The following is a 59,761-nucleotide window of genomic DNA, read 5'->3' as shown; positions in this document are numbered from 1 at the left end:
CTTCATCCATAAGCAAGAACTTAGGATACATTAACTCCTCTGATTGAGGCAGAGACTGGCCCCTCACCAGGAGGGAGCAGTTCACCTCTTTCCAAGTTCAGAACGGTTGCCTCGGACTCACTTCAAACTCTCTTCCCGGCTGCTCTAAACTACTGGGAACCATTCCAGGAACTAAACTTCTCTTAGCTTAGTCGCAATTGTGGAGATTAGCTAAACTTTTTTTCATTACAGTTATTTTTTTAAGTAAAAAGAGTGAAAACCCTTTTGGAATCTCAACAATCCTTCAATTTTTCAAGTATTAGAGATGTTTTAACCATGGGGTGGCTGGATGTTTTGGTCCAGACAGGTTCTATACAAGTTTAACTTCACAGATGGTCATTTCTTATTTGTCTTCTGTCAGTGCAGGAATCATATGCAGCTGTTTAATTTTAACAACAACATTGGACTTTGAGCTAGGATTGGAGGGGGGAAAATAGTGTGAGTGGAATGGAAATCTGAGACAGGATTAAAATTAAAGGTCTGTGTGAAATTTATAAGGAGGAGGTGGACATGTTGGCACAGGTCCACTTGTGTTTGGTACTCAGGTCAAAGTGACTCAGCATTTTAGGATCCGTAATAATCTGGTACCGGAAAACATCCCATATTTGAGTGCTGACCTGATTTTGAGCAGTTCAAAGAAAAGATAAATCCTCCTAATCGTTCCAGATTGTTCATTCCAGAGAAGGAAACATTTGAATTCCCAGAAACATTATTAAGACGCCACCGGCTACCCTTCAGGTTACCTGTTTTGTAAGCGCTCATCAGACAGTGTCTGGGGTCATAAACTGGGGACAGGTACAACCTTTGCAGGGGAAGAATTCCAGGAAATCCAAGCTCAGCTATTTTTACCATCAGTAAATGGCACAGAGGCAGGTGCTGAGTGTCTTTATGAAATCTCTAGATAGTTAAACCCTCAGACGTACGTTACCATGGCTGCTGTTGCTGGGATGTTTTAGAAAGGCTCCTTGCTTAATCCTGTATAACAGCCAATTCAAAGGGAAACAGCTGGTACAGGTGGTTTCTGTGATAATGTATGCTGATGATCACGATCATCTGATAACTTTGGGTAGGAAATCTGCCAATTGGTAATGACAGAATTAGTTTTGTTACTACAGTATTTATGTTATAAAATGGATGCAGGTTGGGTAAAACAGTATCAAAAGTTAAACAAGTTTTTCAGGCTTTAAGGTGAGTAAAAGAGACAGGAAGGCCAATCGTACCTATAACCACCCAAGACTGTAGACTTCCTAAATGGAAGAATTGTAGATGTCTTTGTTTTAAATTGTGAGAACTGTAACTCTGTCCATGAGGATTTATCTGCCCGACAGTTTGTAGGAACTGAAGTGATGCATAACTGTTTACTTAAAAGAGTAAATACTTCTGTAAGTCAAAGGTAAAAGAATGAAACGATATTTTCTGGCCACATATTCTCAACTGGATTTACATCTACACCTTTACTCTACTTAAGTGCATTAAGTTGGTGCCATGTAAGTGACTGATATGCTATTTGTGGGAACAAAATGTCCAGTGAGTGTACTTTGAATATTTATAACCATTTTGCAATTATTTGTGTAAGACAGCAATAGCAATCCTGACCACTCTTTTCCTCTATTTGGCATCTTGCTTGCCCTTTATTTATCTGTGCCACTTCCAGTTCAAACAACTGCACTGAGCTCAGAGCTCACATACTTGACTTATGAATTCTGTATGTGACAAATGTTCAACTTTCACCTCTTTGTTTGACCCATGGATTCTCTCTGTCTCTATTTTTTAGAAAAGCCAGTATTGTTTATCGCTCCCCAAACAAGGATTTGAAATAACTTGTGTTGCTTTTCGTGGTTAAATAAAGGATACATACATTTAGTGCTATATAGACAAACATAATGTTGGATGAGCTGGTGCATGACTGATTTTTACAGAGACCAGTAAAGACTATATTTCAGTCATCTAAACTAAACTAAAATGCATGCACTAGTCTTTCTGTGGCCCACGATGATGAAGTCCTTTATTCTGGCAATGTTTTAAGTAAGCTGATTTGGTAACAGAGATTTTGTGCTTGTGTACTTTCAGATCCAAGTCCAAAGCTACACACAGGTTTTTTGCATTCTCTGTATTTTTTAGCCCAATTGATTCTTGCCAAGTTCTGATCTTAAGCCTTGGATGTTGGGACTGTAAACAATAACTTCTGTCTTATTTGTGTTGACTTTATGGGAACGCTTGGTGAGTTCAGTGTATTAGGGTCATGCAGTGACACCATAAAATGAAGTTGTGTGTCGTCAGCAAAAAGGTAAATGGCCTGTACTTGTGTAGCTCTTTATTAAAGTCCAGAGGACTTCAAAGTGCTTCCCCTACATTCAGTCATCCACCCAAAGGGTCGGAGATGCTTTAGCACTCTGATAATGATATGTAATAAAAAGTGGAATAAAAAAATAAATAAATAAGTGGTATGAGAATGCACCCGTGAGGAACCCCACAATTCATTGCTTTTCTAGACCCGTAACTGTCAAGATGCATACTGTCCAGAACTTTGCAGATGCAGTCTGGGTACTGTGTTAAAGCCTGACAAGAAGGCACTGAGATTATTTTTACAATGAAGGGATTTAAAAAAATAAACAATTTTTTTACTGTTTTTTTCCAATGACCTTTTGCCAAAAGTAGGAGATTGGATGCTGGTTCGTATTTACATACTGATGCATCTTCATTTGTTTTCTATAAAACATGTTTATCACTCCAGTTCCAAAAACTGTTTTTCAAAACTTAACAGTCAGCGAGAAGGCAGAAAGGTGTCGATTTCAGGTTATCAGAAAGATATAACTCTCACTCATTTTAACTCTTGATAGTAAACATGATTTCCTCATGAATATGATAGTAGATGAAGGTTTCATCTGTGAGTGGTTGTTTTTATGGTTGGTGATTGAGGAACAGAGCAGATGTATTTAGCGGTGAGGACAGCGTGGGAAAGCTGTACTTATCCACTGGACGTTATTCTCACCAGCTCTTTGAATAATCTCCCTCTGTCTTTTCTCCTTTGGCCTTTTTCCTGGTCAGTGCTAGCTAAACATCGTCAGGAGGAAAACGTGAGTCTTCGAGCCGTAGCCATTCTGCTGTGTAACAGTGACAGTGTAATTGTTTACCTAAGCTACACGTGAGTGAGTTGCTTCAGAACGTTCCTTGACTACGATAGCAGCAATAGGAGGCTGACGGGAGTGCCATGCTGATAAGTAACCCAGCAGGAAACACCTGTGGAGAGTCAAGGGGCTTCTCTCATACGCAGGCTCCTTCTGTTTATGGACAGGATATCCTCTCTGTGTGGACAGCACGCCTTGTGTGTCTTTCTGTATCAAACCAAAGAGTGAGAAAATAAAAGGAAGTTCCTCCACCATGGAAAGTTGAGAGGAAAACTCCTTACTACCTTAATTCAGTCCTCTCACATGACAATTGGTGTACTAGTTACCTTCTAAAAAGCCCTATGAGCATTTAACTGTGTCATCATGATGAATAAATACAGTGAGATGGTTTTATATTATAACCATGTGACAGAAATAAAGGAACTTGAACTTATGCTGAGTCATGAAAATGGGTTTTTAACTTAATGAAACACTGGAGATTTACTTAGACATCTTTGACGTGTTGTAAGTCTAGATTACAGTACCTTGTATTGCTCATACAATATCGGCGTAGATGTAAATCATTATATTCATATAATAAGCATGTATAAATACTCATTAATTTGTTTGTTCCCCATTTAAACATGTTAATACCTCAGACCTCAGACCATATTGGACATACATTTATTTTCAGTCTCTTTTACAGTTTATCTCCTAAATAAAATTGCAACATTTTTATTTGCAAAATATTTTAAATTCACTACAATGTCACACAAATTACTAACAAAATTCATTGAAGTCTTGGATTGTGATGTCACAAAAATGTGGATGAACTGAATTTCATAATGCATTCTAAAACTGTTAATGGTTCAATGAGATATTTAACTTTTTAACCAATCTTATATAAGCGGAAATATTTTAGATATCTTCTGAGTTAAAATTATGTGTAGGTAACTGTCAACAATGCAGAATTAAAGTCGTAAAAGCGCAGTGGACACCTAGCCAATAGCATGGCAAGAATGTTTTTTTCTGGCCAATCGGGTGTATTGAGGGCGGGGCGAATGGGAGTTCTTTCTGTTTCTTTTATTTCGTTTCATCACCTTAGACCGGACGTGATGGGTTACGTAAACCCACGTTCGGGGGTAGCCTTACCCTCATGTAACATGCATGTCCTACAAAGTTACGACCCATAACCGGGAACTGCAGTTTTTAAAAAGACGGGAGACGCAGTGTACCTCCCGGTTAGTCATGGAAAAAGTCCGGAAAGATGGCAAGAAGAACCCGGCGGCGACGGCGAACATTCTGTCCAAGATATTTTTCTGGTGAGTGGGCACAGAGGTCCGTCTCCCAGTGGTGAACGGGGTTTTTTTTTTTATCAGTAGTAATTTCGCGGGGAGTTTAAAAATGTACTCGGTTAGGATAGGAAGTGTAACGTTCCGCATTCCGCGCGGTCACTATTCATTTCACACAAAGTTAGTTTGAGGAGACAACGTCATGAATGGGCAGGAATTCTGCCCAGGTAAAAGAAACAACCGGACATGTGCAATGAAGAAACGTCCTTTACGTCAAGTTTCAGCGCAGGTGTTTTAGATCAGGCAGCTGCAGTGGAGGAGTTTCCACTAAACTTCACTTCCCTATAGCTACCCTGTTTAGTGTTTGCATTACTGTCTGTGTTTTTTCTTATTTCATAAAACTTTTTGCGATGTTTTGTGTCTTTTTTTTTTTTTTTAAAATGAACATTTAGTATGTATTTTTTTCCTTTTCAATTCGTAACACGCCTTTAAACTAAATGGAGCAGTCTGAATCACCACAAGATTGTTTTACGACATTTAGAATCCATTTTTATTACACTATAATTGTCGTTTCATTGTTATCTATCGTTATTATTACACCAGAAGGCACTTTGGGTTAAAAACGTATCCCAGGAGGAAATAGATAAATAAAAAGTAGTTTGATTTATTTCTTTATTTTACCAGACTGCTGAAAGTTGATTTGTGAAGCTTTGAGATAATAAACGTGACTATTTGTCTGGTTTGAATTATTTTGGGCCTGATTGATACCAAAATGCATAAAAAACCTGTTCTGATATTTTATCAGAACAGATTCATAGAATCTGCAAATTCTAAGAGTTTTCAGATTGAAAACGTGAACAAATTGTTACAGCATAGTTATATTAAAAAAACATGTATCACTGACAGATCCTCTCTAATTTTAGAAAACTCTTTTCTTTCAATTTAAGAACAGAACGTTTCTCTCACCTCTGGCAATCTCTTCTGTCTGGGTCATAAATCTGCTGACCGTTAAGAAATGGCCTAGTGCAAGAGCGCATACAGTCGGGGTCAGGTTTTCCAAACCGGGAATCTGACACGGCTTGGAAAGTTTCAAGCTGTTGATTTGCTGTGTAAAATGATCTTAACTCCAAAGTACGAGCATTAAACACAGATTCATCCATCGACCAAACACTTTGAAAAACACTCAGATCTTTCCGTTTGTGTGTTTATCATATGATAGTCTGAGTCATTTTCCCTGTTTGTGCGCTGAGGTCTGCCTCCATCAGATTAGCAAAAACTGTTTCACCAACATTTTCCAGTAATATTTACAATCTTTAGTCATGGCTGCGAGTCTTTTTAATGGGTTTTGCATCTATTTACCAAGTTTCCTTTTTCTTTCCAAGACGGTGTGGATCTAATCTGCTGAATAAAATCATGAATTCCTTCCAACCCCTGTCGTCTCTTCATCAGGTGGCTGAACCCTCTGTTCAGCATTGGCTACAAGCGCAGGTTGGAGGAGGAAGACATGTATGAAGTGCTCCATGAGGACAGGTCAGAGGTGCTGGGACAGGAGCTGCAGAGGTACACAGACTTACACAGCTGCACGCATAAAGGCCTTAAAATAAGTTGGCCTTTAGTCTGTTTTTTTTCTCAAGTCTCAAATTTTGTCTCAACAAGACTATATAATCTGATTCTATGTTTTTATTTTTTGTGTGTTTTCAATGGACATTTCTGTCAGGCGGAAGCGTTAGGCGCACTCTAGACTATTGGAGCTACCACTAGCTAGCTGCTAATATACCCTTGCTAGTGCAAATGTATCGACAGAGTTCATACACTTCTGTAGATGAAAAAAAACATTAGAAAATTGCATTGTATGAAAGTGTGAAGCAGGAGAAGAATCAAGTGAATTATATATTCTATGGAACAATAAAGGTTGTTATACAGAATTGGGACAATGAAACACAATGTTGATGTTGAAACACGGCGGCGGCAGCATCAGGCTGCTGGATTACTTTTGTTAAGATGTAAAGGTAAAAAAAAAAAAAGTAATGATTTGTTTCTACTCGGAAAGTTTTGGCCCAAAGTCACCAGATTTCTGCTAGAAAGCAAAAATGGTCAAACACGTCCAAATCCTGCTTATTTCTTAACGTAACAAGATAAAAGATGATTTGAAATATTTGCTTTAATATATTCAGCTTTAACTGGTGTTTGTTCAAAATGTTACTTTGCTGCTCGGGTATTTGACTTCCTGTGGCAGATGGCTCAGTTTTATTCTCCAAAATTGACCAAATATTGAACTTCTCAAATCATATTTCATTTGATAAATGAGCTTTAAGATTTGTCCTTTAAAACGTGTGATTTCAGGGCGTGTCGTGGTGGCGTAGGGCGTAGCGCGACCCGTATTTGGAGGCCTTGAGTCCTCGACGTGGCCGTCGCGGGTTCGACTCCCGGACCCGACGACATTTGCCGCATGTCTTCCCCCGTCTCCTTCCCCGTTTCCTGTCAGCCCACTGTCATATAAGGGACACTAGAGCCCACAAAAGACCCCTTGGAGGGGTGAAAAAAAAAACAAAAAAAAAAAAAAAACGTGTGATTTCAGATCTCAGTCATCTCTTTGTGTAGCCTGTTAAAATGTTCTACATTGGGGGCGTGCCGTGGTGGCGTAGTGGTTAGCGCGACCCGTATTTGGAGGCCTTGAGTCCTCGACGCGGCCGTCGCGGGTTCAACTCCCGGACCCGATGACATTTGCCGCATGTCCTCCCTCCTCTCCTTCCCCGTTTCCTGTCAGCCTACTGTCATATAAGGGACACTAGAGCCCACAAAAATACCCCCTGGAGGGGTAAAAAAAAAAAAAAAAGTTCTACATTGAACTGTTGGAGTTCAGATGAAGGAAATATCAGCCGTGTAATGATGATGATGATGATGATGATGTGGGTATTTGTGAGAATGGAGTGTAACTTCCTGATAGGTCAGTTTTTCCCCCTGAAGCACAGTACAGTCATGGTAATATAACAGATTATCTGTTATATTAGGACCAAAACATTTAATTTTCATGTTTCCCTACAAGCTATGAACCACTATATATCGGATTATGAAAGTTCTTACAGCCACTAGGGAGAAGGTAATATACCATATGAACAAATGTGTGTTTCCATGTTATTCTTTAAAATAAAAATAGCTTATTTTTAATTTAATAAACACTTAAAAATGAACTTAAATAATCTTTTTTTTTCATTTTCAAAAATACAACTATATAAATGCAAACACTGGTACAGTGTTTTAGGTTGATGGTCACCCATAAATGCATCAATAAAAGCAACAGTAACACAAAAACTGGACGTTTCTTTAAAACTAATTAAGACTAAATGTTAACTAGTTCAACGTTTGATCCCAATCTTCTTTATTCTCTACATACGTAAATTTCTTTCTTGAATAAAAACTAAAGTACATCTACAGTGAAACGTGGGATTGGAAGCATCATGCATCATGAAAATCTGACATTTCATCTTTTTAAATCCACTCTACCTTCTCCTGTTTCAATAATGGAACAAATGATCATAATGAGTCTTATGACTGTGAAAAAGAAAATCTCTTCTCTAAGAAGGTGCAACCTTAAGTTATTAAAGTTTCCACCAATGTTACTGTAGGCTGCAAAGCGCTGATGACTGTCGACGTGTTCCAACCTGCCTGCGACCTGCTTTAACTCACTGCCAACTTTGTTCCTTAAGTAATGCTGCTGCCCTCTCAGAGGCAAGGCTCGGCTCATCTTGATTCAAAGATTTCTAGATCTCGACTTATCCACTGCTGGTTCTTCTCTGTCACAGATACTGGGACCAGGAGGTGCAGAAAGCTGCCAAGGAGATGAGGACACCTGGGCTGACCAAAGTCATCATACAGTGCTACTGGAAGTCCTATGGAGTTCTGGGAATCTTTACACTTCTAGAGGTCAGAGGTCTGTCTGTGTGAAATGTTCAAGGTTCTGACACAAACTGGGAAAATGGGAGTGTATACTTGATGCCTTTATTCCCCATCCTATTGTCTTAAACCTTTTCATCCATAGTTTTTATTTTCTATCCATTTATTTCTCAGTCATCAATCGCTTCCTTTCATTACAGTCACATTTTTGTTGTTGTTGTCCAATCCTATGTTTTTAAGCCTGCAGCGATCCACGTTTATCACTTCCAATACCGAGACCGATATCTGAGGCTTAGTATCGGCCGATTCTGCTACAGAAAAACAATCCTGAATTGACTTCAAATGTTTGGGTTTTTAAAAATGCAGACATAAATGTACTCAATTAAAAATGTATTTGATAACTCTGCATCGCTACAGAAAACTTAAATACACCAATAGCTTTTCAATATCGCAACATTCAAAAGGTGTAGGAGTACTGATTGTTTCACAGAATATCTGTTTTTTTTCATGTTTTTATGAAGCATTTTTTGTTTTTTAGTAAGGAAATAATGCATCATTTAGACACCAGGTTGTTGTTTTTTTTAAGTCTGCAGGGGATTTTTAAACTTTTTATCTTTAATCATCTTGTCTCTGCTGGAATGTAGGAGGCCATCAGAGTGATCCAGCCAGTTTTTTTGGGGGAAGTGATTCAGTACTTTGAGAATTATAATCCAGATGACAGAGAGGCTTTGAATAAGGTTCTGGGCTACGCAGCTGGCCTGTCCGCCTGCACCTTTGTCCTGGCAGTGACCCATCACCTCTACTTCTTCTACGTACTGAGAGTGGGCATGAAGATCAGAGTGGCCATGTGTCACATGATCTACAAGAAGGTCTGTATCAGGGAAAACGAGATTCTGATTAGCAGTTTAATCCTGGCACTGCCCATCAGATCAGATCAGTTTTCCTTTTAACAATTGTTTTTTTTCTCAGGCTCTGTGCCTGAGCAGTTCAGCCATGGGAAAAACCACCACAGGCCAGATAGTCAACCTTTTATCCAATGACGTCAACAAGTTTGACGAGGTATGAGAAAATGAGCTGGTGTCTCTTTTTCAGGGTTCAACGCTTTGCAAAAAAAATTAGATCACCTCAACTTCTCCACCTTTTACCACAAATTATAATGTGTTTTAATTGACACAAAGTAGATTTCCTTCTAAATGTCTTATAAATGAATATCTGAGAAGTGTGAAAATTAATATATTTTGTTTTACGTGTTGATGGTTGATATCTAAAAAGGTTTAATGTATTTTGTAATGAACTGTATTAAAGGTTTTTCAAATGTATGAAAAATGCATACAAATAAAAACTGAAGTATAGGAATAAGATTAAAGAATATGATTAATTAAAGAATTATTCTTATTAAAGATAAGAATATGAAGAAGACTGACAGTAGGCTGATTTGTTTCTCTTACATTATTCTTTGTTAATACACAAAATACCTGAGGAACAATGCAGCCTTTCTGAAAAATAAAACTCTCAAATGTTTTCTTCAACTTCAAAGCACAAATTTAATTTCTACTTTGTTTCTTTTTGAAAAAGGCTTCAGTTAAACTGGCATGTATGAAACCAAAAAATGTGGGCTACATTTCAAAGTATTCCCCACATATTTCACTTTGAACTGTGTTTCATCTGCTGACATCTAGGACCAAAAACTTTCCTCAGGCATTGTTTATCCAGATCGGTCAGAAATATGTCTTTCTAAATTAGTATTAGGATGGTAAATAATTATTAAAAGAATTACAGGGAAAATGCTAAAGATCTGAAAAACTTAGTATTTGTTGTAGTTTTAACAAACAGGATTTAGTGTGTTCCTTATATTTCTTTGCACTATTAAAGATACAAGTTTAAATTTGGCTCTATAACAGATAAATATCCTAACTGGCACACAGGGATATCACTGCCTCCCTCACTGTTAGAGAATGTTGCTAGTTACTAACCACCACTGTGCTTTATGTTGCTGTTTACTGTCTGTTACTGCAGGAGTAGAAGCTTCACCAAATATTTGTGTAATTTTTTCACATTCTGCGATTTTTCCTCTTTTTTTCTGCACCCTTTTTTCTCTTTCGACTCGCCATTCCATATTCATCAGGTGTGTTTATGCCTTAGCAGTGACAAACATCCTCTAAGCTATCTGACACTTGGTTTGTGCTCAAGTTAAATGATGCGGTAGGGTTGGCGCAGTGCTAGAAAATGATCAAATGATTCATTTGGAAACGTGTTCGCCACAAGCTGTGGTAGGTCTCTGTTTAAGGCCTCATTACCCTCTGAGCACTGATCTCTGTTTGTGTGTCAGGAATGTAGAGTTTCATGTTAATCTGTGAAAGCTTCTGGAGGGAGTTTGTTTTCTGGCAGTGGGTGGGATGGTAATTACAGTATGTCACGCTTTCATACCTGACTGGACCTGAGCCTGTTTGACAGAGGGAAGAAGAAACTCTCACCTTGATGGAAACTTTGATTATTATTTTTGTTCTACTGTTGTGTGTTGTAGTTGCAGTTCAACACTGACTCCCTGTCTCTAGGTGACTATTTTCCTGCACTTCCTGTGGGTGGGGCCACTTCAGGCAGCTGCAGTCGTGGGGCTCCTGTGGGATGAAATTGGCGCCTCCTGCTTGGGGGGAATTGGGGTCCTCCTGTTCCTGATGCCCACCCAAACCATGTTTGGAAGACTCTTCTCTAAGTTCAGGTAAAACACACACACACATCAGAGGAGATGCAGCTATCCACCAGCCTATAAAATATTCTTAAGTGATTCTTCTGTGCAGGATTCAGTGACCGTAGCTGTCTTTATCAAAGTCTTTATATTATGTTTTTACAATAATAAACTTTATTTAGAAAGGCTCAAACATAAATGCCATCATTTCATGTGCTGTACCAGATTGTAGCATAAGCTAATTCGCATCTGCAGTAACTTGATAGGTTATAAAAATGGATATGCAATACAATAATAAAATAAAACAGAAAATATAACGCTACAAATTGCTTTCTAATCACAGTACACAGACTAACACACATATGGATCAACTAAAGCAAGTTGATAGACCAAAGAAAAATAGTGCAAAGCAGAAGGAAAAGTCAAAACTTTCTGGATTTTTTTACAGATGAAAATATAAATACACGCATTATTTTCCTTCTACTTCACATTTATGTGCTTCTTTGTTTGACTGTCATATAAACTCCAAAGAAAAATGCAGAAGTTTGTCATTTATAAAGTTAATTTACCTGCACATAGAGAGGACATTTGGATGCTGAAGTGCATCTCCAGCACACTCAGTGTCTCATCCTTCCTTTCTAGGAGTAAAACCGCCGTGCTAACAGACAGCCGAATCCGAACAATGAATGAGGTTGTGTCTGGAATGAGGATCATCAAGATGTACGCCTGGGAAAAACCTTTCTCTGCTCTGGTCTCTGAGGTCAGAAGGTAAAAACAAAAACCAATGTCACAAACGGTTCCACAAACAACCAGAAGTTATAAAACCTCTAGTCAAATATGTGCAGCTAATTATGTGACATCTTTTAGGGATTTTTCTGCCTATTTATTAACATCAGACATAATCTGTTAGCCCCCACAGAAAAGTTACCCGTTTAGACATTTCACATAAACATTAATGAAGTGTTACTGCTGGTTACAGACTCTTATAAACAATTACTTTCTAGATTACGACTAATTTGAAAAGTGTTAGACGTGACAAATGAGACTTTTCTGAAAAAAAGTCTGTGACAAAAGAGGAAGTTATTTTTTAGCTGTGAAGATTTGTTCTCACCAGACAAATGTTCAGAGTTGAACTTGATGCTGTTTTGTTGGAGTTTTAGGGTTTAAGCTTCATGGAAATGTTTATTGTTTTATGGTTGGGAGATTCTTCTGTCACCATACCTACCTTTTTGTTGTTGCAACATGCATATACTTCATCACATAAGGATATTGTGAGTTTATAGTAAACGATTCTTAGAAAACAAGAGTTCACTGTATATTTATATGTTTTCTGCATTACAATTGCAAAGAAAAATGAAAGCTTTAAGAGCTAATTACAGACATGTGTCTTTGCTGTGCTCTGCTCTGCTGCGCACTTCACCGGTGGAACAAAATCATTTTTGAAAGACGGGACTAAAGTTGATGCATTGAACAGAGCGATGCCAGGTTCTTTATTTTGGGACGATGTCAGTGTTTTTAACAAAACTTTTCATAAGTGTAAGGGTTTGGAGATCAGTGTTAGTTGCTCTGTACATGATCTGATTGTGCCCAAGTAGTAAAACAAAAATTAGCTTAAGTTTTCACTCTGAGCATCCGGCTTGCTGATGGGAGTTGAATCTTGGTGACAGCATTCAATCTGCAAAGTTCCAAAGAGTAACGCTCTTGTCAGGGCATTTCTTGAGAGTTTTCAGTGTTCTTATCTAGGATGTGCTGAGCTTGCTGCTAGACTCTGGCCTGGAGCTGTGAATAAAGGTCCACATCTAGGAAGTTGTTAAAAGTGGAGTGTATTTTTTTTCTCTGAGCAGTGTGTGGCCGTCTGCCATAGAACATCCAGGCATAAATGTTCAACAATCATGAACATGAAAGGGAAGCTAAGACAGTTTTGGCTGCACTAAAGTTAAAATATTTTTAGCCTGGACCTAAGAGGCAGGGTGCTATGCTCAATGATGAGTCGCTTACTTTGTTTCAGTTGAAATTCTGTTCAAAAATGTTTTCTTCTTGTCAAATTATTCCCAGAGGAATTGAAATGTAACTCTTGCAAAATCTCTTGAAAGGAACACTTTTTTTCTACAACATATTTCTAATGGGGCTGTTGATACAAGTGGTACAATTGTTTCAAAGAAAACAAACTTATTGCAACTTTACCACACAGCCAGTATTGGTCAGTGTTGTGATAATGATAGAACTATAAATGTCTGAATGTTGAAGTGGGTTCTTGGTAAACATAGATGTCAGATAATGAGTAATCTGTCAAGCTAGTTAAAAATAAATAATTGTTTCCATCTCAACAACAAGCTTCTGTCAAGTTCCTGCTGTTTAGGTTCTGATCTGACTTTTACAGATATGCTTAAGTAACTTGGAAAATGTGAATGCCTTGAGTTTCATACCAAATAAATCCATAAATTTCAGTATCTGGTTATCATTATATATAAAATTATCATATCTGCACCGAGTTACAAAACTTACGAAGTTAGTGTTACCAGTTCAGTGCGTCAACCATAGACAATAAAATGTATTTTAATATGTTTGTTCTGTCAACTATAAACCTAGCTTATCTAATCTTTGCTGTCATCATCACTGGTACTAAAAATAATTTAAGATAAATAAGCAACACTTAGCCCAGCAAGGGCAAGTTAAGCCTGTCAGCCCACCAGGCTTACAGTACACTGAGGAAACCCCTGCTGTCTCCTGTGGTACCTGCTTGAAATTACACTGTCATCCTGAGAGAAGTCAAGATTTTTTCTGATTATTGCAATGGACAGTCCAAATTACTTTCAAACAAAACTTCAGTACTGGTCTCTGTCATTTTGTTGCTTGACCAAGCCAACTCTAATCTACCTAAACCATCCGACTATTTCTCTTCGTCATCCTAGGCAGGAGATCTCCAAGATCATGAAGAGCTCCTACCTGCGAGGTCTCAACATGGCGTCGTTTTTCTGCGCCAGCAAAATCATCGTGTTCATCACGTTCACCATCTACGTGCTGCTGGGGAACCCCATCTCCGCCAGCCGTGTGTTTGTGACGGTGTCGCTGTACACGGCCGTGCGGCTCACCGTCACGCTCTTCTTCCCCAGCGCCATTGAAAAGCTGTTTGAGAGCCGGGTCAGCATTCGGAGGATTCAGGTATAAAAAGTATTCAAAACTCTCTGAAAGTGACTGAAGTAAATCAGAGGAGAAGACGACTTCTTTCATTCGGCATTGAGGTCTAGCATGTAGCCAAACTGAAGTTGATTGAGTGGAAATAAAGTGATATTTGCTGAGTACCCAGGTGTAACCATGTCATAGATTAACTGTTGCTGAGCTGCAGGGTCAATTTGAAAAAAAATCTGCATGACTTTGCTTTTATTGACAGAACTCATAAAGATTGATCAGTCCTGTTACAGTGCTGATGCTGCTGCTGCTGTGTTATCGCTCTAATGTTCAGCTCTGTTAGTCTATTATCTTACTCTCCAGATCTCATTGTAGTTTTATAACTTCATGGCCACCTGACTGCTGCAGTAAACCACATCCATAAAAACCCCTGAGTGAGAGACAGGAAGTTGTTTTATAGTTAAAAATTTAAATTCATTGCGTAGTTTGACTAAACTAAACTGTTTAATTAAACTTGAGCTGCTTTTATGTTTGCATTTAAACTTTATGTCTAATATTAAGATGAAGTACATGGACACAATAAGTCAGATACATTTTCTGATCTGTCTGATGCAGTCTGTGGTAAAACATGTTAGTAAAGTTGATTGAGTATTTTCATATCCACAAATCTGTCTATAGTCAATACAATCTTTCAGACAGACTCAAAGTTCTTTTTGTTCAATCCTGGTTTAAGCTGTTATTTTTTAAATCAGCTATATAGGACCTTGTTTATTTGTATTTTTAAAATCCGTTTTCTCTTTCTTGTGGTAAAGGAGTTCTTGCTGCTGGACGAGATCACAAAAACCAGCAATGCTCTTTCAAAGGAGGACAGGAAGGATGTTGGTGTGGAGCTCAATGATCTTACCTGCTACTGGGACAAGGTGGGACTCCAACCTTTATTTACAAATGTCAAGAGAGAACTGAAAAGAAATCTTTTTTCTAAGGTGAAGATTTAATTCTGTTAAAAGTTAGGTAAAGTAAAAAATAGTTTTTGTTGCTTTTCCTCCAGAACTTAGATGCTCCGACCTTGCACAGCATCTCCCTCTGTCTGGATTCAAATCAGTTGTTGGCTGTGATTGGACCAGTAGGAGCTGGAAAGGTCAGGCTTTGCGATTCCCATTGGTGTGAAAAAGTATCTATTTCATGTTGATGACCCAGAGCCGTCAGTCAGCTCCTGACATGTTTGCGTTTTCACGCAGTCGTCCCTGTTGAGCTCCATCCTGGGAGAGCTTCCTGCTGAAAAAGGGGTGCTGAGGGTCAAAGGTCAGCTGACCTACGCCTCTCAGCAGCCCTGGGTGTTTCCTGGAACCATTCGCAGCAATATCTTGTTCGGGAAAGACCTGGAACCTCGGAAGTATGAAAGAGTCATCAAAGCCTGCGCTCTGAAAAGGGTGAGATGGATTCTCCCAACATTTTTTGTATGGAAGTTTTGATTTAAAAAAAAAAAAAAAAACTAAATTATTTTAACTAATGCTGAAACAACTAATCATGATTAATTGTTAACTAATTTAGTCATCGCTTAAATGTTAACTGGAATATTTTCATTTCATTTGTTGAAAGAATAACACAGAGCAGTAATATATACATTTTGCACTTAAGATGAAATTTTTTCTGTATATATGTTCTACCCACAACTCCTCAAGTGGCAGTTTTAGCTTCACCTGGTTCAAATTAACTAAAGAAATGCCATGTTTTTGAGCAATAAAATATTTATTTTCTTGTTTTAAAAAAGGAATTGAATTAGTTTGAATCTTGTAATGTATTTCTAATATTATATAAGAAATGCTTGAGTGGTTAAATGAAAAATCTGCAAAATGTACCAATTTTTAAATCCGATTGTCAGGATAATCTATTACTAAAATAATTGTTAGTTGCTGCTGTTATTGTAAGACTTCAATGTAAATATTGAAAGTTTACTTTTTCACCTTAATAGCAAAGTTTAACCAAAGCCCAGACTCAGGTGTGTGTGTGTGTGTTTGTGTGTTTACCTCTTCTTGATGTAAAAAGCTGGGCTGTTAATGTTTGCTAGGCTGATTGGAGGAGAGGTCAGGGAAGAGATGTCTGATAAATGAGTTACCTTGGATGGCTGTGAATGGACCAATTGAACTATAAGCCCTGTACATGATCTGCCTCCTGATCAACTTTATCAGTTTTATATGAAATTGTCACTGATCAGCCTTTAAATTTGCTGATTCGTTGTTGGTGTTGAAATCTTCTTTTTATGTTTAACCCCCATGAACCTGTTCATGTTCGTCCTTTTACCCTTTCTAAGATAAGTTGGGGACAATTGTCTTGTAAATGTTGTGTTTTATGTGTAGGACATGGAGCTGCTGCCAGACGGGGATCAGACTCTGATCGGGGACAGAGGGGCCACCCTCAGTGGGGGACAGAAAGCCAGAGTCAACCTGGCCAGGTAAGCCAAGCAGGAAACTGGACGAGTTGAGATGCATTTTTCCAGGATAAACGCTGGAGTGAAGTGTTTTCTGTTTCAGGGCTGTGTATCAGGACGCAGACATCTACCTGCTGGATGATCCTCTCAGTGCCGTGGATGCAGAGGTCGGCAGACACCTCTTTGAAGAGTGAGTCCCATCCAGTCTGCTCAGCTGCACGCTTCATTAATCAGGACAATAGATTCCCTGAATTTCCCAGACAGGAAATGGGTGTAAAGCCTCTGATTCAGATTCCACCCAGAGGAAGTTGTTGTAAAGAGCAGGGTGGAGACCTGTCAGCATGCTTACTGGAACTTTCCTCTCTTATTGGCTTTTTGAAGGTAGTAGTGTTTTTGTTCAGGGTTAAACAATGGCTGAAAGTCCTCTGGTTTAATTCTGATACACAATACTTCTCAACTAAGAAGGCAGGTGAAAGGGGACAGAACTGGGTGTGGTGGATAATGAGTGAAAACACACCTTATGTCTTTAACCCAGTGTCGGCAGCAAACACTTAGTGTAATTAAGTCCTAATAAACCTGGAGTTAGAGCTTCTCATTCTTGCTTGCTGTCATCAGGTGCATCTGTGGGCTGCTGAAGAACAAGCCTTGCATCCTGGTCACCCACCAGCTGCAGTACCTGAAGGCTGCAGACCAGATCCTAGTACTTAAGGAGGTTGGTTTGAATACTTTCTCTTCCCTGCATGAACACACCTAGCAGGAACCTTGCAGCGTGTCCTGTTTGGCTCCTCAACCTGGCAGGCTTAAACTGCAACATTTTAGCAGTTTCAGCAACCTAGAAAATCTAGCTGCACTGCATTCTGTTCACAGGTCAAGGTGTTAATTAAGAGCAGGGTGGAAGCTCTGTAGTGTAGGAAGGTTATATTTACTGATGTTTAAGAGCATCAAGGCAGGTTTTAACTGTCAACCTGTTGCACAGCTGGGAACGACTGCCACCATGTCAGATCAATTGTAGTTTTGTTTCTGTATGTTGAAGTGAATGCTTGTGAAAAACTCCTTTGACAGGTTGGTGAAGGGCCTGAGTTCTAACTCAGGCTAAGAGGTATTGACTTAGGGAAGTTAATAAAAGTGCTCTTTTCATTTTGAAAAAGGTGTCCAATCATGTCTTCCCTTGTTTTACAGTCGTTTGCTACTTTTTTTTTCAAAATCAACTGAATTAGCAAAATTGAAGAAGCTGAATACGTCTGCAAAGCACCGCAGTTTCAGGTTTCTCAACTGACTTGAATTGTTCCAATAGGTCATAGGGTATATCTGTGCTCATGTTTGCATGTCTTTGTGTTTCTTTTCTTTTTGACTAAGAAACAAGGATACAGTACAGGATCTGTGCATCCTTCAAAATCCATATTTAAGGCTAAGAGTTGTATTTAAGACATTTTAAGGCCTTCATTTCAGATAAAACGTGCATCTAAAATTAAGGCCTTCAATTGATTCAAAGTAAGTTGGCCTTATAAACCACTAGCTTTAGGGAAGCTAATAAAAATGTATTTAATGTGGGGTGCACAGCAGAACTTTAAGACATTTTAAGACCTTAATTTCAGATTAGACTCGCATTAAATTAAAGGCCTTGAAATGTCTTAAATTGGATGTGTATTTAAAGAATTTAAGACATTATAAAACCTTCATTTTAGAAAAGAGTTCTAGAGGTCTAAAATTCCACTCTTAAAGGTCTTAAGAAGTCTTAGCTTTGAGTTGATGAAGTTTGTGCAAACCCTCATCCTGTTGGTGTAAAGTTACGATAACAGATGTTTGGGTTGCCATGGTTTGTGGTTTTCTAAAGCAAGAAATAGAAAGCTGTAAATAAAATCCTGTGTTTCGCTGCTGAGATGTTTAGTTGATGGCAGCAGTCCATACACGACGACTCTGGCTGTGTGTGTTCATCAGGGCCACATGGTGGCAAAGGGAACGTACACAGAGCTGCAGCGCTCCGGACTGGACTTCACCTCTTTGCTGGCAAAAGAAGAGGAAGAAGAGCAGCCGCAGTCTCCACAGGACATTTCTCCCAGGAGCAGGACTATGTCTGAGATGTCAACTCTCTCCCAGCACTCCTCTATTAACTCAATCAAAGATGGAGATCACTTGCCGGTTGGTACAGCGGTCTATTACGCCCCCTAGTGGTCCACCATAAGTTTTCACAGAGAAGAAAGGAGTTGTTTGTGCAGCTGATCCACATTAGTATTTCTTATCTTCGCGTTTATTTACTCAGACACTTTTAATTACTTTTATAGAAGCTTAGAGTTGAGATTTTGTAACATTTTTGTTTGATGGAAAATTTAAAATTGACCTTTGATTCTCAGTACAAAAAGGGAAATGAATGAGTGTTGAAGCTGTGGTTTTAAACACATGAACACAGCAGCTGACTCTGCTGCTTTAAATGTGCATTTGCCCTTTGCTTCTATAATTTCAGATCCTCTTTGTCTAGTTAGTATGATTGCTAGTCATGTTTAGTCAGTTTGCTTGAAGAGTCAGAAGTGTAGCTTCATTCTCACGTTATTAATTAAACCACAATATTGTTCCCCTTATTGTTCAAACATTTCCTTTACCTCTCTAAGATAACATTAAAATGAATGATGTTGATGGTAACCATGCTCATCGCTGTTCCTTGGCAGACAGAGGCGGTCCAGGCGGTGCCGGAGGAGAGTCGAGCTCAGGGAACCATCGGAATGAAAATGTACCTGAAATACCTGAGAGCTGGAGCTAACATCGCCGTCCTGCTGTTTGCCGTGCTGGTTAACCTCCTGGCTCAGGTACAGCAACAACAATCCAGCCATCTATATTAGGAAATATCAAAAACAAGTAAGTAATCACGTTTTCTGTTGTAGGTATCGTATGTGATGCAAGACTGGTGGCTGGCGTACTGGTAAGGAATTCTCTGTGTTCTCCTCCTGATGCTAACAGAGCTGTTTCCTCATTTAATCTGCCATGTTTCAGGGCAGGAGAGCAAGACAAGCTAAGCAGCACTAATAGCAGCATGGCTGCAAATGGAACCAACACAACGTTGGGTTTAGGTTTCTACCTGGGTGTTTATGGAGGTAACCTGCTTCACATGCAGTCTGCCCTGTTTTGTCACTGTTTGCTTCCTGCTGATCAGAGTCTCCTGCTGGTTTCCTGCAGGTCTCACTGCAGCCACCATCCTGTTTGGCTTCATGAGGAACATCCTCCTGTTCTCTGTGCTGGTGAAAGCTGCTCAGAGTCTCCACAACAGCATGTTTAATGCCATCCTGAGAGCGCCGGTACGCTTCTTCGACATCAACCCCATCGGTAAGCGAAGAGAGCGTCATTAAACAAAGAGAACTGAATGTTAGATTCTCACTTGCTGCGTCTCTTTAGGAAGAGTGTTGAACAGGTTTTCTAAAGACATCGGCCAGGTGGACTCCATGCTGCCCTGGACGTTTGCCGACTTCATTCAGGTGAGGATACACAGTGTGAGCAATATGGACCAAACTGCTCACAGAAACTCCATTTAACTATATATACAAATGTATTGTTTGTTTACTTTGTTGAACAAAAAGTGAAGAAAATAGTGAAATTAACAACTGCAGACGATTTTGGAAGTTTTTAAACCTCGTTATTTGGAATTTATGGGGATAAGAAATTTATCATGATAAATGATAAACAAATGATGAAGTCCAGTTTTAATCCTCTCCATCTAACACTGACGTTTGGGTGTGAACACTTTTGCTGTGATTTTTAGGTGTTCCTGCAGATTCTCGGTGTGATCGCCGTGGCAGCGTCCGTCATCCCATGGATCCTCATCCCGGTTGTGCCTCTCCTCGGATTGTTCCTCTTCTTGCGCCGCTACTTCCTGCAAACCTCCAGAGACGTCAAGCGCCTTGAATCCACCAGTAGGCGTCTCAAATCGATTGGGTTTTATTTTGCCGTTTTGTTGCTTCTCCCTGACACGTCATCGTGTCGTGCAGCTCGCAGTCCCGTCTTCTCGCACCTGTCGTCGTCCCTTCAGGGCCTCTGGACGATCCGGGCCTTTGGAGCGGAGGACCGCTTCCAGAACACCTTCGACGCTCATCAGAACCTCCACTCAGGTTCTGCCTCTCTCTGCATGTTTACATCCACTGATCTCAAACATTTGTACTGACATTTTGCGGTTGTGAACAGAGGCCTTCTTCCTCTTCCTAACAACGTCTCGCTGGTTTGCCGTTCGTCTCGATGGGATGTGCGCCATCTTCGTCACCATCACTACGTTTGGCTGCTTGTTGCTAAGAGACCGTAAGCCGGAGTCGATCAACCTGCACTTCTACACCAGTAGAGGGTACCAGAGTGTAACCTTCAGAACTTTTTCTGCCATCAGAGCTGGATGCTGGTTCTGTTGGGTTGGCTCTGTCCTACGCAGTGACTCTGATGGGAATGTTCCAGTGGGGCGTCAGGCAGAGCGCTGAGGTGGAGAACATGGTGAGACGCCGCTTAAAATAGAAGTTATTGAGCTTTATATCATGTTTTGAGGTTATTCCCTCATCAAAAACACACCTGGAGTGTTTCCTTGATTCTCTTGTATGCATTTGAGAAATCCTTTAATCTGCTGTGGCAACCAATCAGCTGTGTACAAAACACCTGGAGCTTCAGACCAGCCAACAGCAATTAGCAAACACCTGGTGGAACTGCCCATTTGCTGCACTGTTGCCTTTATCAGGGCTGGTAAAAACGTTAAAGGGTTAACAGAGGAGAGATGTGATGACATAATGAAGGCGGAGTTTCAGAAAGAGCGGGGTTTTTAAAGAGACAGAGGCCCAATTTCAAGGTGTTAAATTACAAAGTAAAATTTCTTTTAAATCATATTCAATTTGTATAGTATTTTTATAACAACCGAAGGTAACCTAGTTCATTTATTAGAGCTATAAAATGGCACTATGTAGCAGGAAGATGCATAATACTGGTTCTTTAGCTCAGATCATTGAGATCTTGCTCCTGGGAGCATCATGCTGCCTTTATTGACCAATAGGAAATAACTTTGACATAAGAAAATGAACAAGAAACTTTTAATGATCAGATATGAATAAAAATCCTAGAAAATACAGATTTAATGCATCAAATGCCTCTAGTGAGGGTAAACTAGGCAGAGATCATCACGTTTAATTAAAAAAAGTGCAATAAAGTTGATGGTGTGAACCTCATCCACAGATGACCTCAGTGGAGAGAGTGATGGAGTACACCGAACTAGAGAGCGAAGCACCCTGGGAAACAAAGAAGCGCCCTCCTCCTGGTTGGCCAAGCAAAGGCCTGGTGACCTTTGACAGTGTCAGCTTCTCTTACAGCGACGACGGCCCCAGGGTCCTGCACGGCCTCCAGGCCATGTTTCGGCCCCAAGAGAAGGTGAGAGGTTTGTTATCTAAAGCCGCTGTGGACAGAAGCTGACCGTCCTCCGTTTGTCAGGTCGGGATCATCGGGAGAACCGGAGCCGGGAAAAGCTCTCTGGTCTCGGCTCTGTTCCGCCTGGCAGAACCTCAGGGAAAAATCTACATCGACGGGGTGGTGACCTCTGACCTGGGCCTCCATGACCTGCGCCAGAAAATGTCCATCATTCCTCAGGTGAGCTCAAAGTGGAACTGAGTTCATGTACAGTCTCATGTGAATCGTTTTTTCATTTGTCATATTAAAACCACCATTTTATTTTATGTATTTTATGTCAAACACATATTAGAATAAATGAAGTGGAATCCAAATTTGTTTCACTAATAAAAATTCAGCTTTGACAAGTTGAAACAAGAAGCTTCTTGATTAATCTAAAAGCTCAGCCTCATTAGAGAGCGTCTGAACAGCATTATTGAAGTTTTGCCAAATATTCTCAACTTTATTCAGGTCTGGACTTTGACTGGGCCATTCTTACACACACATTTGTCGCTCAGGCTGTACGTTTGTCCTCTATTGAACTCTATTCTCATTAACTGAGAATATTTCCTGTCTTTAAAGAAAATCCGGCTCCTAGCCTGATGCTGCCACCACCATGTTTTGCTGTGAACATGTCAGAAGCTTTTATTCTAAGGTTTAAATACCCAGAGGTGGATTTTTAACATTTTATTATTTCTGTGACTCGTGAACCCAGTTGGTTTTGTTTCCAGGACCCGGTGCTGTTCACAGGCTCCATGAGGAAGAACCTGGACCCTTTTAACCAACACTCAGATGAAGAACTGTGGAACGCCCTGCGGGAGGTCAGCACCAGCTGCCTGTTTCAAATGTGACCAAGATGTTTGATATGATTGATTAGAATCCAAAAATGGATTTTATGCTGCAAAAAATTTTTTTTTGTCATTTAAAGGCCAAACTAAGACATTCAGATCTTACTGTTAGTGAAATGAGCCTTTGGTAAATGAAGCTTCCTGACGTCTGTTTCCTTCAGGTGCAGCTGAAGTCTGTGGTGGAAGAGCTGCCTGGAAAACTGGAGACAGTTCTGGCCGAGTCCGGCTCCAACTTCAGTGTGGGTCAGAGGCAGCTGGTGTGTCTGGCCAGAGCCATCCTGAGGAGGAACCGCATCCTCATCATCGACGAGGCTACGGCCAACGTGGACCCCAGGTAGAGCTCTGTACATTCACTATAATTCAGTTTAAGACAGAATATTTAATCCATTTATAGTCTAAGTTGTGTTTTTAATTTACCTCAAGTCAACAAAATTTAGTGGCTAATTTCTTGGACATAAACTGTAACATTAGGATGTTGTGCTGTTTTCACAGGACAGACGAACTGATCCAGAGAACCATCCGGGACAAGTTCAGGGAATGTACCGTGCTCACCATCGCTCATCGCCTCAACACCATCATAGACAGCGACCGCATACTGGTGAGGCCATTTTACACACAAACTATTGTTCATAATTCATCAGCAGTAAACTCAAAGTTTATATTGATTTCCCACTGGCAGGTAGTATTATATGCAAGCGATAACAGAAACGGGAACAAAGAGACAGTTGGAGTCTGTAATTTCTGCTGCAGATTAATGACAGTGAAAGTATCCAGTTTGTGTTGCCTGGAGCAGAGATGCTGCTTTTAAAGTGGTTTCTTCCTCAAATCAAATATCATTGCTTTAGGTGCATGTCTACCTTAAAGAACACACACACACACAACTGGATGCTGGCATTACATTACTGTAAACTTTTTAAAATAAATGTCCCTAGAACATGATATAATTTGTGGAAAAAAAATTCAGCTCCTCTGCTTCCTCACTGTGGTTTGACTGTCATTGGCAGAAACAACCAATCAGAGCCAGGAGGAGGGTCTTTGTGCTGTCAGTCACACTGCTGAAACTGTGCTAATGGTGGAGGAGCAACTTAATGCTACTAGAAAACTGTTTATCAGTTTGGCATCAGAAAGCAAGCTCTCTTCCTGGCTTTGATTGGCTGTTTCTGGTTGAATGTGTATTTCTGCAGATGGCAGTAGGACATCATCCTAGGCATCATCTGTTGATGTTTTTCATGTATAAAACTGTTTTGTGTAAATTCCAGGTGTTTGGGTTCCCTACACACTAACGTTTGTGATGTGTGTATGGCTTCGGTTTCAGGTTCTGGACGCAGGGCAGATCCATGCATACGACGAGCCACACGTCCTGCTGCAGGACACTGAAGGCATCTTCTACAAGATGGTGCAGCAGACTGGGAAACAGGAGGCAGCGGCGCTACTGGAAGCAGCCAAAATGGTGAGGTTGAGTCATAAAGGTTAAGCCAGGCACAAGTAAGAAAATAAACTGACTTGAAACACGTCTCCAGGCTTACGACAGCAGAAGCCGTCCCAGCATGGTGAACGGACACGCAGAAACAGCCGACGTCAACTTGGTCATTTTTGAAACGGCTCTGTGAGCCATGAGACGTAAAGCTGCTTCAGTACCAGTAGAGTCCATAGAGGTCGCGGGCTGAGGAGGTCCGTTCTCCGGAGACAGCACTGACCCACTGCAGGGAGGAGGCCGGCGTCCGCTGCCAGGCAACCGTGTGCACACAATGCTGCTGGTTTGAGTAGAAACTGTTCAGATAGAACACTAGATGTTTTCTATTTATGTTCTAAGCAGCTTCCATATAGCGGTGCCTTAAAGAAGTGGTCTTATGATTGTTTCAAAGTGCCTTATTCGTGTTTCACAGCAGTTTTTATTTTAGTTGTTAAAGTGTTTTATCCAAAGATGCTGTAAGAACTGTTGGCATTGTTGCACAGATGAGCATCCAAAGCTGAACTTTGTATATGTTGAAGATTTCAGTAAAAATAATTTTTTACTTTGTTTTCAACTCTGTCCTTCTTAAAACCTTGACAGGAAACCCAACCAAGCTGAGCATGTCATTTCTGCATGGAGAAAAACATGAATATATTTGCAAATTTAACCTCAGCTGTCGATTTCTAACACTCAGTGGACACTTTACTAGACACAGCTAGAAAAGGTTGCTAAATTACATGGTTAACCTGGCAGTAGATACGTTTTTCCTATATTTGTTACAACTATTTCCATCTGAAGAAACGTACCGCTTGAGATGAAAACCAACCAACAGAGCCAGGAGGAAGATCTTAGTGTTACCATTCACCTAAATGTGCTCCTGTCAGAAAGACTAACATAGCAGGGAGCAGCACGTACTGAAGCTTATTGACGGCGCCAGGATCCTCCTCCTAGCTCTGATTGGTTGTATTTCTGATAGCGCTGGGGGAAAGCAGAGGAGCTCTGTTTTTTGTTCCTCCCTGCCCCTACAGATTATCTGTTTCATACTGTTACAAAATAGGAATAATTTTAACAAAAGGAAACCAGTTTTTAGAAAATGTTACATACTGTAGGTTTAGAAACATCTAAACTAACTAAGCTTAATCAGTCTAAGACTGCTAATTTGTTTGTCCTTATGATTAGAGTTGACTGAACTTAATGGCTGAGATGAACTAGCCCTGAATATTTGCCTTTTTACCAAAAAATAATATGGCTTGTTAGCATATCAGTAAAATCCTAGGTTTAAGGATGCCATGTTAAGTGTCCCTACCTTCAGCAGGGACGATCACTTGTGCTGGAAACGCAGGACAGCCTTTCATTTCCAGCTCTGGTCAATAAGCAGGTCTCACCTTCCAGTCCACACTGGCCTAATAAATGTACATCTAAACGTTGCTTCCAAACTGCCATAAAAAAGATGAAAACAGTTTTTGGGATGTTTGAGTAACAATTGACTAACATTCATAACGAGGGTGATATAGATCTCAAACAAGTTGAAATTAGTGCTTAAATTGTCCTCAACTGAGTGACATCTGAATCATGTAGCAAGTGACAGATGAATGACTTTCAGGACAGTTTCACTGTTCACTGAGTGACGGGTTTAACTCATGACTCTCAGTTTAAAGGTGTAACTACCTGCACCACCACACCTGCATTGACTGATTTAATTAGATGCTCTGCAAGCAAACAGGCTATTCAGACTTTTAATTATCATTCAAGATTGTTTGTATATCACATTTCATGAACAAGACAGTTCATAGTGCTTTACATCATAAAAATACACAATCATGAAAACACCACCCAGTAAACAATTGAGAAAACCAAGTAACATTTTGATGAATGGCATCACAAAAACCATATTTGCACATCAAGTAAGTTGCTCAATGTTTTATATATTATGGTTCAAAAGGGTTCAAGTCCTGGAAAGAATGTCTATTTTGTCAGCCTCTTTCAAAATCAGCATTGGCAGCAGAAAAGATAAATGCGCCATGAGAAACTTATAAAGTGTGAAAGGTCGTGTGGTTCACAGGTTAAAGCATCAGGCCTCAGTTACAAAAGATGTGGGTTCAAGTCCTGATCTTGGTCTGTAAGTAAAGTAGATATTCATATTTAATGGGATTTTTAAATTAAAACCCACACAGTTCATCATAATCAGTCAAAATTAAGGCCAATTTCTGCTTAAATATCTTTTTTTTATCAATCTATTTTTACTCCAGGAATGCACCGATTTCAAAGTTTTTTGCTGATACTGCCGATATTTTTGTTTTGCTGTTTTACTTAAAAACCAGCAAAACAGAAATATCGGCAGTATCAGCAAAAAACTTTGAAATCGGTGCATTCCTGGAGTAAAAATAGATTAATAAATAATCAACATATTTAAGCAGAAATCATGTTTTTCTTTACATAAATCCTTAATTTTGACTGATTATGATGAGGTTTGTGTGTTTTAATCTAAAAATCCCATTAAATACAACTATATACTTCACTTGCACACCAGGACTTGAATCGACATCCTTTATACCTGATGCCTTAACCTGTGAACCACACGACCTTCCACACTTTAGAAGTTTCTCGTGGCGCATTTATATTTTCTGCTGTCAATGGTGACTGAACGCGACTAAGACACAAAAGCAAGCACAGCTGTTGTTGCTGTTTTTTAAGCAAAAACAGCAAAACAGGAAAATCAGCAGTATCAGCAAAAAACTTTGAAATCGGTGCATTACCGGAGTAAAAATAGATTGATAAAAAAAAGATATTTAAGCAGAAATTGGCCTTAATTTTGACTGATTATGATGAACTTTGTGGGTTTTAATTTAAAAATCCCATTAAATCCCAAATTAAGCATGAATATCTACTTTACTTACGGACCAAGATCTGAACCCACGTCTTTTGTAACTGAGGTCTGATGCCTTAACCTGTGGACCACATGATCTACTACACTGCAGAAGTTTCTCGTGGCGCATTTATATTTTCTGCTGTCATTGTTGCTTTTGAAAGAGGCTGACAAAATAGACATTCTTTCCAGGATTTGAACACTTATCCTTTGTACTTGAAGTCTAATGCCATAACCTGTAGGCCACACAATCTTCCACAGTTTTAGTTACATATGTTGAGCTGTTTGATCTTCATGTAACAAGTGACAGATGAATGACTTTTCAGGATAGTTTCACTGATCACTGACAAGTTTAACTAATGACTCTCAGTTTAAAGGTGTAATATCGTGATAAAACTTTAAATTCATTTTGCCCACTAATGGATGCAGCCCTAGTGAGATGGGAGTTTGTTCTCCTCTACACAAAACGTGTATTTACAACTCATAGTCCTTACTAGCTGTATATCAATCAATGTACTTGCATTTCTGTTGCAAACAACTGATGCTAATGTTTATTTCTACTTCCACTGAAAGCAGCCAGGTACCACCGGTGGTACTTGTTCTCAGATTGAGAACAAGCGAGTTCCTGCACAAACTAGGCATGTTTTGAGCCAGCAAAATCCCTCTGGATCAAAGTTTCAGGGTAATGAATCCTGCTGAACGTATTGATGGATGTGACTTGCACCATAAGGTGGGTGAGCGCTTTGGTTTCAAAGAACAGGAGAATTTAAACCTCATCTATCAATATCTTGGTGACCTAAGCCATATTACTCTATAAACATGTGTCTACCATGATAAATCCAAGATTGTTACAACATTGGATGTGAGGAAAACAACAAAGCCCAACTACTGGGTGACTATTTGTTCTCTGTGGAGAACAAATAATTGGGCGATTCTTTGAATGTAGGTTGGGTGAGAACACGGTGTTAGGATCTCCTCAGCATCGCCAAAGGCTGCAAGTGGGACCAGATCCAAGCAGCTGGTTGGTGCTTTTCATGTCCCAGCTGTTAAACTGGGAGTTTTCCTTCGACCCAGTTACACGCTGGCATCACGGCTATAATTGAGGGTCTTGTTCATTTAAAACTTAAGCCGTCATTAAACTCAATCCACAAAGCATTTAATTACTGACTTTCCTGGCAGACTGTTGCAACACTCCACAGGCATCTCACAACATTACGACGTAAAACAAATCCAGCACGATTGGTGGCCTCGTATCTTGACTGATGTTGAAAAAACAGCCTCTAAAAGATGTTACTGTACTACTAATCCCAAGCAAATCTCCACTTGGTTCTAATTTATGTTGTGTGTCATCTCTCGACGTTGTAGCCAAAGCAGAAGACAAAACCAGAGCAGCTTTCAGAAGCTCTAACTCAATAAATATGACGGAGATTAAGGATGGCTTCACACATCCCTGTTTAGTCGGCTTTAATAAAATTCTGGTTTGTTTACCTAGAACGCCCGGTTCGTTTGGGGAGGAGTGAATGCGTAATTGAACTCTGATGAAGACCAAAAAAGCGAACTCTACATATGTGAACGCCAAGCGGACCAGAGGCCGCTACAAAAGCTGGAAGTGGACTACAGCGCAGGGCATTCTGGGTAAAAGCAACCAAATCAAACATGCCAGTCTAGTGCTAACAGGAGAAATGGCTCCTGACCTCTTACTAAAATCTGACGCCACTCCATTTTTGTTTACATTTTGTGAAGAAGGACATTGTGCTCATGTCTCGTTCAGAGGTTTTCAGGTCGTTTCCTTCAGTACTTCTTGATGCAGCGCCGCCACAGGTGAGGAGCAGAACAAGTTTTTCAAAGGGTTTGGATCGTTTGACACTGTTAAGGTGAACAACCAACTGAAAATGTAGCAAATGTTGCAATTTTGGTTCCCCAATCAAGCCGATTGTACCAGACTAACAAGTGTGAAAACTAACTTGGATTTTATGTTATCATTAAAGCTTGGTCCTAAATAAAGTTTATTCTACCAGAATAATGTTTCTACAGCTTTAAACATATGTATTTATTTATCAGTGTGTAACCACCTGTCTTGTCCTCAGGCTCTGAGCAAGCAAATGCTAAAGCAAGTGAGCATAAAAAGGAGCTCAGTGGAACCTGTCCAGCCAACATCAGCTCAATAAAAGAGGAGACCCTCTGAACTGTGACAGGCCCCTGAAAGGAGGGGAAGCCACATTTGTTGAGCACAAAGATCCTGCTGTTTGGTGCAAAGGGTGCTCTATCTGCGGCTGGGGACAGGATGTTAGGAGAAACCAGGAGAGTTTTATAAACAGAGACGATGCTGAGCAAGGACAGCCGGGGGTGGTAAAGAAAAACTCCTCTGAAATTTTAACTTCAATTAATTTTTCAACAACGAGAAAGAGGTTGAATTTGTAGCTAATTTATTCTAATCCACACAAAACTGAGTCTGGATCATCCTTAGAAACATTTTCCAGAAGTCTGAAGGAGAAACGTTCATCTGTTTAAACATTTAGGTACAACTTCAGATGGGAAAGCTTACAATTGGTTATTATAATAGTTCAAACACAAAATATACCTTGACATGCATCCAGTTCTCAGCGTCTTCACTCCTGGTGTTACAGCCAATCAGTGCCAGGGAAGATGCATGGCGCCTTGGACTGGCTGATTTGCAAACATCAGCCATTAGCATGTCAAATAGCATTGCATTGAGGTATTAAAGCTTCCCAAGCTGAATTTTCTTTTGAATATTTTATATATGCTTGAAAAAATAAATACGCAAAAATCTGCAAATACCAAAACTGGTGTTCAAATATATTCTGGCATTGAGCAACTGGAAATTATTTCAGCAACTCTCACTGACCTAAAACAGGAATCATCGACTGTGGAGAAAAAAAATGGTTTTGTGTCTCTTTACATAGTTTATGTAAATATTTGGTTTCTATTGTGATTGTTTTTAAATCATCAAGTTAAGTTATAAATCTTAACTTGATGATTTATAAATTGTCACATTTCCTGAATGTGACAAACCCTGGTCTGAGTTCACATGATGAAATGAAGAAAGCAATGAGTGGAATGTGGAACTGCTGAGCAGATTTCAACATATAAAGCTGCAAGCAGGCACTTGCCACCGTGTGCGTGCGTGAAGGCGTGCGTGTGTGGCCTGTGTGCGTCTTTAATCCTTTGTAAAGGCTGGCTTTGACTGGCCCAGAAATCGGATGTTTTCTCATTCGAGCTTTTCCCAGACACACCTCTTCCTCCTCCTCCTTTTTTCTATTCTCCCTTCTTATTTCGCCCATCTATCGCTCTGTCTGGCCCCCATAATTTATTTTGCATTTGTCTGTAACTACGTTGCCTTGGGAGGATTTTTTTTTAAAACAATTTAGACAAAAAGACGAAAGCTTCAGCTTCTACCCTCCCTCTTCTCCTCTTCCCCTGTAATATTCAGACACAATTGCTCGCAGCCTTGGGGCGGAATAGTTAAGAAGGTATGTGAAGTAAGTCTTTTTTAGGACTTTGAATGAACCAAAAGAAGAAAGAACGACGTGAGAGGGGGAAGGGTGGAGGACAAAGATGGAGCTAGATGAAGTGTGAGAGGGAGAAAAGCCTCAGAGCTGCAGGTGTGGGAGCAAATTGAGTTAAAGCGTTAATGCTTATGGAGCTGGGAGAATTAGATGTATGTAAAAATAAATCCTCTGTGATAGTGTTTCGAAATAGCCTTTTTGGAGGCTGACAAACTGCTTGTCTGGTAAATTTAAATCCGATTTCTGCTGCCTCTGCATAACCTGCAATTTCAGAGGAAATAAAAAGGAAAGGGGCAGTATAATCAGCTGAAGCACACAGATCTCATGCCTCTCTGATCCCTCATCCCGCCCACCGCACACAAGTCTCCCATTCTTGTATTTTTTCCTCATTCACTCCAGCGAGACGCCTGAGAGGAGGACGCATTCACTTTGTTTGCCAACACCGAAAGCTGGAGTTCTTTGGGAAAGAAATCTCAATCTAGGAACAGGATTTGAATTGAGTTTATTCTGTTTTGTCCTCCTCCTCTTTGATGCATTTTCTAAGAATTAGATGGAAAAGTTGTGACAGCTTTAGAAAGAACACCGAGCGAGCGAGCGAGCGAGAGAGAGAGAGAGAGAGAGAGAGAGAGAGAGAGAGATTTACCCTGAAGGCTTTGAAAGAAGAAACAGGAGCCAGATAAAAAGGGGCAGCGATAATCTGCACAGCTGCTGCGTGGAGGGAAGGAGACACAGACAGATAAAGAAAGCAAACGAGGTGAACAAGTGCGAAGGACGAGGAGAGGAGACAGACGAGGACGACCGTTCACGTTGAAGGCCACGGCAGATATAAATACAAAGTGAAGACAAAACCCAGAGGGACACCTGTCGTCAAATTAGCAGTAATGGAGACGCGGCGGGACGAGACGAGAAAGCTGGACTGAGGAGAAACGTTAAACACGCCGGACTCGAGCGAAGTAAGACGAGAAGGTTTCTTCATCATGATTTCTTCAGGTGGCGTCCCAAAATCCAACGACCTGCACGGGAGGAGCAACTTCGTCCCAGGATAGAATGAGAAGAGGAGCCTGATCCGTCAGAACCGGCCTGCTTTCACATTAACTTCACCAACTCCCCCCACCCCCAGCTCTCCATCCCCTCACTATGTGGATACCAGCTGTGCTCCTATGGATGCTTTACTTCAGCTGTCTGTGCTCAGGCCAAGACTACAGGGACTATTACCCAACCGGAGACACGGGCACCGAGGTAAGACTTCCCTCCCCTCACTTTATCCCAGACTTGAACTGTACAACTTAAAGAAAAAAAACAAACAAATTTGACTCACTGCACTATGATGTTCACTGAAAGTCAAAAAAAATGATGAAATACCTTTCATAAGAGCAGTGCTATGTGAGGTAGATAAGCTGTATTTACATTGGAAACATCCCTGAGTTTAGGATCCGTTTCAGCAGAGAAACATTCCGACACAGACGGGAATCACTGGGGAGAAACGCAGATGGGAATAGACAGGAAGACCAAAGAGATTCTCCAGAAGACTGGCTGGTGCTTAAAGCATTAAAATATATGATGATGTATTAGGGTCCAACTAAGAAAATAAAAAATGTTATTAATTACAAGAGCAAAGTCATGGTGTAATGAGAATAAAATCAAAATAATACAAAAATAAAGATATGGTCAAATGAGAATAAAGTTGTAATGTTACAGGAATTAAGTCATATATATTATAACAACATTATTTCAACTTTATTCTTGTAACATTGACTTTATTCTCAAAATATTAAAACTTAATTCTCATATCACATTTTTATTCTTGTAATACTATGACTTTATTCTTGTATTATTTCTACTTAATTCTCGTTATAATTCACCTTATTCTCAAAATATTGGCTTTGTTCTCGCAGAATTATGACTTTAGTCTCAATATTATCACTTTGTTCTCACAATATTTTGACTTTATTCTTGTAATATTGAATATTCTCAAAATACTATAACTTTATTCTTATGTTATTCCAACCTTATTATCATAATACAACTTTATTCTTTCATTTTATCACTTGATTCTCATACTATTATGATTTATTCTCCGAATTTTATTTTTTTCTTAGCTTGGCCCTAATACTCAGTTGTAAAAATAAAACCGGTATAAAGTTTTCAGCCACTGATCCACATATGACAGGAAGTTTTACAAACAGCAGAAGTTCAGTAACATTGTTTCACCAATGGGATCAGCATGGAACCATTGGACTGGAGGTCAGTCCAACATCAGGAGAAGAGCAATGATGTAACAGCTAAGCCTATTAGGGAAAACACTAAATCGCTTATAATTTTCTCCAGAAGGTCTGAGTGAAAGCTTCAAAGAGGAGACTGAGGTATAAAACAGGGATCAAAGTGAAACAGATGAGCACTAATGACAGCATGGCCGTAAAAGAAGAACAAATATAAAAACTAATAAAGAACAGAACTAAAAATACACTGAAATGAACAGAGAACACAACAGAAGATGAAGATGACATGCAACAGAGGATGTGATATTAATAAAAGGTTGTCGCAACATTTGTTGCATAAATAAAGAAAACAAACTAGTCAAGCAACTGAAAACCAACTAAATGTTGATATCCATTATGATTGATTCAGTTTCCCTCATCATATTCTGTTAGCTTTAGCATCTCAGCTACTAGAAATATGCAAACACCGGACATAAAGAGCTAGAAACCATCCAACTGACCAAATACATTATTAGCAGGCAGAACCTGAATGACTGGAACTCGAAATATGATATCCAACCAATATTGCTTCAAAGCACATTTTATGTGAACCTTTAATATCCAAAACTTGTATATTGTTCACAGAATTAAACTATTAAAAATCTAAAATTGTTCAGCATTATTTAAGTTCACTTTGGGACCAACAGATGATTTTTAAATTAACTGACCAAAGATGTATTTAAACAAGGAGATTCTTCAGAATCCTCCATGCTGCCACCATAAGTTCTAGAAGTTAACTATATAATTAATCAGCCTGTTGTAAAGAAGAGCAATCCTTATTGTTAAGGTCTGCAGAGGATAAATTGTTCAAGCTCACTTCCTCTTTCCTCCATCCTGCTGGCTCTGATCCAGACATTGATGTTCAAAAAATATTTGAAAGCACCTAGAGGAAGAAGGAACGAGTCTTTGCCTCTGTCATTTTTTGTTGTAATAAATGTGTTTCTGCTCTGAACGATGGATTTAAATCAAAGACATCCTCATCACTTCTCCTTGTTTGGACGTGTCTCAGGTGGAATAAAGGGGTGAAAGCTGATAAATGAAGGTTTTAATAGACTTCAGATGGCTTTTGTCAACAAATGTAGTAGCCTCAAATCCTCAATAGTAAGATATTAAATGACACTTCAGCTCCTTTAACTCAAAATCTATTCATGTTCAACACGTTTTACTCTAAATTGAAAGATCTTCACAGGAAAAAAGACAGTAATTCACGCATTTTTGCTTAAAGTTTTTCTCCCATTAAATCCACAAAACAATCCAGTTCTTGTCACAGGTGAACATCATTAATGTTCCTATAGTGTCAGCCTTACATCAGCTGTTGTGGTTTTCACACACCAGGCGGGATGCAGCTGGGTTTTTAGGTTCATGCTGTTTTTCTGTGCATCCTTATCTGGAAGTTTATGTTTACAAAGCAGGAAAACGAGCTCCTGGGGAGCATAAAGTGGAGATTTACAGATAAAGGCATCATCTTACTACTCAGAACTTGCTCCAGTTCTTAGTAAAACTGAGTCTGTGTGTGTAGGAGGGGCATCTGAACCCAGCAGCTTCTTCTTCACATTTCCTCCACAAGTTTTCAAGATAATTCTGGCTTAAGCCTTATATATAAATCTAAACAATAGTTTCAAACACATTACTTCTAATAGAAAACAGGCTGAGTGATAAATGTATGGGTGTGTGTATGGGTGTGTGTGTAAATATTTGTGCCTCAGTGCCAGCAGTGCGTAATTCTGGACACACCCCAGAGTGCTGCATGGATAGCGGCTGGTGCATCGTCAGAACAGAGTCCCACAGCCATGACCTCATGTCAGGTGATCGCTTAACAATGCAACCAAACTTTATGTAATTATGTAATTTATGTAACTCCACTATAAAACAGTTTAATATCAGCTCATTTCACCCATTGTTCAGCTTTTGTCTGAAACGGCATCCACATCTTAAAGATTCAATGTGGAAACAACAAAAATACATCTGAAAATGAGCAAAGAAAGAAAGATAACAGAAGCCAATAATCATGAAGAGTGGTGGTTCATCCGAACAATCTGACGCTTAAAAAGTCATCAGATAATAAAAATCTCACGAACTAATTATGTGAAATATTTCAGTCGCAATATGGAGAAATTTTTTTAAAAAGTGGGCCTGAATTTCCTAAAAAAAGACAAGAATCTTTTTAACAACAAGACGAGTCGATGAACTCATGGTTTAAGTTAGTAAGTCAGAGGTTCTGGTCTTGACTTCCTTCCTGGATAGCAGCAAAGACACATTTTGACTGTATGGAAGACAGAATCTCATTGTAAAAATAAAAACCTTAGACTTTATACTTTTGTAAATGTACAAAGTCACAGAAAAAGTCTAATTGCAGCTAATCTTAAAGTGCAAACTTTGAGAGTGACGTTAAAACTCAGAGTTCCAGCCTTAAACTTGTGATCATTGCACTGAAACTGGATTATAACCACTTTACTTCTTCTGAAGGAGAAGTTGTAAACCTTCAGAAATATTGAACAAATGAAGCCTGAGGAGTGTGTGCTGACTGAGTATAAACCACACAATTGCAGCAATGGCGCCTCACTTCTTAAAAATCATACGAATCCTCAGGGTCTCTGGGTGGTTTTATTTCTGTCTCAGAACATGAAAGGTTTACAACCCTGAAATATTGCTTTCACTTAAAGGTTAGATCACATTAAATATTGTCGTAACTCATCCACGTATCTTTAAAGAGTTGTGGTGGACGGTGATGCTGTGAGCAGTTGGTCCTCCAATGACTCTAGACAATGACTTATTGAAGACTCCAGTCATGACAAGCACAAGCTAACAAAATATCTGGGCAAGAGAGACGATGTTCCACAGCAACATGTCCTGGATGATATCATCAGTTTTTGGCAAGCACCGCTAATCCACCTCATGTGCTTTTGCCGTTCCTCTTTAGCTCTATGCCTGGTCGTATGGTTAGAAACCCAGGCAGAGAGAAGTTGGAGTAGCAGATGACACTGAGCCATTCAGGTATTCGAGCTTTTGAGAGTTTGTTCCAGATTAGTGGAGTATAAAAACAGAATGCTGCTTCTCCATGTTTGGTTCTGGTTCTGGGAAAAGGCCCAATGATGGCCAACTTTCAGGTTACTGGCAGACACCACCAAATTCCTTTAGAGGTCCAGATACATAAAACCGTTCATGATAAGATGCAGAATAACAAGACTCCCAGAATCTTTGAAGAGTGACGGGCCCACAGCATCACAGATCAGCCGCCCTACTTAACATCAAAGCTACATGTCGATCCTTATTTCACATCAAACCAACAGTGAGAGTTTGGACTTGGTGACCCCCAGGATGGCACACTCTGCTGCCCTTCTCAAGACCCTCTACATTTGGATTTTCAAAGTTAAGTGAATGTCGTATTGATGCAAAATGCAAAACTATGAGGGGAAGAAAAGAAAATGGAGGAAATGAATAAGTTGGAAATATGTTGCAAGAGAAGACTTGGGAGTGGGAGATAAGTAGGGATCCGGTTTCTGTTTAGATAATGCCAGCTGTGCCAGTCGACCTCTTCTCAGCCTGTGAACCTAAACAACCTCTGATATTCCCATAAGAAAAAAAACGATTAGGTGTGAATCCAGAAGACCACTCCCCCTGACATTTCCAAACTCACAGCTTTGATTTCCCAGTCCGTTAAACAATTATTCAGCTATCTTTCATCTACTGTTGCTCTATGGAGAGTTATCCGTCGTCACGGCAAAAAAATCTTTGTTGAGTGACTCACAGTAGGAAGGTTTTAGAAGATAATGTCAACTGTAAAATTTGATTTCCTGTGAGAAATCTATTGAAATTAAAACTTTAAAGTGTGGCAATAATCTCCAGTATATTTGGTTCCTTCTTATCTGTTGTCATGTGAGAATCTTTTAAATAGTGAGGAGAACAGCATCACCTTCAACATTATCCTACCTCTGTTTCTAGAGGAGTTTTACAGATTCAGGGTTTTTTGTTTTTTTTATCTTAATATTTAGATAAGAACCTGAATCTGGTCTGAATCTGCAGCAGCAACAATGCTCAGGTGAGGGAAGGACAAGAGTCTTCCTAATTACTAACAGTAGCCGACAGCAACATGTTACAACACATTGGTAGCTGAGGTATTCATTGTTTATCCTGCACAGCCAGTGAGTCTGAATAGATAAGCTTACCATATCTAACAGTTTTACTATAACAAACAACTGGATTGTTTTTGATTTGAAACCATAAAATTGAGTTTTTCTTAATGATTTTATCTGGATTATACACTGGCTTGCAAAAGTATTCAATCCCCTTTGAACTTGTTTATATTTTTGACTTGCCACAACCACACATTTAGGCTGTTCACACAGCTCACCGCAGTCTGAACGACCCAATTCCATTCTTTGTTTTCAAAGCATCTGCAGCATAAACTGTCATTTTATCAGATTTTTACGTCATTTATTTGAGAAATGCGTCATAATTCTGCACCAGAAGAAACCATATGCTGGAGGTAAACAATGCCTGAAAATTTTAATTATGAAAATTAACTTATAGTGAATCGCATCACATTCCCATCACTCATTGTTCAGACTCCAGTACAGACGCTGCAGTCAATACTGTATAAAATACCATTGTTATAAGTTGTGCTTTCTTTTTATCAATTTCCTTCATCTTATTTTGATCATGACAATATTGTTGGCTCTCATTGCTCAATAATCTGTAGCTGGCAGAATCTATTATTACACTATTTATTTTCCTTAGAAAATACATCATCGGTTGTGTTGGCCATTATAGTGTCTCCCTAAATGTTTACTAAAGATTATCTCAAGAAGTGTTTCCCTGTGATTTCCCCCTCCAGGCTCCAGCCCAGTCAGATGACCAGTCCAGTTTGGAGACGGTGACCAGCATGGACCAGCTGCTGCAGCTCTTCTACCCTGAATACAGCTTGATCCAGCAGTGCATGAGGAAAAGATCCTGGCACGCCTCCTCTTCCTCCTCTTCCTCCTCTTCCTTCCCTTCCTCGTCTTTTTCAACCTCTTCGGCGAGCCCTTTGGTCCGCTCCGACGACGACAATGACATGTGGGTTCCGATGCGGGAGGAACCCGTCTACAGAGTGGATGGAACGCTAGCCGGTAACTTGAATGCAAATCTTGTTTTCTAATTTTTATCTAATCAAACAAATCCAGTTATTGAATTCTGTTTCCAGTCATTCTGGAAGAGATCCAGCGTACGTCGTGCCAGCCGAGAGAGGTGTGTGTTGAGGTGGCCAAGGAGTACCCAGAATCCACCAGTCAGCTGTACCTCCCTCGCTGTGTGGCGCTGCATCGCTGCGGTGGTTGCTGCGGGAACGAGGCTTTTTACTGCACCAACATGAGCTACAGTCTCGTCAATAAAACCGTGAGTCGCACCGACTTCAGATTCTTGCTTTGACTTTGTTGCCAAACTCAAATGTGTCGTATCATCAGAAACTTAATCTGTTAATCTGGAAGAATTCAAAGATTTTTCCAGTGGGAAAGGCCACTGCATCACTGTTGAAATTAAGACTACGCTTTGACTAGACCACTGAAAACGTTCACTTCTTTTTTTTTTTTAGCAATTTACAGGTGGATTTGTAAAGCTGCATCCTTTGAAAGCCAATTATGTCAGCAATCCAACAGAGGTCATCCAAATTACTTTTCCCCAAAATGTACCTGGTGGATCATTGGCACTCGACACTATCCCAAGATGCATTGCGGGTCAAACAGGAGATTTTTCTTCTGTAACAATGGCGGATGCAGTGGTAGGCAGAGCAGGCGAGGAGTACAGTTTAAATGAAATGAAATCAAACTTGTGTAGCACTTTTCTGAACAATAAAAGAATGAAATCAGTCGTTTCCATTAAGCGCACATTCACACATTGAAGTATATTAAACTATAACATTATACCTGAGGTAAAGACCGGGTCATTTGATCGATGCAGCCTCTGAATATGGACACACTGTAAAAATTATAAAAATTACTGTAAAATTATAAACTGTGCTGAACAATAAGTTGTCCTAGAAATTATTGCGATAAACTATAATATTGTTGTTTTAAGATCAATTTTATGTTACATGTTTATAAACTAATAAACTTTAAATATGTAACAAATACTCAATACTAGAACTGGAAGATAGTTTAAATATCCAAAATAGAACCACCAAAAACAAAAAAACAACCCACAACCTAAACCATAAAAGAGATCATGAAGTCTCTGTAAACAAAGTTGTCCTTCAAAAAATATAATTAGAAAAGAAATTATTGAGCTCATTTTAATTTATCATGCGATTATTGATTAATTGCTTATTGCGACAGGCTTCATAAACACTTAGCTTGACCTTGAGGTCTGGAGTTAATGGTTGGACACTCTGCATCCTTCTAATGTCAGGTACAGAGCAGAAGTTATGCTTTTTAAAATGTTTCAGCCTACTTCCTGTTGTCATACAAGATTTATGTAAGTAATTAGTTTACTCTAAAAACCTTCCATAAATCAAGCCTGAATGTTTCAAGAGAAACTGAACTAAAACATGAATTTAATCAAGGTGAAAAGGTTGGTTTGGATGGTGTCTTCTCTCATGTCTGATATTAAATGTTGTTTTTCAATCTGAAACATTCAGAAACATTCAAACATTCAGATGTCACAAAAAACAAAACAAAACAAAAAAAACCAGACGGAATCTATTGCTGCTTCACAGCTGTAAATCTGCTTTCACACCTCAAATCCATCTGGATGCTGAAAACAATTTCCCCAATTATGTATCTGGCAGCTCAACACAGCCCACTCCGGCGGGGATAGGTTGTGACTGGACGCAGCGTTTAGAGTCACGTACAACAACTGCACACAACAAAACACTTTTCTAAAACCATGACGACTTTTAAAAACTGGAGACACACCTGTCCCCGTGAGCATCTAAACATTTTATCTTCCTTCCCGCCAGCTGATGGAGCTGTCTCCGCCCAGGATGGATCGCTCAGTCGCCATGGTAACATTCGTCAACCACACCTCATGCGAATGCCTCTCCAAGCGGCCGCTTCACTCCATCATAAGGCGAGCGGCAACAGATCATCTGTGAGTAAGAGACTCGCTGATGTCCTTCTCCACCTCTTCTCATCTCATGCGTTACTAAACGCGTATGGCCGTGTGTGTGTGTGTGTGTGTGTGTGTGTGTGTGGGTGTGTGTGTGTGTGTGGGGGGGTGTGTGTGTGTGTGTGTGTGTAGGTGCTCCCCTCCTGAAGTCCCCTGCACCTCTGGATCATTATGGGATCCAGTGAACTGCGTGTGTGTCTCTGCGGACACCATCAGCTACACTCAGAAACAAACAGGTGAGCGTTTAGATCCTCTGGTCCTCAGTCCTCCAGATTGACTGTCCTGCAGCTTTTAGATGCAGCTCTGCTCCAACACAGCTGGGTTTCAATATGTCATCAAGCTTAGCAAAAACCTCTTAATGAGTAATTCATCTGATTCAGGGTCTAATTCAAATATAAATCTTGAAGGGAGAAAACAAAGTAAACTCTTGCACGCAGTTCCAGTTAAAGTCCATATCTTTGCTTTTGTGAAGGTAGAACAGTCCAAGAAAATAGGACATAATGGAGTGTTCATAAAGTTTCTGGACACAATGATCTCCGCTACCCCACACTGAATAAAAGACCTGCAATTAATTAGATATTTTTAATTGTGAGATTACATGTTGCTTTTAAAGAGGTATTTAAAAAGGTATTCTAGAGAATATTGCCTTTTAATAATAATAACCTTTATTTACTCAGGTTTGACTCATTCAGATCAAAAGATCTGTTTTACAAGAGAGACCTGGCAAAGACTGGCAGCATTTAGATGAGTCACAGATCTACTCATACACTTGGAGATTCAGCCCAGATTCTCCACACCCTGAAGAGGTCTTCCTCCTCCTTTCACTGTGAAAGGAGGAGGAAGAAGATGATGATAATGATGATGATGATGGTGGTAGTGGTGCCAGAGCGTTTCAAACAAATCCTCCCTCCCGCAAAGTTGATACCACTGAAGCAGGAATGTTTTTTGTGGTGTTTTTCTTGTACAATCATGCCAGCATCTTTCATCTTCAGAGATTTTCCAACTCCAAACTCTCATACTTGACTTATTACATTAGCACAATAACTATTTTTAATCCTGTAGGGCACATATACAAATTACTCTGTCTGTAAACTGCGCCCAAACTCAAGTCTCCACGTGCAAATTTAGTGCAATAAACGTAATCAGAGGCGTGCGAGCTCTCTTTGGATTCGCTGCAGTTATGTGACAAACTCAGCTGATGAAACCTCAGAAACAATAATTAGCCCCGTGAGGCGTTCAGCTAAACATCATCAGCATGATTTGGTATGATGTTTATGACATTTATTAAATCATTCAAGCATTACGTCAACAAAACGTCAATTTAATTTGCCAAATCTCATGGGGTTGTTTTCTATCTTAAATACCGTGTTTCTCTGTTCCAGAGGCGCTGGACTCGGGTCTGCTGGCTCTCTGTGGGCCCAACAGGGTTCTGGAAGAATCCACCTGCGAGTGCGTCTGTCAGAACGGACTGACAGAAGCCAGCTGCTATCCAGGCTGGAAACTGGACCAGAACACCTGTAAGGACACGAATCAGACTAGTTTTACAGCTGAGGGTTATGGATTCAGGCAGGTGTCCAATGTTAGGCTTATTTTTGACATAAACAAATCTCAATATGTCTTTGATTGTTAGGTAATGTCATAATAATAGAGGTTAGGTAATAAACAGGACAAACAAATAAGAGTGCATGTGTTCCATTGCGATCCATATTTTATTGTTTATTTGAGTTTAAATCACATTAACTCATCTTATATTGCTTTGTAGCCAGGAACACTGATTAGCCAATGAATGCTGTTCATACTGCAGTCACTAGAGACACACTCACTGATCACTAAATGTGAGACTGCAAGCACCAGTTTGCTGGACCTCTGTTGAATTAGGTCAGTCACCTGGAATGGGGAGGGATATGCAGTCATTTATTTTATGTTTTTATTAAATTGTCAATATTTAATAGAAATATGTTTTCACTTAGCAAAAAAGAGCTTTTTCAACATTTAATTTAATCAAAAAAGCCAAATTATGTTGCAAATGATTGATTTGTAAAAACTATAAAAAGAGTAAAACATCCAAAGGGGAAAATACTTTTTAAAGGCATTCAGACTTTAAACTGAATTTGTATCTGGATTGTTGTTTATGTAAACAGTTATTTCAGGTTTTACTGAGAGTGCTTACTGTAAATACCACAACTTGATTCAGGCCAAGATAGAAGAAAAAAGGGAAATTAGTCTTTATGCAAATTTTAAACAAGTACGAACACGAAACACATTATCTGATTAGGTTTTGGTTGTGCAACCACTGCTCTGAACTCCCGCTCCTTCCTCTTCCTACCTTTGTGGTCAGGTGAGTGCCAGTGCGAAGGCCAAGGCGAGGGGAAGCTGTGTCCTGCTGGACAGCGGTGGGACGACGAGCTGTGCGGTTGTGTGTGCGCGGTGGAGTGTCCCAGGAATCAGCCCCTAAATCCCGACACGTGTCTGTGTCAGTGCAGAGAGAGTCCCCAGACGTGTCTACGGCAGGGCAAGAGGTTCAACCCAAACACCTGCAGGTGAGAGAACCAGAAAGAAGGGAGGCTGAGTTTATTTAAACAAAATGCTACACTGGATAAGAAGAAAATCCACAACAGAGCACAAAAAAGTAAATAAAAGAAAAAAAAACATAAAAACTCAACTTTCATGCTGATTTGGAGTTTGTCTGATATGTAGAGGCATTCTTTTTAACTTAGTCCAACAATAAAACTTAAGATCTATTCTTAAACAAACATGACTGCATTTCAACTGAAGGCAGATCCCATTATTGTTAGCATTTGAATGAAAAGAGATGGCACATTTTCTCAAGTTGAAGACGAGAGTGGAAAAGTCTGATTGGAAATAAAATTGGACCCAAATCAAAGCCTTGAGGAACTCCGTAAGTAATTAAAGTTAAGAAACGTGGTGGAACACCAACAACATGAATGTATCCCCAAAACAACCCTAAGAAACGTCTTTTGAAATCCCCTAAATCCAGACACAGGTCTGTGTCAGTGCACATAAGATGTCAGTCCACATAATGTGGACAAGAGGATGGTGGTGACTCGCAGATTTGGTTGAAAACAGACCAATAAAGCATTAAAATGGTGAAGTCATCCATGAAGTGGGTTTTCCCAGCTGTGAAGCTAACAGCAGTAGGAATGATCAGTCCAACAGTAAAACATGCGAATCAACTTCAGCTGAAAACCAGCAAGTGTTGATGCATCATGACCAGGCATGGGCTGTACACCAATAGCACGATATGAAGTGGATTCAAAATGTTTACACACATCCTTTGTAATACTTTTCATGCAAAGTTTCTCCTGATCTCTGAGATTTTGAGGTCATCTCTTCTCCAAATCCTTCTGATTTTCTGTCAGATTTAGTCCAAAATTTACATTTTTTGCTTCTTTTGTCCATCTTTGATGAATGCTTGGACTCACAATGAAGCAGGAGAAAAAAAACCCACTGGAAGGTTTTCGGTCACAACTGACTGTTCAAGATTCACCTTGACAAAAGGTTTATTTCCAAACCTTTAGCAGTTCATGCTAGCCTAACGGCTCATCCTGATGAACCTGAGGCAGAGGATTGTGATGCGTTGTTGGTTCTGCGGAAACATCTCCTGATGGACGCGTCATGCATTCCTCTTAAGGAGGAAAACTTTCGCTGTTTGTCTTTTTCAGTCGTTCACATGTTTCACTGCAACCTTTTATGGACATGGGGCATCCGAAGCATTTGCTCGGGGCTTTGCGAGTGTGTCGTGGTTCCCACAGCTTGCGCGCACCAGATCAACGTCCCTCTGACCCGAGAGGCCCCGCAGAGGGGAAGGGGACAGGGGACGGGGGATGAACTGGATGAAAGCGAAACAGACGGATGGAGTGACAGGCACTATGAAAACACACCAGCAGACATGAGCTGCAGAATGATTGATTCACACTGGTAGCTTTACATGTGGGAAATCCTACAGGATGCTAAAACATGTGGCCTTTAATGGCCGCTCACTAAACATTCTCAGCTTAAAGGAAAACAAGCATAATTACTGGAGCTGGACCTCAAAACACACTGAATGTTTAGAATGCTTAAAACTGAAAACATGTTAAAGCATCAAACATGGGTTTATTTTTTATGCTCTTCTGGAGAATTAGGACCCTTTTCTCAGAGCTGTCTGCTTAGGTTTATGGGGCGTCATCTCAATTGGATGGAAGTCCAAACTTTGGCTAGGCCACTCTGGCCAAGTTGCCATGACAGCTTATTTCATGTTGCAGCTGCAGCACAAGATAAAAAAAAGAAAAAGAAAAATACTGAAATGAATATTCACGGGTTTAACGTGGATGGTGCAACCCCAAGTTTGAATTGTTATAAATTTAAATAAAAGCACATCTAAATAATTATTATAATAATTACTGGTCCGTTTGTTATTCTTATTTTTTAAATTTGTGGCATTTTTTTTGGTACTCCACAGACGCACAGAAGAACATATTTCAACAGTTTTCAAGCCTTGAAAATCTTCCTAAAGCTCCATTTAACCAAAGAAGATATTCAATTTGACTTTCAAGCCTAGTTTCAACGGTGCTCTCCCTCAAATCAACGTCAGCCACCCAATATAGTTCATATTTTAAACAAGACAAATATGGCTGAAAAATTATTAAAGTGATATAAATTCAAATTACAGCATGTCCTAAACCCCGCACTGCAGTCTTTAATGCATTATAAATATCTGCTAAATGTGCTGTGTGCTCTGTAACGAACAAACGGGTGAATTAAAAATAAATACGAAATAAAAGCTACCTTAGCTACCAATTAATATTTGAGGCTACGACGCTAACTGTCAATTCAGCTACCTGTATATTTTATCTGACATTAATTTATTATTGGTTCAAAAATATTCTAATTTAACAATATGGAAGGTTTTACTTTACCTTGATTCCGAAAATTAAAGAAAAGTTAGTTATTGTTATTGACTAGTTAACTACCGCCAGCTGTGTCGATAGACTCGCGGAACCGTGCTGAGTTCGAGTGCAAAGTCATATCGTAGTAAAACTGAAATTGTCGCCAAAATCAGTCTTATTCTGTGGAAAAAATTGCTTTGTTTGGAACATTGGTTCAAAATTTAAAGTTTCATGGGCAAAAAATTTGTAATTTTAACGAATCAAAAACCTAATTTGGAAAAGAAATCCGCAAAAGACGTTTTTTATTACGCGTCTCTTCACTATTCATTGAGATATTTATAAAACATCTGAAGGTTCCTGAAGGCGAATGAATAAAAAATATTCATATAACGATTCAAACCAAAATCATGAAAGTTAGGCACCTACCAATAACAGACTGTTCTTCTAAACATATTTTTGTCCTTGTGTTCTATCAATCAAAGTAACAAAATTATATCCATTTCTCTACTTGCTTGTGGAAAAATAGTTTTTAAGGTCATGGTTTCAAGTTCAGAATGCTTCTGAGCACAAAGATAAGGCATTTATTATTTTGTACAATCACTCTTTGTACTGTTTAGTCTGATTTAACATCTGGTCACAGTAGTAAGTCCACAGGCGACTGTACACCTGCTGTGATTTTAAAGACAAGAGTTCCCAGACTTCTTCCATCTCTGGAAAAATACTCCTTTTTTTCCACCTCACACAGAATCTTTTTGATGCACATGCAAATAAAACTTGGATTGAGCTTCATCCAGAAAGGATGTGGGGATGTGAATAATGTATAGTATGCATGATCAGAGAATATAATCCCCCTTGTGTTTCTTTTTTATTTCTCCTCTGTTCCTCATCCCAACCTCACCCCTTTAAAAAATCTTTCCCTTTCCCCTCCTGTTTGTAAATCCGTCTTTTGTCTTCTTCGCCCACATTTCTGCCTCTCATTCTCTTTCATTCTCTCTCAAGTTGTTACAGGCTTTCCTGCAGAAACCCCAGACGAGAGTGCCAGGACGGATTTTACTACAGCAGCCAGGTCTGTCAGTGCATCCCCAAGTACATGAAGTGGAATTACCAAACAAGAAAGTGAGGAAGAGGGATTTATCCCGCTTAGATCGGAAACTTTTCCACCTGAGCGACTCCACGCACAGGAGCTGGAAGTGGATCTACGTATAGAGACATGCAGCTTTTGTGGGAGGTTTAAGCCGCCTGTGCTGAGTCATTTTTCAAGTGAACCATCTCAAACTGTGTCCATAAACTTCCCCAGAACAAAGGAAAGGGCAAAAAGCCATGTTTATCCAACAAAACTCTTCAAAAAGAGGTAATAAGGACAGATATTTGATTCCTTCCACATCTGGAAAGCCACTCGAGTTTGACTGTAAACGCAGAGCAACAAGGTGGGATGGACCAGACAGACCAACGTGTTGCAGCAAGAAGAATGCCAACCACCAACCTGCTGAGGAGCTGCAGCTCATGCCTGTGTGAAATGGAATGTGAATAAGATAATAACAGACCCGACTGCATGCTTTTTTCTTCTTTTTTTTTTTTTCCAAAATAAACATGGGAAGGAAAAATCTTAAGGCAAATTTCCATATTAGCTGGAAGGAGAATCTTGTAGAGAGGATCTCTAAAGTGTACACACCCTCTGTTATGATGCCAGGTTAAATCAGACCAATGTGAATCATTTTCAAGATGTGGGATACAGATAGACTCAAACCAAAGGCTGAACGCTGAAACTGAGTCGGAAACATTAAGAAATGTTAAATACACACACTTTAAAAAAGTACATTTTTACTCTTGTAACTCAAGCTTACAGCAAATGCAAATATTTTTCCTAATTATTTACCCAAAGCCAGAGAAGTTTTGGGTCTGATTTTACTTCAGAGAGTGAGAAAGAAAACAAGTTTGTCTCTTTTTATTCACTGTATGTAAACGTCTGGTTTTAAAATGATTTATCAACTTTTTATATGTCGTCATCCAGTGCAACTCATTTTAACTGGGGTATGTACACTTTTTTGGATTCCTTACGTTCCCTTCTTGTCGATGAGGTGAATGATGAACGATGAATCGCTTGACGCATTTCTACATCCAGTCACAACCTGACAGTTCTGGGTCTGCTTCTAATTTATCTGTTCCCACTCTGAGCAATTTTATTTTTATATATTTAAACTTTTTTATATTTAAAGAATGAAAAAGAGAGGGAGAGAGAGAGAAAAAAAACTAGTGAAATTTTGAAGATGGATTTGTGAGTAGCTGTACATAACTGTATTTAAATCACGATAATAACTAGAGAGCAATTATATTATTTTAAAGTGAAGCAAGCAGCATCGTTTTGTAACAAGTCTTTTTGGAAACATTTGGAATAATGACTGCTGCTTATTCAGTGAATCATCATCTGATTCACTGAAATATAGTGTTAGTTATTTAATTCTCAGTTTTGATGCTTAATGCTGGGTGGATGGAGCGACTGCAGTGTAGCTGGGATTGTGATCAGTGGCGGTTCTTGAGTGAAAGTGCACTTTTCATTCCACCAATCAAAAATAGTGAAATAATCCACGATTCTGGGAGGGGATAAAATCCAGTCTAGTTCCTATTCTCATTACTCTCAGCAGGAAAAATAAAAGCACTGGTTTTTAATCAAGATGCAAAAATTGCTAATTTCTTATCTGGTTCTTTTTGGAGCCCCCTCCTGTAATGCCGCCCTGGGAAACTGCCCATATCCAAAAGCGCCACTGGTTGTAGTTCATGTGCTCTGGGGCTGTAGAAGAATCCATCATTACTTCAGTAAGTATTGATTAAAGGCTCTGTCTGACTGAGCGGTGTTATCTGATTTGTCTCATTTTACACCCAAACACGTCTTCATGAATTTAGAAAAGCTATTTTAATTCAAGTACCTAAATGCCGAGGTTTTCATTCTTAGCTAATTTAACATAAATAAACACTACCGTGTGAAATGAATCCAAGTTTAGCATTTTCCATGGAATAAATTCACTTTTCAGTGATGATCATAGCTGCTAAAACACACCACTGAAAGTAATTAAAAAGGAAAACTTTGACGTTTTACTTGAATCCAGGAAATGTAACTCAAACGGTCGTCGCACCGTCAATATCCACAAACGTACAGTATATGTAAATTGTTTTTGGCAGCTACAAAGATGTTCGAGAACATGGGATTGTGATGCTACCGGACACAAAAAGGTGACATGTCCTGCATTTTCACACTCAATTGGACTGATCCGAACTCAGAACTTGAAGATTGTCAAAAGGAACTCTGTGTAAATACAAGTGAACACAAGCTAGGAAGAGTCTTTACACTGCAAAAAAACACAAAATATTTGACACTGATAAAAAGTTAGTTCCACTGGCAGATATTTTACTTGCAATTAGTATATTTTCATCAATATTAATGGTATAACTTACTTTAATCAGGTTGATATTTCTTGCACAAAAGTTACTTGTAAGTTGGAACAAAACTAAGATGTTTGTACTCAAAACTAGACCAAAAATACTTGGTGAAATTTGGTGCTGTTGAAAGTGTTTCAGCAATTACATAACATCTGACTGAGAAAAATGCACCTGCTCCAACAATCAACAACGTCGAGCTCAACTGAAAACGTTGGATGGAAAAGGTCCAGCTGAAAACGCATGTGGGAGGCAGCATCATGCTGATTTCATCAATGCTCCTGGATAGTAAATCTGTTGGAGAGGCTTCTTCTCTACTGTCAAACAGTGTAAGGAAAATGTATTTTTGGGTTGAGCAGGAGTCAAGTATGTGAAACCCTCCGATTGAAAAACTCCAAATCCTCTCTAAACAGCATGTCTAAACTAATCAGATAATGCAGACGACAAGGTTGAGGTCAAAGTTCACACACAAATTCTTGAGGTAGTCTCTACGGACAGAGTAGATAAGGGCCGTCACTAGCTGCAGGATCTAATCTCCATCTCTCAGTCGACATCGTCTACAACGACAAACTGTTTTTCCAGTGAAAACACGCCAGCACACATCATCACACTGCCTCCACCAAAAGCCTCAACATTAACAGAGAAGTTTCAGCTTTTGTTTTTGCTCCTTAGACCATTTAAAAGGAAATAGGCTTTCCAACGGCATATGAAACATTCCTACTCAGTGACTGTTCACTGGAACAACTGCGGGAAACAACCTAATTCCTCATTTGGACTCAAGTTCCTTCCTTGTCTAAAGTTTCGGGTCGTCATGTTGACGAGGAATAGAAAAAGTAATGGGAAAGAGGGGTGATTCAATTTCATTTTGGCCCGTTTATCTGGCGCTCCCTCTCTACCGAAATAACACCTAACGAAATAATAACGTACTTAAAATATTAAATTTCTCACATTTTTAAGCATGTCTGCACAGAACCTAAAAAATGAATGAAACCCTGTAAGGCAATTTGAAACATTTTAATTCCCTCCCCCCAAGAACAAAATATAAACCTGGCTCCAGCATTTATATAATAAGCCATTGAAACTCTTCATTTATTTACAAAAGATATACATTTTTATACCTATAAAAGAAAGCAAATAAATAAAACCTGTCGCTGCTCATGAAAAGACACATGCGGCCTCACAGTAACACTTTGATGAAGCGATCCTGAAGGAGAAATATCACTGACGGAAAGTCGTCATCATGGTCAATCGAAACATGATGAAAAGAAAAGCCGGAAAGAAAACGCACCCAAATGTGAATTATGATCGTCGTTTAAAACAAAAATAATCATGATAAATTAGTAGGTCACTGGCACATTTTCTGGTTCATAATTATTGTTAACTTGCACACAGCTTTGCTATGAGCTATCAAAAATGGAGCCATTTCTCAAGTCAACACAGTGGTAAATAAAAAGTGAGCAGCTTTAGCGTGTCAGAAAGCATTCAGGTGACAAAGCAATGCGTATCCTTAAATCTTCTCTGAACAGGAAAAACGGGAACTTACCTCGATGACTAGATCAAGGTTAGAGCACACTGCTCTCTACTGGTTGGTTACCGCAAGGACAAGCAGTGTGGAGCTGAACGAGCCCCATAAGGATCCTTTTCTCAATAGGAAATACAATTAGTATTTAAACAAGAGTTATACATTAAAAAAAAACTCTTACTGAAGACGCACACAGCTACCTTACAACTCTGTAGTTTAGACTCAGTCTAAATTAGGACCCTAAGATGATAAAATTGAATTTTCAATTCCAAATCTCTTTAATACGAGAACAAATCAACTCTTTCTTATGAGAACAGTGCAAAAAGAGACCAATGTCACTCTATGGCTTACTAATGGAAACATTTGTAGCCTTGTTTTTATGCGTTACTTTTGTGTGGTTTAGTCTCCATACGGGGCGACGCAACACGGCGGTTCCAGAGGAGGCACTTCAGTACTGCCGTTCATCAACCTCCCAAGGGTTCAGTTCAGACGTTTCTTTAGGGCTTTATGTTCGCTCCACTGAAGCGTCCAATGTTTGTTCCTGTTAAGTTCTGGGACTGTGTCTTGGGAGCGCGGAGTTGCTGAGGTACGATCACAGTCCTCTGGTTCCTTGCAGTTTGGTGCTAGCTTGGCTAGCATCCTATAGCTTTGTGATTCTTCTGGCTCAGCCGTTACCTGAAACCACAGAGGAACAGAAATAACATCGATTTTATAAATTAATAGAAGTTTGGTTTTCAAAGATTTATCCCCCCCCAATACACTCCTTGGTGATGTCAGTACACCCAGGGCCACCATCTTTGTTTCATAGCTTCTATTTATTTGAACTTTGAATTCAGGTCAACACCTCGACAGGATATTAGGCCGATTTTAATTACAAGAATAAAGTCATTTTACAAGAATACAGTTGTACAATAATTACATTAGGAAAATATAGTAGCAATTTTATGAGAACTCCAATGTGAAAAATAAAAAATATGGAGAATGTTGAACATCTCACAAAGTGATGCTTTGGTATAGCTTTTACAGGTAATGCAGACTTAAATCCGTCAAAACATTAGCATAAAATAATTACTAATAACTAAACTTTGAAATGATTGAGCAAAACAGGAACTGAGGTGGCCACAATAACTAAAAGCTTTTCTGTCATTGAAACGGCTTTTTTTCCATGTTTAGATGTTATTTCTGGTAAAAATTGTGTCTTTGTCTTGCTAATCTGACAAACACATATTAGCAGGACAATTTAATTACATATTCTTGTAATTAAAAGAAAATTCTCGTGGCCTTGCTCTAATACTAAAGAGATATATTTTGTCATTTGTAATTGTTATTTTTTTTTTTTAGAAAGGAAAGTGAGAAAAATACAACAGAGCCATTGTATCCTATCCCAAAATGGGATTTGGGATATATATAAAAAAATAAATAAATCTGAGATTTTATTTTTAGGCCGTGTTGCATATTTGCAAAGCAGACAATCCAGAAGGAATATATTATTTTACCTGAACCCCTAAGAGTGGAGATAAGAAAGACTGCAGACGTTAGCTTCTGTGGTAGAGCTAAGACGGCTTCTAATGTGCGTACAAATGCATATCAAGGTACATTTGGTGTTTGAACTATTAAAATATCCAGTAATGAAAGAGTTTTCAGAAGGTATCTTAAATATTCAGGTCCCTAAATACCGGGGGGGGGGGGGGGGGGGGGGCACAGACGGCTTAACTCACCCTCATCGTCAGAGTCGAACCCAAACAGATTTGAGCACTTCTGCTGCTGGCTGTGACTCTGCAGCTCCTCGGCGCAGCTGAAAGTAGAGAAGCACTTGGCGCACCGGTGCCTCTGCAGAGCCGCTTTCAGGCAGGGCGACTCGAGGACGATGTTAGACTGGAAGAGCGGCGACTCCTTCCTCCGCTTCGGCATGGCGGTGTACTTTTCGTCCAGGTACGCAGTGGGCGGCAGGCGCAGGTATGGCTTCTTGCCGTATGCCGCGAGGGTTTTCTTACACGGCATGGAAACGACTCCCTCCTTCCATTCTTTGTCTTTGAGCGTTAGAGAGCTGCTAGCAGAATTAATGTCAGACGGAGAAGGTTGTTTTGGAGGATTTCCTTTGCCAGCTGCTGGCTGATTGCCCTCTTTACATTTTTTCTTGGCAAGCTTTCGTGTCTTGTCTTTATTAATCTCTTTACGCGTCTTCGTTGCTCTACTGGTTTCAGACTTGTGTGTAATTTTTGATTTCTTTCGTTTTTCCTTCTGATTAATGCTCTGCTCGTTTGCATCAGGGACTCTGGATGGACAAGCAGTTAAAATGTCAGTAGGAATTGATGGAGGGGATGCATTTAGAGCTGCAGTTTCAGGTGCTTCCTTCCTCTTTTCTTTCTCAACAAGAGTGCTCTTTATTAACTTTTTCAACCCCTTTAATATCCCCTCTGCTCCTTTAGCTTTCACCTGTTTATCCTGCTCTTTGGCTTCCACAGTGGATTTGGAGAGGTTTTCTAAGGTTTGGTTTTTGCCTTTCTGATTGAGCTTTTTCTTCAACATTTCACCTTTCTTCTGTGGCTTGCCAGAGCTCAAAGCAGCAGCGTTGGTGCTTTCTTCTTTCCTAACCCCTGACATCTTCTCAGCACCTTCTGCTGGGACAGAGCTACTGGACTCCTCCAGAAGTGAATCTTGGTTATTCGCCTTCTCATCAGCAGAAATTTCAACCACTGCTTTGACTTTAACCGGTTCGCACTCCGCAGACGCTCTCGAAGCAGAGTTTGGTTCTTGACGTATCTTGCCAGCCTTTTTAGTCGCTTCAACTCTTCCAGACTTGGTTTTCTTCAACTTGCTAGAATCTGAAGACACGCAGTGATTCTTGACTTTTCGAAGTTTCTTTCTGCCATCCGCCGACTTCTGTCTGGTGAGGCCAGACTGTTTTAAACTGGTGGACTGAAATTTACTGCTAGAGATTTGCTTAGTTTTAATCTGCTTGATCTCTGAATCATTCGATGTCATTTCTGTCGTCACGTCCTTTTGATCGAGATCACTGTTCTCTTTCGCGTCTTGAGCGAGTATTTTCTGACCGGCCACAGTTTTGCTCAACCTTGGAGGACATCTTCTTTTCTTAAGACCTCGAGTGGCTATTCTGGCATTCTTTAACTTTAACCTATTCCTATTCTTCACTTTAGCTTTGTGTTTTAACAAAGATGATGAGACGACTTTATGACTTTTGGGAGCTTGGCTTGTCACTTGGCCTTTACTTAATGTTTGTCTCAACCTAAGATTTATAGACTTGGGTTGAGGGGAAGTGTCTTTTTCAGAATCAATGCTTTTGTTTCTAACTCTAAGCTTGTGTTGTTGAGCTGCTGTTCTGACAGTAAGAGGAACTTTAATGCGTCTTCTTAAAGAGCCCTTTGTTTGTTCTTTTAACTTAAGGGACGTGAACCTGACGGGGTCATCTGAGCTTTGAGTTTTCTTTCCATCAGGTGTTGTAGACAATCTTTCACCTCGTTGTGCATTTGCATTTGAGTCTGGCTCAGCTGTCTTGGAAGCATAGTGTTCCCTTTCGTGAAGATTCAGTGCCCAGAGACAAATGAAAAGCTGAGAGCATCCGGGGCGACAGCACATCGCCTGCAGCGGACTGTGCTTTCTGGTGTGCCGTCGCATTTCCATTCCGCTCTTGAACCTGGCCTTGCAGCCCCGGTGAAGGCAGGGGTGCCTCGGGACAAGTCGGTGTCTCTCAATGTGGTGCTGGAAGTGTTCGAAGCTCCACATCACCCTCATGCAGATACTGCATTTGCTCCTTGCAACGCGAAACGCCAGCTCTAAAGGCTTGATGTCACCGTAGTGTTTGTCCAGAGCATGGTACAGCAGGCCAACTCGGTTCTTTGAGAGGTTTGTAAACCAGGAGCACCTTTTTGCAGGGCAGAAAACCTTCTCCTCCTGAACGTCAACATCAACAATTGGATTAGAGTATGTTTCTTGAAGTTGTAAAGATTCTCTTCTTTTCTTTCCATCGTCTGAAGACTTCAGCTCCTTATTGGTTTGGCCCGGTACTGGACTTTCAGATTCAATTAGCTTATTTTCTTCCAACCTTGAATCAAACACTCGGTGACGCCTTTTTTTATCAAAACTCAGTTGCTGTACAGGTTCCTGCTTGAAATCAGAGTCTTTCTTCAATTTCTTAGACTCTTTTTTGCCAATATGCCCGTTTACCCTGTGGACGGTAGTTTCTCCAATGACATGCTTGGATGTTTGTTTGTCATGTGAAGATGTTACACCCATTTGCTTTTGATTAGATCTTAAAGTTCTGGGTTCAGATGCAGAGTTCTTGAGTTTCTCTTTGTGTCCAGAAGGCACGTTTGTTGCCTTCGCTTTGGCTGAGGTTTTTGGTGTAGCAACGCTGGTTTCTTCAGTTTTCAACCTCTTCATTTTCTCTATATGATCAGAGAGGTGCACCATGGCCAACAGGTCATCTTTGAAGACCGTTCTGCAGAAAGTGCACTCGTCTTTTCGGAAGTGGAACATTGCATGCTCTACAACCCGAGCCCCCATGAAGAACTTGTTGCAGTAGGTACAGAAATGCTCCAGCTTGGATTCCTCTGTTTCTGGAGCCGTTTCCATAAGCTCACTGTTCTCAGATGTTTCTGAACGAGTATCCTGAGCTTTTGAATTTTCCTTTTTAACCTGCACATCAACTGCAGCCACCTCCTGTTCCCGCACAGCGTTGTTAGAGGTAGTTTCTGTTTTCTGAGAATGCTTAGGCTTGCCTTTACCTGCCAGGCCTTTAGAGTAGCCTTGATCTTGATCTGTAAGCTGCTCAGGTGAAAGTTCAGTGACCAGCTCTGTTGGCAACATCCATATAGACTTGTCGGAACTACAAGCAGCAGCTAAACTGATATTTTTAACAAGGCTTTTGTCATTTCTATGAGGCGCCTTTCCTTTTGGAGTTTTCCTCAACATCTCTGCAGCAGCCAGGCTGGCAGCGTCACTGCCTGCCTTGGAGTTCTTGCTGCCGTCTTCCTGAGAGGACAGGGACTTGATTTCCTGTTCTACGCTGTTGAGTCCAACATCTTCAGATCGAGAAAAAAGATCATTATCTGAGTCACTATTGTTAATCGAAGCCAACTGGACTTCATCTGTAGATTTCTTCTTATTTTTCACCATCTTTGAGATTTGTGAAACTTGGTCTACATCTTCTTTTATTGGAGGTTTGGAGACTTTGGCTAAAACCGAGGCTTGTGAGGCAATGGTTACTTTCATTTCAACAGCTGACACCTCAAATGCTTCTCCACCTGAGGCGATGGACTCAGCTTGTGGGAAGTCTTGAACGTTTGCAGTTTCTGCCACTTGTGCTGCTGCAGTCAGCGACGCAGTGGTTCCTTCCGTCACAGCAGGAGAACTTTCAGATGGATCATTTTGAAAGTCCTTTTCCGTTTCAGCTTGAGAGATTCCAGAGAAATCAAGGGCTTCTTTTGTGCTTTGAGCTTTAGGAAGCTTTTCTGAAACATGCAGCCCCCTCTCTTTGACCTTTTCTGGTGTGGTACCTTTAGGCCCGGAGACAGGCCTCTCACATGATTCTGAATCCTTTGAAGGGCTGCCTTGTGCCGACGAACGTGTGATTGTCGACACGGAGCTATGAACGTTCGAGCCGCTACCTTTTCCTTTTTGCCGCCGTGCGTAGCAGTGCAGCAGCTGTACAAACATGGTGGCATCCCGCGATCTTAGAATCACCTCTTTGCCGTGCCCCGTCTTCGTTGGAGGTGAAGTATCAGGATATTTCACTGTTTGTTTATAAAGAAGCATTTGAGAGAACCTTTTGGGTCGGTTGCAAGAATCGTCACTAAACGTATCCATCAGTTCGTTGTCTGGAAGAGACAACTCTAGGATGATTTGGGGAGGGTTTGCCGGTTTCACTGGATCCAAAGAGAACCCGTTCTGGTACTTGTTCTCCTTCGGCTTCAGACGACTGTGTACTTGGGGTTTGAGTTTGGCATTGTTTTTCATGGGACTGGTTTGGGATCTTTTCATTACACAGGATCTCAGAAGCTTTTGTGGTTTCAGTCCGTTCCTTTTCATCTTTAGCGGAACGTTCTCCAGCGTTCCTGAATCGTCCAGGAGCCACTTGGGCTTCTTGATCTTTCGTTTCGGCAGGTTTCTCTCAGAAAACCTTGTAGTGCGTCGATGTTCGTCATACCTCAGTGTCAAACTGCCATGTATTCTGTCAAGCTGCCAAAATGAGCGCCTCAAAGGTCCAGAAGAAGATTCTCTCAAAGCTTGTGACCCCTGGTTGCCTCTTCTTCTTAGAGCATGACTATTTACGCACATTTTCTCAGAGTCCATCTTAAATCTTTTGGTTGCAGTGTTTGAATCTGTTTTACAAAATCTATCTTCCTTATGTCGTTTTTTAACAGCAGGTCCTCTTTGACAAACTGAGCGGAGAGCAGAACCCTTGGTGCAATACTTGGAGATCCATTTGTCTTCCATAATTTCTTCCAGAGCGGCACTAACCACCTTCTCACTCATCAGCTTCAAACAGTTGGTCCGCAAAGCAATGAGGTTCCAGAACTCCGGGTCAAAATACAAGTCCTTCTTCAAAACCTGCAAAACAAAAACACATTACATTTGTAAGTTATTTCACACAGACTGCAGAAAGCCATTCAACTCTTCAAACTCTTAATTCACTGTTTTCTAAAATTAGCATTAGAGCTTCAGAGTTAAACCTTTCTTTTTATAGATTCTGCAAAAAGAGATGCAGTGCAGCAGGGAAGGACTGACTCTAGAGGACCATCATGAAACCACTATACCTGTAGGGTCTCAAAGCGAACATTATTCCCTATCGGGCTGTCATCCACATGGTACTCCTGGTCAGGGTGCATATAGAGCAGGTACACCGTCTTGTAGGACTCGACGGTGCGCTCCAGGAAGAAGACAAGCAGAGCACATGCCCGGCACACGTCTAGGTCGCTGGGCAGCAGCCCGGCGATGGTTTTATAAATGAGCCCCTTTGTGAGGACGTCGCATGGAAGACAGGATCTCAGAGCGTTGGCACAGAGCTCCACACAGAACTGCACTCCGTCTTCACCGACCTGGACAGGCAGACACAGAAAGAGTCAGTTTATGACAGAAGTTCTTATCACCTCTAATAAAACCTTCCTTACCTCCTGCAGCACGGCTCTGATGAAGGGAAAGATTGATTTGACGTTTGTGGCGGACAGCATCAGTTGACGACAAGCTTCCAACAGAGTCTGTTTGGACGTCTTTAACCGTCTATGGAGGCTGGTCCACACCAGGACCAGCTCGCTACAAACAGAAAAAGAGTCTCAGAACAGCTCCATGGTGACCAACTCCACATATTAACCTCCGTTTACCTACCATAGATAGTACATGTCTCCTCTCTGGAGCTGTTGAGACAGGAAGGCAGTGCTGAGAGCTAAAAGCATCTCATCCGTCTCCTCACACTCCAGGTTGCAGATGATGTGTAGAGCATCTTTGCCGTTAATGTCAGCCACCTAAAAACGATGACGAAAGCTGAGCAACTAGACAAAGACCGGCCGGCTTAAAGGCAGGTTGGGATTAGGCTCCACCCACCTCTTGGTGCAGGCAGTCGTGCTGTGTTGTTCTGAGAAGCCATGAGAGGTAGACCTGGAGGAAGAACAGCGGCTGTCCTGCAGCGGGACACCGAGTACAGCATTTAGCCAGAGCTGCAGCGTCGCTGCGGCGACCGCAGGATGAAAGGTAGCGAACGCGGAGGTCGAGGAACACCGGCGGCTCAGAGCTAATGTAACGATCCACTGAGGGGATAGATAGGGAATACATTTTTAGTCGCATTTTAACAACAAAACTGTAAAAAGTGGAAGACTGATATTTACCTTCAATCTGAGGTAAACTGGATTCACTGAGGATGGCCTGTAAGGCGGTGCTGGCCCACGGTCCGCCCTGCTGGAGGAAACGCTCCACTTGAAGTAGAAAAACATTTTCATACTTCACTAAGACTGAATGACACTCCTGGAAGAGAAAGACGACAACATGCTGAAGCTCTCTTCTTCAAAGTAACCTAGGAAACATTACTAAAGAGATTGGAGAAAAAATATGTTGAAGTAAATTTCCACCAAAAACTCTGAAATTTCTAGATCAAATTTACATATTTATGACAAACATTTTTTTTAATTGTCTGATGTCAAACAGTCATAAATTTACAAGAAAAAAACAAAACATTTTCCACAATGACCTGTATAAACTTACCTGGAATGTATCAGTGAAATGTTTTAATGGCTCCTCGTTGAAATCCGTCTGGTCAAAAAACAGCAGCAACTCAAACACACTCCTATGGAAAGAAATCAGAGCAAATATTTATTAATTACTGTACAACTTCTGCAGCCTGAGGAAAGGGGGAGTGATACACACACACACACACAAATACCACAGTATGATAATGTGAAAATAATGTGTAGTTTGAGCTCTTTGCAAATGTATTAGAAACAGAAAACCACAAACCGCTTCTTTAAATGTATTAAATTATATTTCTCATATAATTTAACAATTAATTTGTAAGTGACACAGAGAATCAACAAACATTATTCTTAATTTAAAAAGAAAACTGATTCTTCTCCCCGTGAAGTTATACTCATGATAGACCTGAGGCTTGTTTTGGTTTATTTCTGGCTAAATCTCATATCTAATATTCTGGATACTTTGGCTTCTTTATTTATAAACACAAGAATAAAAAAGCCTTTGTTCAATTACGTTTTTTCATTTGCTTCAGCAGTCTGAATGTTATTGTCCGGGATGCTGCTTGAAATCTAAAAGTCAAAGTTATTACTCGACAAAGTACCAGTTTTAAGATAAAACCAACATATGGGAGCGACTCATATACTCACAGCGCCAGACTGCTGATGGTGTGGCCTACATGATCACAGCTTGTTGGGAAGAAGGCCGAGGCTCGAGAAAACTGCCGCAGAGCCACTTGGAGGATCCTGAGGCGAGGCAGCGGGACGCGCCAGTGAGAGGCAGATTCCTCCACCACCTGCAGAGTCAGCAGAGGCGAGTCAAAAACAAAATGGACAAGAACAGTTAGACGTTTGTGTCAGAAATTAAGCATAAATCTGTGTTGAAACTCAGCACAATATGTCGTTCTGTGTGCAATAGTCATATCGCAAAGGACTGTTTGGAATGCCATGATTATTGGATAAGCTGCTGAAAGTTTTACATTTGCACTTTTCATGCTAATGTAATATTTAGCCAGTTGATAAGCCTCTCACTGCTGCAGATGATCACTGGACATGAATGACCTTACTCAAAATGCCAAAGGTCACAGACCAAGCAAGATTTTCTAATATCGTGCAACCCTAATACCAGACATCATTGCAAATAAAAAGGGAATAATGTTTCATTTACCATGTAGAGCCAGTTCCCCTTTAAAAGCCTACCTTTATCTATCCACAAAACCTAATAACGTAAAAAGAAACCAACAGGTTTCTTCTACACAGTAGATACCATCAGATTGTTCTGAGGCATTTACTACATAAGTGGCACAAAATAGTGGCATAACACTATTAAATTATTCAACACTGTAGAATAACTGCTTCTTTTATGTTACGTAAATAATGCAGTGACATTAAGCAAGTTTCAGGTTTGGAGAGTACCTAATAATGTATAAACACGTTTTAAACTGCTGCAAATGAACTTGTTATTAATTTATGAAGCTAAACGTCGAGGCTAATCAACATGACTAAATGTGCGATTAAAATGCAATTAAGAATTGAATATAGTAATCTTGATAAAAACGTTTTTAATAGCTGTTAGTAGCTACACATAAGGCAGTTGGTTCATCACTGAAAATAACGGACCACAAACTTGATGGTACATTTTGAGTTAGCTAAACAGTTAGCTTCAACCAATTGCCTTGTTAGCTGAACAGAAAGCCATTAATGTCACGTTCTATCCGC

At 40.0% G+C, this 59,761-nt stretch overlaps 3 protein-coding genes across 3 annotated transcripts in view; 2 read left to right on the top strand and 1 right to left on the bottom strand.

Annotated features, from left to right (window-relative positions):
* The first annotated feature begins 4,242 nt into the window (after positions 1–4,242).
* Positions 4,243–24,837, top strand: LOC102234403 (multidrug resistance-associated protein 4-like). Its single transcript, XM_023329802.1, has 31 exons — positions 4,243–4,468; positions 5,888–5,998; positions 8,242–8,362; positions 8,977–9,201; positions 9,302–9,391; positions 10,888–11,051; positions 11,661–11,786; positions 13,931–14,180; positions 14,960–15,067; positions 15,196–15,285; positions 15,386–15,577; positions 16,505–16,599; positions 16,679–16,765; positions 17,191–17,287; positions 18,514–18,714; positions 19,239–19,376; positions 19,452–19,489; positions 19,561–19,661; positions 19,744–19,890; positions 19,960–20,039; positions 20,324–20,474; positions 20,550–20,669; positions 20,743–20,853; positions 20,936–21,036; positions 21,763–21,954; positions 22,015–22,170; positions 22,701–22,790; positions 22,979–23,151; positions 23,310–23,415; positions 24,133–24,267; positions 24,338–24,837. The coding sequence occupies exons 1-31, from the start codon at positions 4,314–4,316 to the stop codon at positions 24,425–24,427; spliced, it is 4,041 nt and encodes a 1,346-aa protein (XP_023185570.1). The 5' UTR covers positions 4,243–4,313; the 3' UTR covers positions 24,428–24,837.
* Positions 24,838–30,495: 5,658 nt separating this feature from the next.
* On the top strand, positions 30,496–47,736 carry LOC102234660 (vascular endothelial growth factor C-like). The gene is made up of 8 exons (XM_023329994.1): positions 30,496–31,902; positions 37,756–38,029; positions 38,104–38,294; positions 39,853–39,983; positions 40,134–40,237; positions 41,384–41,518; positions 42,340–42,541; positions 45,890–47,736. Exons 1-8 carry the CDS (start codon positions 31,801–31,803, stop codon positions 46,008–46,010), a joined length of 1,260 nt encoding a protein of 419 aa, XP_023185762.1. The 5' UTR covers positions 30,496–31,800; the 3' UTR covers positions 46,011–47,736.
* Positions 47,737–49,321: 1,585 nt separating this feature from the next.
* Positions 49,322–59,761, bottom strand: part of LOC102226712 (axoneme-associated protein mst101(2)-like) — a 10,840-nt gene continuing 400 nt past the window's right edge. The window contains exons 2-10 of the mRNA XM_023329598.1: positions 58,694–58,839; positions 58,059–58,140; positions 57,686–57,821; positions 57,405–57,607; positions 57,189–57,325; positions 56,975–57,116; positions 56,621–56,902; positions 51,563–56,414; positions 49,322–50,519 (exon numbers count right to left, since the gene is read on the bottom strand). Of these exons, the coding sequence (XP_023185366.1) occupies positions 50,509–50,519; positions 51,563–56,414; positions 56,621–56,902; positions 56,975–57,116; positions 57,189–57,325; positions 57,405–57,607; positions 57,686–57,821; positions 58,059–58,140; positions 58,694–58,839 (5,991 nt within the window). The 3' untranslated portion in view covers positions 49,322–50,508. The remainder of the gene's footprint in view (positions 50,520–51,562; positions 56,415–56,620; positions 56,903–56,974; positions 57,117–57,188; positions 57,326–57,404; positions 57,608–57,685; positions 57,822–58,058; positions 58,141–58,693; positions 58,840–59,761) is intronic.

The sequence above is a fragment of the Xiphophorus maculatus genome, chromosome 24, assembly GCF_002775205.1.
Source record: "Xiphophorus maculatus strain JP 163 A chromosome 24, X_maculatus-5.0-male, whole genome shotgun sequence".
NCBI lineage: Eukaryota > Metazoa > Chordata > Actinopteri > Cyprinodontiformes > Poeciliidae > Xiphophorus > Xiphophorus maculatus.
The sequence above is the reverse complement of the archived record's forward strand: the minus strand, read 5'-3'. Positions and strand labels throughout refer to the sequence as shown.

Bases quoted from the DNA above. Each gene is read 5' to 3' on its own strand.
- LOC102234403 (XM_023329802.1), top strand. From the start codon at position 4,314: ATGTCCTACAAAGTTACGACCCATAACCGGGAACTGCAGTTTTTAAAA. The intron at 4,469-5,887 runs GTGAGTGGGCAC...TCTCTTCATCAG, and splicing joins CTGTCCAAGATATTTTTCTG to GTGGCTGAACCCTCTGTTCA. The intron at 8,363-8,976 runs GTCAGAGGTCTG...GCTGGAATGTAG, and splicing joins GAATCTTTACACTTCTAGAG to GAGGCCATCAGAGTGATCCA.
- LOC102234660 (XM_023329994.1), top strand. From the start codon at position 31,801: ATGTGGATACCAGCTGTGCTCCTATGGATGCTTTACTTCAGCTGTCTG. The intron at 38,030-38,103 runs GTAACTTGAATG...TTCTGTTTCCAG, and splicing joins AGTGGATGGAACGCTAGCCG to TCATTCTGGAAGAGATCCAG. The intron at 39,984-40,133 runs GTGAGTAAGAGA...GTGTGTGTGTAG, and splicing joins CGAGCGGCAACAGATCATCT to GTGCTCCCCTCCTGAAGTCC.